This window comes from Gymnoscopelus braueri (assembly GCF_963280865.1).
Source record: "Gymnoscopelus braueri genome assembly, chromosome: 12".
NCBI lineage: Eukaryota > Metazoa > Chordata > Actinopteri > Myctophiformes > Myctophidae > Gymnoscopelus > Gymnoscopelus braueri.
This window is the reverse complement of record NC_137614.1, coordinates 36,500,222-36,572,310: the sequence shown is the minus strand read 5'-3', so window position 1 is coordinate 36,572,310 and position 72,089 is coordinate 36,500,222. Positions and strand designations below refer to the sequence as shown.

General features: G+C 42.7%; 1 protein-coding gene across 1 annotated transcript; it reads left to right on the top strand.

The window, feature by feature from the left end:
• Positions 1–26,839: 26,839 nt before the first annotated feature.
• krt18a.1 (keratin 18a, tandem duplicate 1) lies at positions 26,840–47,195 on the top strand (the record flags this gene model as incomplete). Its single annotated transcript, XM_080443954.1, has 16 exons — positions 26,840–27,410; positions 30,150–30,232; positions 30,969–31,125; positions 31,881–32,045; positions 32,166–32,291; positions 32,636–32,856; positions 33,222–33,338; positions 37,567–38,029; positions 40,199–40,281; positions 40,443–40,599; positions 41,333–41,494; positions 42,020–42,145; positions 42,287–42,510; positions 43,178–43,292; positions 46,462–46,532; positions 47,129–47,195. The coding sequence occupies exons 1-16, from the start codon at positions 26,946–26,948 to the stop codon at positions 47,193–47,195; spliced, it is 2,802 nt and encodes a 933-aa protein (XP_080300080.1). The 5' UTR covers positions 26,840–26,945.
• Between the last annotated feature and the right edge of the window lie 24,894 nt (positions 47,196–72,089).

The window sequence follows — 72,089 nt, the reverse complement described above, 5'->3', positions numbered from 1 at the left end:
CTGCTCACACATTTGGAGTGAATTATGACTGACCAGCCCTACTGTAAGAGACAGGCGTGTGTGTGTGTGTGTGTGTGTGTGTGTGTGTGTGTGTGTGTGTGTGTGTGTGTGTGTGTGTGTGTGTGTGTGTGTGTGTGTGTCTGTGTGGGGGGAGATGGGGCTCCAGCAGGGTAACTGTGGTGTTACCTAACCTGTTTGTTATCAGAAGGAACATCTTTGAAGTACGAACATAGACCATATGCATGCATGTATGGACACACACGCACACACACACACACACACACACACACACACACACACACACACAGGCAAGATTCTCAACATTCATTTCATTTTTGTACTTTAGACCCCACCTCATCCATATGTGTGTGTGCATGTGTGCATGTGCCTCTGTATAACAATATGGGTGTGTGTCATACTGTATCTGTTTAAAATTCCAGGACGCCAAAGTGTTACCAAAGGGAGCAATTAAGAGATCTAGAGTCACACACACACAGTGATACAGACACACACACACACACACACACACACACACACACACACACACACACACACACACACACACACACACACACACACACACACACACACACACACACACACACACACACACACACACACACACACAGGAATGGAGTGTTGACCTTTAGTTAATAACCAACAGATTAGAGAGTACTCTGCAGAGTCAGTCACTTTGAATCAGTGTGTGTGTGTGTGTGTGTGTGTGTGGGTGTGTGCGCGCGCACGTGTATGTGTGTATGTGTGCGTGCGTGCGTGCGTGCGTGCGTGCGTGCGTGCGTGCGTGCATATTTAAAGGGTTAAGAGGGTTTCAAAGATGTAATCGTCCAGGTCAAAGAGTTCAGTCCTCTATTAGAAACAGGTTAGTAGAACATTCCCACCCACCCACACCCATTTCCACTAAAACAAACACGCACGCACGCACTCACTCACTCACGCACTCACTCACTCACTCACTCAGGTCTAAAGAATAAGGCTAGTAGACCAGTGTTTGTGTGAGTATGTACAGTATGATTTTCTGTTTCACTGCTTTTGTTACTTTGCATGCCCCTCTCTCTCTCTCTCTCTCTCTCTCTCTCTCTCTCTCTCTCTCTCTCTCTCTCTCTCTCTCTCTCTCTCTCTCTCTCTCTCTCTCTCTCTCTCTCTCTCTCTCTCTCTCTCTCTCTCTCTCTCTCTCGATTCAATTCATTTCAAAAGGGCTTTATTGGCATGAGAAACATATCGTCGCTGTCGGGCAGAAACCAGCTAACTCAATTTTTCAGCTTTAAAAATAAATAAATTATAAATCAACGCTATTGAACACCCTTTACTTTGTGTTTGGGTTAAAACATATTGAACGAATGAAAAGTATTAAAAAAGTGCTTCTATCAAAACCAGCCAACTCCATTGGTTCGTCAAACTGTCGGCGAAGCCAGCTAACTCCACCCCCTCTCCCCTGCGTGGCACACAGAGCTGCTGCAGACTCAGTGCGGAAGATAAGCACACTTTAACGAGGCAGGTTTTTTCCCCCTGTAGTCTGTTAAAGGTAACAATGCAGTGAGTGTACCTGTTTATCAAACTTAGCACTGACACTGATGACAAATTACAACATCAACAACAATGCACTTTGTATTGCAAACATTTAGTTAGCACTTTAGCTTGGGTTAAAGCATGGGTTAGCGGGGTTAACATTACAACTCTAAAATCAAAGTAAAACTCTTTTGCACAAAACAACACAAAACATCAACAAACTATACCTTATTGGCTGCATTACACAACAAGAGGAAATTAGGGGGACTTTTGGGATCTTCTTGATAACACTGTGGCATTATGACAACAAAACCGCGGAAAATTTGGCACGCGTGTTACACGCTAAAACGTCCCCGATTTTCACTATATAATGTCCCCGGAAACAGTGATAATATGGACAATTAGTTCCGCCCCATTCATTTAACAGCAGGTAGGTAGGAACCAACCTCTGATAGGTACCAACATTTTTTATGAAAACAATTAATTGTATTTTTCAAAAATCTATGTAGTGTTTTCTGAGGAGAGCAAATGTGACAAGAAATGAGTTCATATAGCATTTCTCTTGCTAGTTCTATGAAACTGCAACTCCATGAACCCCTCTTAGAAGTTATTGTAATATTTAAAGTCCTGCTTATTATTGTAGGTCTATATAAGCAGTGTCATGAAGCATCAGGGCATTAATTCACGCGTTGTGATGCACTGTGAGCTTGGAGATCCATTGTCAGCTGTTCTTATCAATGATGGACTAAACCTCCTAACTCCGCTTGAGCTGGATTTGGGTAAAGTGGTGATAATATAATGACACATGCAAGTATCTGACAATATATAAAGTCACAATTCCAATTTTTATGTTTGGTTTTTCAAGTCCTGAAAAATTTACATTTTGGAGAATGTATGTACAATTAAATTCTCTCTCTCTCTCTCTCTCTCTCTCTCTCTCTCTCTCTCTCTCTCTCTCTCTCTCTCTCTCTCTCTCTCTCTCTCTCTCTCTGTGTGCTTGTTAATGGTGACTTCAGTGTTCTGGGTCTTGAAGGTGTGAGTGTGGTCACAAGCAGTCTCTGTCTGAATTTAAAGTGATTGGTGCCACAGTTTGGTCCTTGTGTAACCAAATTACATAATCCGGCATGGAATGAATTGCTGTTTTGTGTTCATATTTGTGGAGGAGTGTAAACACTTATGTCATGGATTCTGTACTCGCACCGTGTCGTAAAGAGCTTGATAAATGACACCCTATGAATGTGTGTGTGTGTGTGTGTGTGTGTGTGTGTGTGTGTGTGTGTGTGTGTGTGTGTGTGTGTCTGCATACCCATTAGGATCTATGCAACAGTTCACCTGAACAACGCTTCCACCTTCCCTCCCCTGACAGTTTGAATTATTGATGCGTCCTCTCCACCTGGTTGCTGTGTTTACCCACCACACCCTGCTCTGCCTCTGAGCGCTGAAAACTGCCTTCACCAGCCTGTGTCTCAAACGTCATTAATCTCCATGACGTGGCCTTCAAACGACAAACATATATACGTAGTAAAATTCCTGGGGGTTAAATAATCAGAATCACAATCAGCTTTATTGTCACATCACAGGTAAAAAAAAAGTGGGTGAATCCATAACATTTTTGTTGTTGTTGCCAGACCCAAGGGGTCGGCCTACATGAGGCTTTGTACCTGTTTCGTCCATACATGGGCATGCCCCCTTTTCCCTGTCCCCCTTTCGTCCATACATGGGCATAGACACAGGCTGACACGTCATGTGAAGTCCGGCTTAGCCGTGACGTAGTGCTCTGATCTTATAAAGTACTTATTCTGGGTCTGGCAGAACCAGGTCTCCTGGTCTTGTTTGTGAACTACCGGTGACCGTTGGGCACCAGCCTAGGATGCAAGTCTGTAACAATGCAAGTTGCGAATGCATGCCTCACCCGGTTATGCAATACCCGTTGTACCCGTTGTACCATTGTCAGAATACCAGTTGTACCCGTCTGTCGTTTTTATGCCCATGGAGGTCTCTTTATCTGTCTGTCCTTAAAGGGATATTTCACTTTCAAAAAAACTTTCGGTCATTTTATCGTCTACTCAGGCTTTTGTGAGCCCCCCAGACAGTTTTTAAGTTGCTTGATTCATTATTTAGATATTTGATATTCATTTTATCAGACACCCCCCTTCCTATACAAACCCATCCTTCAAACTCCATTTTAAACATGTTAGATTCATCAAAAACACCCGTCCTTGGTTCTGGTGACTCACCCTTCCTAATACGCGAGGGGGCCGTGTTTTTTCGATTACTTTTTTCTTTTCTTTTTTTTTCTTTTTTTTTATTGTATTTAATTTTTTTTATTTTCAAAAATATATATTAAAAATAAATGAAAAAAATTAAATCGAAAAAACACGGCCCCTTCGCGTATAGGAGGGCAGGGTGAGTCACCAGAACCAAGGACGGGTGTTTTTGATTAATCTAACATGCTAAAAATGGAGTTTGAAGTTATAATGGGTTTGTATAGGAAGGGGGCGTGTCTGATAAAATGAATATCACATTTCTAAATAATGAATCAAGCAACTTAAAAACGTTCTGGGGGGCTCACAAAAGCCTGAGTAGACGATAAAATGACCCAAAGTTTTTTTTAAAGTGAAATATCCCTTTAACCCTTTTATGGGACCGATGGGTATCGGTCGGAACGGCGGCTCTGGACAACCGGATTTCCATAAGTGCCTATATATGGGCAAATCAGAACGGTGGTTCTGGACAACCGGATATCCAACAGTCTCTGCACCGGGCACCGCACTCACATGGGTCCTCTGCGACATGCACGCCGAGTTTAAAGTTAGTCATTTGGACGGTTCTTGAGATACGTGAACTACAGTCACACAGACAGGCACACAGAGATTTTACGTATTTATAGTAAGATAACAGATCATTTGGACCAATCTGCATTTTAGGGAATGTTATATAATGTTTTAATAAATAAAATAAATTACGGATTGCAGCTTTAACTCTCAGAGTGCCAAATGTAGCCAAATTTACGAGTCACATTTTGAGTTAAAAATGGATAAATGAACACTGAGGATTTTACTGTGTATGTTCACATCCCAGGAGTACTGTATACAGGAACCTGAATGTGCCAGAGTGGCTCAGGGTTCACTGAGGTTGCATCTTAGTGATGAGGTCAGAAGTGTAGCGGTATTTTGTCCATTGTTTGAACGCTTGCCTCCGGGCCCAGATGTACCCGGGCTGGCCATATCGCTGTCATCGTCCTGGCTCTCTTAGCGTCCACCCCAATAAAGGAAATAGTACAAAGACCAGTGTTTAGCACAATCTCACATTGCCCCCTTTTTGTGGTATCGAGAAAACCTGGCCTCCCAGCCAACCCCCATGTATTTTATTTTTTAACTTGTAGCTCATAAAACAACAACAGCAATTCTTAGTTGACTAATAGTCATAAGAATTTGTTGACAAATCTTTAAAATTGTGTATGCTGCATCCAATCATGAGAGCAGTTTTTTCAAGTTGATGAGGTTGAGAAATGAACATTCCAATGTTGATTTCACAATAGTTACTGGCTCTTTGCCTATAGACTGGAATAATTAACAGATTGCATCTAGAGTTTACTGTACAAGAAGTGTTCATCATTTATCAAGAAATAAGCATGAAAAAAGCAAAACCGACTAATTAGTCAATTATCCCACTATGAGGGGATAACCCTGTTGCAAACAGTGTGTGTGTGTGTGTGTGTGTGTGTGTGTGTGTGTGTGTGTGTGTGTGTGTGTGTGTGTGCGTGCGTGCGTGCGTGCGTGCGTGCGTGCGTGCGTGCGTGCGTGCGTGCGTGCGTGTGTAAATTGCAGTTTGAAAATAACAACACTGTGTAACACTTTAATCACACTGTATGTAGTTTTTTTTAAGTTGATGAGATTGAGAAATGAACATTCCAATGTTGATTTCACAATGGCTACTGGCTCTTTGCCTATAGACTGGTACAATTAACAGTACATCTAGAGTTTACTGTACAAGAAGTGTTCATCATTTATCAAGAAATAAGCATGACAAAAAGTTTTAAAAAATGACTATTAGACAAAACCGACTGATTAATCAATTATTCCACTGTGCGGGGACAGACGCGGGGACAGCCCTGTGCGTGTGTGCGCGCACGTGTGTGTGTGTGTGTGTGTAAATTGCAGAAAATAACAGCACTGTAACACCGTAGTAACACTTTAATCACACTGTAATTAGGCAAACAATGGGACAAGACACTGACAGCATGCCAAACGTGTACATCACTCAAATCATGTTGAGAGGAGAAGTCCTGCTTTGTTGTGTAAGATGAGGGGGTGTGACCAAAGAGAGGACCGCCCAGGGAGGGAGGAGACACAGGGTGCAGGTGGGGAGACAGAACCTCTGGCTCGCTCCCAGCCCCAGGGAGAACATACCAGAATACCAGACATGCAGGCGATTATGGGAAAGAAAGAAGAACAAAAAGAAAGATGCCTCCCGGTACTGTAGGTGAACTGAGGGGAAAGCACAGGAACAGAATGTAATGAAAGGAGGATGAAGGGGCCTACCGGAGCCTCAAAATGTGACAAGGAGAGAAAGTAGTGGTGGGAGAAGATCTATTTGAAGTAAAAGTAGAAATACTACAGTGTATTTAAAAAATTGCCTAACACAATCGACGCCTATGAATAAATCATAATTCATGTGTTGATTACATTTTATGTTGTTAATCTCAATATGCAAAGTATCTAAAGGTATTAAATGAATAAAGTACATTTGCCTCCAAAATATAGTGGAGTGACCGAAGATGGAAATACTCGAGTAAAGTAGGCCTACTTCAAAATTTCACTCAAGTACAGGGTTGAGTAATTGTACTTAATTAGCCTACTTTCCACCAGTGAGAGAAAGACATAGAAAGTGCAGAATGAAGTGAGAGGTAAGAAGGGAGGGGAGAAGTGATGGAGGGCAGAGGGGCAGACAGCAGGGAGGTCTGTTATTTCCTGTCCAGTCAACGTGCATTGTTCTGATAAACAGGCTGGAACCGTTTTTTTTTAGCGGTGCGGTGGAATGCTAGCGTTTATTCTCCCTCCAACTCCCAGTGTGTTTTGGAAAGCAAAACACAATACCTTTCGTAATGTTGTTGGCCCCCGGCACAGCTGATAAGAACGCTGATTGCGGGAATACACACCCATGCGGTGCACCCCTCACACATTCAAGCATACACGCGCACGCACACGCACACCCACACCCACCCCCACCCCCCACCCCCACCCCCCCACACACACACACACACAGAATCATATTAACCAACCGAGATAAGGCTGCATACCGTTCACTATAAAATCTGTAGTGTTAATTTATCCATTTGTAACTCCGAGAGTGTACAGAGTGTACATTTGTCCGGTCTCAGAGTTAAATGAATACTCAGAGAGGCTGGATTGGACGTCATGTAATCATCAAGGACAGGAAACAGAGACAGCCAAGCAAAACAAACTCAAAGGTCCTTTGGGTTTAGAGACAAGGCGGAGACTCCTCAGGCTTCAGGACTCACCTGACACCTTTACCTGTGTGCCCGAACACCAACGTTCTGCTGCCCCCTTCTGTTTGGGCCTACAGGTGTCACGCTCAGGAAGGCAAGACTGACTCCAGAGTCCAGACTGAAGGATTTACAGTATAATTACATAAGCAAGGAAGGGGTTTATGAACTGGAGAACAGTCCAAAGTAGTGTTTGGAGTGATTATCTGTTGTTGTAGGTGTGGTGAGAGAGGATGAGGGCAGACGTAACGGAGGGTGGTGTTTCCTGGTACTGCCAATGTACTGTACAGCTCTGACCAGAGAGAGAGGAAGGGGGAGAGAGAGAGAGAGAGAGAGAGAGAGAGAGAGAGAGAGAGAGAGAGAGAGAGAGAGAGAGACAGAGCAGCCAGTCTCATGCATGTATTTCTGTTTGCATGCAAATAGACACGTATAATACAGTATGTAATACTAACATTATTCTACAGGAAATACTGTGTAGTGCGTTGAAAGGAAATCCACAAAGGGAAATCCATGTGTGATTCACCATTTCACACAGTGTGAAATGGTGTTAAATGTCGCGTTTGACTTTTTTTTTTTAATCCCCTTTCTTTAAAAATATTTCAATTTGCTTCTTTTACAGCGTGGCTCTGTATGGAGGTGAGCCGTCTATAAGAGGGTATGTGTGTGTGTGTGTTTGTTAGTTTGCCTGTGCGGGGCTAATCTCGCAAACCGCTGGACCGATCAGAGTCAAATTTCTTGTGCAGGCTGCCAGTATAGGCCAAGGAAGTATCTCCATGCATTTAAAATATATATTATTTAACTTTAATAATTTTTATAATGGAAGTGAATGGCAGTGGGATTGGGCTGGAACCTTGCCCAGATATGGAGTCATACAGTATGACATATGTCATACATCTATTTGACATAAATATTTTTATATTTAAATATTATCTTTGACAGTGACCCTCCATTTTGTTTTTTACACTCTCAGAGTTAAAACACATGATTCGACTGCACGTATCTACAAAACAACTGAATGTTTTGAGCGATCGACATCAGCCAAACAAGCGATCCAGGAAGTCGGGGGTTTGTTCAACTCTATTCTGGTCAGTGAGTCAAGCGGCATGTCCTGTTTCCATGGAGACCGGGGCGTCCGTGCCCGCCGTCTCATGGGAGTTTGGCGCAGGCATCCATGACTAAGTAGGTACATCCATTCATTCATTCACACACACAGCTGCTTCTCTCTCTCCTCTCAGTAGTTGCTACACAGTTATAGAAACAGAAAGTGGTTAATTCCCATCTCAAACAATGGATAGATTTCCAGTAACATGGACCTCCTGAGGCTCCTGCTTCTGCAGGATGGGTAAAGTTTGAAAGCATCAAAGGGAAGTAGTAATGGGATTAGTGGATACAGAGATACAAGTTTCCAACCAGTCATGAAAACAAAATTTTCTCACTCCAATAGACATTCAACCAATTACCGAACTGATGTATTTTTCACAACCAGCAGACTGTGAGACCTGTTGCCAGGGCAATGGTCTGTGTAATGTTTTTGTTTTGTTTTTCTCCAGCACCGACAAAGCAAATACAGTTCAGAGCATGGCCATGAACATGACATCATCTATAAATCCGCATGTCTGTCCGCATGTCTGTCTGTCTGTCTGTCTTTTGATATGCCCAAATATGGAGATAACAGACGTCAGAGATGACAGACGTCATAGAATGACTTCCAGGTACTCTGATGTCATAGCATGGGATGTCACAGTACTGATGTCATAGCATCGATGTCATAGTCTGGCCTCCAGGTACTCTGACAACAGGTACAGACGTCACTGAAGACGTTATGGGGCATGGCGGCCATTTTGTGGTGCCACAGATCGAAAGCCCATACATTTTTCCCATAGAGATTTCCGAAAATATTTATATTAATTATTTTAAGCCTGGAACCAAGCTATCCAGGCTCCTGGTGAAACATTTGATTCTGTGTAAAAAAAATGAATATTTAATTACAATATATACTATATCGAATAAATACCCTTTTTTGTGGTTTTCAAATATTTTTGGACACAGAATCAAATGTTTTATGGTCATGATTTACCAGGAGCCTGGATGGCTTGGTTCCAGGTTTAAAGCAATTAATATAAATATTTTCGGAAATCTCTATGGGAAACATTTATGGGCTTTCGATCTGTGGCACCACAAAATGGCCGCCACTGCTATGTCTTTATAGTAGAGACGTATAGACTGGCCTCCAGCCAGGTACTCAGACAAGTACTGCGGTACTTGAAAATCCACCAGTCTGTTCATTACTGAGAGAACAACTCCTCAAGGCCTGCAAGTGGACCGTTGACCCTCTGGTGGTGAATTCCATGTCTGGTGGTGAACTGTACTTTAGGATGGGGGGGGGGGGGGGGGGTCGCTCTCTATCTAACTGAACAGGCCAGCTCTTACCAATAGACATTCAACCAATTACCGAACTGATGTATTTTTCACAACCAGCAGACTGTGAGACCTGTTGCCAGGGCAATGGTCTGTGTAATGTTTTTGTTTTGTCTTTCTCCAGCACCGACAAAGCAAATACAGTTCAGAGCATGGCCATGAACATGACATCATCTATAAATCCGCATGTCTGTCCGCATGTCTGTCTGTCTGTCTGTCTTTTGATATGCCCAAATATGGAGATAACAGACGTCAGAGATGACAGACGTCATAGAATGACTTCCAGGTACTCTGATGTCATAGCATGGGATGTCACAGTACTGATGTCATAGCATCGATGTCATAGTCTGGCCTCCAGGTACTCTGACAACAGGTACAGACGTCACTGAAGACGTTATGGGGCATGGCGGCCATTTTGTGGTGCCACAGATCGAAAGCCCATACATTTTTCCCATAGAGATTTCCGAAAATATTTATATTAATTATTTTAAGCCTGGAACCAAGCTATCCAGGCTCCTGGTGAAACATTTGATTCTGTGTAAAAAAAATGAATATTTAATTACAATATATACTATATCGAATAAATACCCTTTTTTGTGGTTTTCAATATTTTTGGACACAGAATCAAATGTTTTATGGTCATGATTTACCAGGAGCCTGGATGGCTTGGTTCCAGGTTTAAAGCAATTAATATAAATATTTTCGGAAATCTCTATGGGAAACATTTATGGGCTTTCGATCTGTGGCACCACAAAATGGCCGCCACTGCTATGTCTTTATAGTAGAGACGTATAGACTGGCCTCCAGCCAGGTACTCAGACAAGTACTGCGGTACTTGAAAATCCACCAGTCTGTTCATTACTGAGAGAACAACTCCTCAAGGCCTGCAAGTGGACCGTTGACCCTCTGGTGGTGAATTCCATGTCTGGTGGTGAACTGTACTTTAGGATGGGGGGGGGGGGGGGGTCGCTCTCTATCTAACTGAACAGGCCAGCTCTTACCAATAGACATTCAACCAATTACCGAACTGATGTATTTTTCACAACCAGCAGACTGGTGAGACCTGTTGCCAGGGCAATGGTCTGTGTAATGTTTTTGTTTTGTTTTCTCCAGCACCGACAAAGCAAATACAGTTCAGAGCATGGCCATGAACATGACATCATCTATAAATCTGCATGTCTGTCCGCATGTCTGTCTGTCTGTCTGTCATTTGATATGCCCAAATATGGAGATAACAGACGTCAGAGATGACAGACGTCATAGAATGACTTACAGGTACTCTGATGTCATAGCATGGGATGTCACAGTACTGATGTCATAGCATCGATGTCATAGTCTGGCCTCCAGGTACTCTGACAACAGGTACAGACGTCACTGAAGACGTTATGGGGCATGGCGGCCATTTTGTGGTGCCACAGATCGAAAGCCCATACATTTTCCCATAGAGATTTCCGAAAATATTTATATTAATTATTTTAAGCCTGGAACCAAGCCATCCAGGCCCCTGGTGAATCATGACCATAAAACCTCTATGGGAAACATTTATGGGCTTTCGATCTGTGGCACCACAAAAATGGCCGCCACTGCTATGTTTTTATAGTAGAGACGTATAGACTGGCCTCCAGCCAGGTACTCAGACAAGTACTGCCGGTACTTGAAAATCCACCAGTCTGTTCATTACTGAGAGAACAACTCCTCAAGGCCTACAAGTGGACCGTTGACCCTCTGGTGGTGAATTCCATGTCTGGGTGAACTGTACTTTAGGACGGGGGGGGGGGGGGTCGCTCTCTATCTAACTGAACAGGCCAGCTCTTATCAACACTCTGGTTGTGTTTTATGTACATACAGCACATTCCTTTCAGAGAACAGGATCTGAATCCTGCTGGAGATGCAAAGAAGAGGGAGGGAGGGAGGGAGGGACGGAGGGAGAGAGAGAGAGAGAGAGGAGAGAGAGAGAGAGAGAGAGAGGAGAGGAGAGAGAGAGAGAGAGAGAGAGAGAGAGAGAGAGGGGGGGGGGGGGGGAGGGAGGGAGGGAGGGAGGGAGGGAGGGAGAGGGAGAAGGAGACAGAAAAGAGAGCACATGGCTCAAAAAGCGTGGTCACACTCGCTGCAACTCAGCCAAGGAGGTCTGGGCGAGACGAAGGGAAGTCAGAGGGTGGGAATGAGGGAGAGAGAGGAGAAAGAAAGAACACATAAAACTACAGCTGTGAGAGAAAGAGACTAAGACAGAGAATGGAATGAAGGGGTGGAAAGACACAGACAGTCTGTGGTGGTGGTAAGTTGATCTATTTAGAGGAGTTAAGAGAAGAATGGAGAGAGAGAGAGAGAGAGAGAGAGAGAGAGAGAGAGAGAGAGAGAGAGAGAGAGAGAGAGAGGATGGGAGGAACAGAGGGAGAGACGGTGAAACAATGTTAAGATAGAAAGATCTAGGAGATATAAGAAAGGGAGAAGTGAGAGAGTTGAGAGAGGGGAAGGAAGGAGAGAGAGGCCTGAGTCTGGTCAGTTCTGCATTCTTTCACTGTCCTCATCCTCTACTGGCTGCCACACCCCGGGGTCAAAGGTCAGGGGACGCTAGCCACACCCTCAGGGACAACACACCACGTCACATGAACGCTTATGCAAATATCCATGCACGCCCAGATGTAAGCTTCTATTGTGCATGCATGCACACATGCAGAGCCAGATATGTATGCACGAGCATGAATCCCCTCCCCCCTCCCCCCCACACACACACACACACGTATCCAGACGTGTATTCACAAACAAAAAGGCCCACGTGCAGACGCATGCGTGCGGCAGCATGGATTCATTCACAAGCACAGCTGCAGATGCGTGCACAATGAAACGGACACTGCCCTTATCTTGAGAAAGAAATCAGAAAAATGTCCAAGCAAAGGTCAGTTATCTTCCTACATGGTTAAAACAATGGACAAGAGGACATTTTCGATTTCGACGTAAACGACCAAGAATCCGGTGACACAACCAAACGTCACAGATCTGTGACTTTGTGCAACGTTGTGCAATCGGCCTACGAGCATTGTGTATGGGGGCAGGGTCTGGCTCAGAAAAAGGTCAGGAACGGGCCTAGTACTGCGCTGTAAAATCCTGAGGGTTAATTTAACTGTGAGAGTGTACAAATGGAAGCAAATGGAACCGCATGGGTCCATTCTGTACACTCTCACGGTTAAATGAGCGCTGCTGATTTCGCTGTGTGGCTGACTTCTCCGGGCGCCAACATGTGGCTGGCAGACTGATGAATTCTTCTAGAGCCTACACTAGAGAAGCCGGGCACCAGCGGCACTGAACGGTCGGCCGTCGAACCCCGGGGGCACTGGGGTGGGGGGACCTTTCACCCATGTAACGTCCCGCTCGTATTCGTACTCATCCGCTGCTTCCAGTGAACACATGAGGCATTTATCGACTCCGTCTCACTTTCTCTCTCGCTTGTTCCCGACATTGGGTGTGCGTGCATGTGCATGTGCGTGTGTGTGTGTGTGTGTGTGCATTCCTGCGTGCGCCGTGCGTGTATGTGTGCATGAAGGCACATACACACTAGTGAGTAAGTAAACTACTGTACGTTTAAATGGCTCAGATTAAAATCCTGAGTGTGTACAAACTGACCCTTTAGTCTGTACACACAAGTAGAAAAGATGGCCGTTAGCGGTGGGGAAAATGTTTACCGCGCATTGGGGAATTAATTCAAACCAACTGCCATCGGTGACACCCAATGGAAAGAAAACGGTGGAAAAGAAAAAGAAAAGGAACTATGAAAGCAAAAGAGTGGAAAGATGTGGACGGCAGTGGAACGTTTAATGCTTTCCAGCAGGGACCGATGATGGGCAGCGAGGGGGAGTAAGGCGGGGTCTTAGGATCAGGGATACCCCTTTCTTCTAAAAAGGGGTTTCCCACAAACGGCCTCCCATACTAAACGTTTCCACCCACTAACTGGTAGGAGGTAATTACATGGGAGCTGTGAGTCACTCCCGACCTGAAATAGAACTAACCACAAACACAACCCCCCCCCACCCCCCGACATAGCCAGGGAGAACCGATGGAAAGTGGTGAAATTATGGGAACAATAGTTTATAATCATATTTAGGTCTCTGTCTTACAGTATGTGGTTGTTATATTTTAATCATTGTGAATACAGAAACACTGCAGATAGCTTAGAAGGCAACGAAACACAGACAATCTCAGCCCTCTAACCTCGGCAGGTAGCATTTTGGATAAATTGCAGATCTACAAACTGACAACACGTATCGGTGCGACACATTTTCTGCTTGTCGATCGGCTATTTTGAGTATACACCGTCATACGACAAAGAATAATACAGGCTTTGGCATAGTATAGCAACAGGCTGAGCCTTTTCTATTTGTACAGCTTCACCACAGTAACACGTCCAAGACAGATAAAGCTCTTGGAACGGACAGAGGCCAAATAATTCAGGTGTGAACAAGGACAACACTCGCGTCTTTGTTTCAAGCCCTGTCTTCCAAGACATCTAACATCAATGGGCTGACTCGTTTAAGCCGGTTCTGGCATTCTTCGGAATTAGGCCGCTAGTTCATTCTCTTTCACCCATTATTTTTAAAACTCTTGATTATGCCTAAGAGTGTTTGGGAGTTTGGGAGTTTGGGTTTCTTTTTTTTCCACACTGCCTGTCCGCTCAAACGAGCCCTTTGTGTGTGAAACGTCCATGCTGAGCCGGACAGCCTCTGGCTGCGGCAGTGTGTTCTTGCGTGCGTCTGTGAAATGTGGTGTGTCAGCTCCACTGGCCTTCGCCAAGAAGCGGCTTCTACTCTGTGCGTGTGTGTGCCTACAGTATGTGTGTGTGTGTGTGTGTGTGTGTGTGTGTGTGTGTGTGTGTGTGTGTGTGTGTGTGTGTGTGTGTGTGTGTGTGCGTGCGTGCGCGTGCGTGTAATTTAACTTTGAGTGGACACAAATGTAACCAAACCATACTGTACTTCGTTCCCCAGGGGTTTGTACTTGGCCCTCCCCTTTTTTATCATGGTTATATTTGTTCACTATCTGAGTTGCAATGGATCTTTTAACACAACATTTTACAGTGTAATGCATATTTTGGTGATTCACCAGGTGATTCAGCGTGCGTGCGTGCGTGCGTGCGTGCGTGCGTGCGTGCACACCACCATCAGGGTCGTAAAACATCGGCCCAAAATGTGGCGGCTTTCCCGAAACGAACATTGGAACTTTGTTTCCCTGTCGTCATGGCAACCTTAGGGTACCGTTTTGGAACTTTCCTTGCTTAAGGGACGGCGTGCGTCACAGGGAGGAGCCTGGGGAGTAATTACTTAGTGGGAATGTGGCTGGAAATGGGAAGAGGAGGAAGAGGGGGAGGAGAGAGACGCCGAGACCAAGAATGTATGAGACTGAGAACTGAAAGAGAGAGAGGAGATGCTGTGGGAGAGACAAGAGAGACGATAACAGTAGTTTTCTTTTTAACTTTATATATATTAGTTTTTTAGTTTTTTAAAGTCAAACACAGATGCACATATTGTACATATACACACATAAATAACTAACTAACTAAATAAATACCCCGCAATTCTTATGAAACTGTTTCGATAAATAGTCATAATTGCAACATACATCATTTCAAGAACTCAGCAGGTCTACGTTGGGGGAATTACACATGCGCATGCGTGCAGCATTGATCATGAGTGTTGATCATAAAAACACCAGACAGACACCGTCACGATCTTGACCTCTGTCCCTGCCATTTGTACCCTGCCCTGTCAGTTATGCCATGGTTTGCAGAAGGAGCGAGTGCATTCTCCGGCAGTGGCAACAGCCGTGGAACTTCCGCGGAACTGCCGGTGGAGGAGCGGCAGCTCCCGGCAGTGACTGCCGGCGGTGGAGCGTCAGCTGCCGGCGGAGCAGCGGAACTGCCGCGGAAACTGCCGGTGGAGGAGCGGCAGTCGCGGAACTGCCGGTGGAGGAGCGGCAGTCAACTTCTTTTTTCCGCCGATAAAGTATAGTTTTGGACCATGACGGAGGCGCGCCGAATCAGCAGACCTTGAGGCCAAGGAGTCGCGCCCGAGCGCCTCCAGGCGCGAGTGCCCGCGACGACCGGCCGATGGTCTGCTATTCGACTAAGCGCCGTCCGAGTTATGTACCGATAGGCACAGAATCGTAAATAATATTGGTGGGGACTGCGTTACACAAACGCAGCACACTCCCAAAGCTGTCGCCGCCGGCAGCTGCCTCGGCAGCAGCCGCTGCCGGAAAATGCACTCGCTGTCCCTCATGGTTTGTCCCTGCTGTGACTTTTTGCCACACTGAGTGTGTCTCTGCCCCTCCCATGCCCTGCTACTGATTTCCCTCAGACAATCCCCTCTCCTTCCTCCCTGAAGCCTTGATGAGAGTCTTTGCCCAGAGTGTCATCACCTGTGTGGCCCAGCTAAGGCTGGTTGGTGTAATGAGCTCTAGACAGACTTATGTTCTGTTTAGTGTTGGATCATAATATAGTTTGGTGTGTTAGGTTCTCCTCCGTAATATATGAAGTTTAGAGTTATAGATTAGTGTTGTGCTTGTGTGTAGGGTTGTGTGCTTGTTTATGCTGTATTGCTGCATTCATTGTTTAATCGCGTTGAAGTAAAGTCATGTTAATCGTTTTCCACGTCTCTTGCGTTTGAGTTCCTGCGTTTGGGTCCAAAAACACCTTGAGTCCCGATAGACACAACACACAATTTAAAAATAAAAATAAAAGATGCAGTAATTTCCATGCAATGAGAGGCACTCTATGTCAAACCCAGAGCCCAGACCGGTTTTGTAACTACTGTTCCAAGCCTATGAACTCCACCTCCACACTTATGGAGTTGGACTTCTTAGAACCAACACGCCCTCTGAGTCCCAGAGTCCCTTTCCTGTAACCTCCGCCCCTCCCAAATTCCCCCCCCCTTAACCCTATAGGCTGCAAATATCTCACACACTGTTCCAAGCACAACACTCACCACAATAATGCTATCATTCATGATGAATGTGTCCTCTTAGAACCTTTGCGCTAATTAACCTTGCACCTCTCCATCCAACACGTTGCATTTCTTGCAGCCTTGCGGAAGGAAGGAAGGAATCCTTGGCTTCCTCTTGTCCACCAACAGACTCCCTACGCAGACGACTCATCCCTCCCTTCGGTCATCACTCTGTCATGTCACCCATCATCTGCACCGAACTGATGATGTGATGTGAACTCATTGTCATGGTCTTGTAACTGTAACTGTGCCGGTCCTGTAAATGTCCCCTTGCCCTGCCACACCCTGACTTAGGTGTACATGGGTAGGCTTTTTTGGTGAAGGTTAGGGTTCGTTTTTGATTGATTGATTGATTGATTGATACATTTTATTTGGTGACATAAAAAATAGCACTTTCCGACATACAGTCAATGCATCACCGAGGATGAAAACACAATAAAGCCAGAGGGCTTATTTCCATTGCGGTCCTCTTCAACAAAAAACACTAAACATGACAAATGACATCACAACAGCATTACATAACAGAATATCAATACACTACTGTACATGCATACATGGTTAACCACTTAAACCCTATTATAAATAGTGTGTCTGTGTGCGTGTGCGTGTGCATGTGCGTGTGCCTGTTGAGAAGCCTCCCATCCCAGCAACCTCTTGTGTGTCACTGTGACATACATACGCTCCACAGATCATGGCCTGTGGACAGAAATGTTATTCTCCTGAATCGGGTGGTTTAATTTGATGCAGTCAGTCATTCAGTGTTTTGCACCTTGTGCTGTATATTATATTATTTTTTTAATTTTCATGTCAAGGACCCCCACATGTATTTGCCAACCATCTAAAAATATTTTGTGCCATACAAGACCTCCATACAAGACCCCCGGGGGGGTCCCCAGACCCCACTTTGAGAACCACTGACGTACAACACAGAGCTATTTTTTCTGACCTTACCCCACCCAGGCAAAGGGCCTTCTCACCTCACCCTTTCACCTACGCAACTTTACACACATCTTTCCAGGACCCCTTTTCCTATAAAGATCTAACCTTTTGACAATAAAACTAACCTCATCAACAGACACTGTCCACCTCCAAAGACATCAAAAGACAAGTGCACCGAGAGTTCACAACAGCAATCTGTACTTTTGAGATCCAACTTGAATCGAATGAATTATTCAAAGGTACACAAAAAATGAAAATGAAATGAAAGCAAACTAGAAAAAGTGCTCCTCGGAGCACAGGTCTCCGCCAGGTCAGGTAGGTTATTGTGGCCTCCTGGTGGCGCTATAATAGGCCATTGTGAAAAGGGTGCCCGTTTCGTCTTAGGCCTTTCACGACAATCGGACACTGTATTCATGATTTGAGGCATTTTGTTCCAAAAATGTGTTTTTCTAGATTAGACCTGCTGGTGGCGCTATAACAGGCCAATGTTAAAAGGGTGGCATTTCTTCCTCAGCCTAGTGGGAATGTGCGTGTGAAATTTCACGGAAATCGCAAGCTGAGTGCATCATTTGAGGCATTTCGTTCAAAACGGACCAATCTTGCAAACTTTGGAAGCCAGCCTTAGCCAATGAGGATGGAATATGGGAAATTGGACAGATCCGTGTTCATCACATGGCTATAGAGATACTGTATACCGATTTGCATGACGTTTGGATAAAATCTGTAGGAGTAATATAAAGAAATTGGTTTTGCACAAATCGGCCTCCTGGTGGCGCTATAACAGGCCCATGTGAAAAATTTGGGGCAGAGGTTCTGAATTGGCATCCAGGGAGTGTGTGTGCACAGTTTCGCAGCGACCGGGCCGACGGTGCCAGAGATTAGCTGCGGACAGACGGACAGAAGGACACACGGACGGACGGACGGACGGACAGGGGGTAAAAACATACTCTCTCGCCATGCCTTTCGGCCTGGCGTAGACAATAAATGGGTGATGACACCCATGTTGATACCTGTCTTTCCAGCCTTCAATCCTGGAATACAAGACGCACCTAACACACCTAAACTATTAAGACCGATACTTGTACGTCATATGACGGAGTGCTATTAATCGTATTTAGTTAATCTTGTCACTGGTTCAGATTATCAATAATACACAAGAGAATGTGGTTTAACATAATTATCTAACAGCTAAGGGTGTTTCTGCCTAGCCTGCCTTTCATGGCTTCATGTGTGCTTTTATACCATTGTTGCCAGTGATGGGCGACAAGCAAAAACCTTATTGTTATAGAAAATCTAGCATGGCAGAGGGTTATTGTCCTTATACAACAGACAAATTCAACGCGCTCCAACAGGGAATTTCAATTAAACGGTTGTTTAATTGTAAGGCCTTATCACCCCCACCCACCCAATCCCCAAAATACCTCACTGCACCTCTGAACCCTCCCTAACCCGCCCTGATTGTGACCCCACCACAGCAAACACTCCGACAGTACACCCCCTCCACCCCCATACACACACCTGAGCAGACGGTAGCTGTCTGACTGGAATCATCATCGAGTCATCGCTAAACAGATGATGGCATTGGTGATAATGCCGATGATATACAGGAAAAGAACTCCCTCTCCACTCAGACACACTTCCCGGTATAGGAGATTGTCTCACTCCAGGCGGGTGCCAGTACACCTGCAAGGAATGTTCCACACACCTGCAAACTGTCTTCAAGTAAGTGCTTCCATCTGCGCCCTCTTCACCCACCCCCCTGCCTGCCTGAATGAATCACCGTGAGCTTCTTCATGCCATTCCAACATGACAATGGTGTCTACCAGCTGCGTCTGCCCCTGCCCGCTGCTGTGGAAATCACTGAAGCGTTCAATCAGTGTAGTCCAAAATGTGTCCCTGTCAATGAGTGAGTGCACTGTAAAATTCTGAGTCTTAATTTAACTCTGAGAGGGTGTAAATCCATTTGTACACTCTCAGAGTTACAGACCCCTAAGGTTCCCATGGTTCCTATGTCTCAATCATTTTAGCTTGGGATCCCCTGCAACCCTCTCAAGGACCCCTGGAGGTCTCGTCCTGAATGACACTTGTGGGTCCTCGGACCCCACGGTGAGACTGAGCCAGTGCTTTACGGGAACTGAGAGTGAGCGTGACAGACTGAAGGTCTTTTGTGCGTGTAAGAGGAGTTCTAATGGCTCTTCCACATTAAAAAAATCATGTATGGCGGTTTGTTCACTCTCTGAATGAGGTGTTATAAGAGACAAACAGCTCGGGGCTCTGTCCGAGTCTGACCCGGGGTCGGGCAGAACATCCGTGCCTTGGCTGGACCTCTAGAAATTCACGCTTTCAATGGAGTTCCTCTGGTCGCAGTTGGAACAGTGAGGACTCCCGCTATCTGGGTTTGATTTAGGATCTTCTGTGGGTGTTCTATGATCTGTAGGTCAGAACAGAAAAAGGATGGGCTGGAACAGAACTTCCACAGTTCTTGTTAACAGTACAGGCACAGTACAGGCTAATTTTTTCTATTCTAGTGAAAGGGATTTTGACGGACAACAAGAAGATTGAGGATCAACATTCAGCTTTGTTTTGATTATCCCATTTGATTGTCCCATCACACAGAAGTAGATCTACAGCAGTAATTTCTTGGGATTAATGTTTGCAAAGGATTTCTTGGACCAGTGCAAATTACACAGTAAAACCCTAGAGTTACAAATCTATAAATTGACGTTAACACTGTGTACACTCTACAGAAACCTTGCAGCCAAACAGCCTGAGGTTGATTCAGAGGCTAACTGAGCTATCCTCTGAGCTGAATTGACACTGGTTTCACAGTGAGTGTGCAAACCAAAAACTGACTGAACTAAACTGAACTGAGGCTTTCACTTAAGGTTATTAAGAGTTAACTAAAAACTATAATTATGGATAAGAATTGTAGTAGACTTGATGAAATTAAAACTGTTGTGTTGTTACAAAACTAAATAAAATAACAAAATATTAGTTGTTGATGATTTGGTAAAATGTATCAATACATGCATAAATAGACGCTGGTGCATATGTTTATTAAGACTGGGACATCTACATGACTCTCAACTGTTGTGTTTGTATTGCAATTGCAATTCTGAATTCTTAATCTTGCCACTGAAAAATAACCCACATTATAATAAAAAACAAAACCTAAACCTAATACTGAAACTAATACAAATAAACAAAAACTGACAAAAACTGAAACTGAAACTAAGCTGAATTGAAAACCAAAAATGAAAAACCAAATACAAAGAAAAACTAAGTAACAAAATATACTATAACACCCTTGTTCCAGACTACTATATAAGGACATGCCATGAAGCCTCACAGCTTACACAGCTAGTGTGACACGGAACAGGAGTGACCGTGTTGTCACTTGACAGGCCCAGGGACATGCCAGCTGGTTCGCTGGCCAGTTATCACGTTCAACTGATAAGGCGGGGTAAAGCAAACAGAATTTTTACCTCAACCACCACTCCCATGCAAAACCGCGTGTGCCATTAGGCCACGAACTGGCACTGACTCACAACTCCCAGTTAAAGTGCCAGTACGCTGTCATCAGACTGAAAAAAAGTCATCTGACTATCTCAGTGTTTTCTGAGACCAAATGGTTCTTATTTTCTGACTCACATGCATGTGTTTTTAAGAGTACACAATAAGTTATAAAGGATGTGCGTGTGAAACGTCAGTTCAAACCAAAAACTGGAACTTTTACGAGGTTTTCCTGACCTAGGCCATAATTCATATCTGAGGCATGTGTACATGTCCTGCTCTTTATCACATGCTCTACCTGCACAAAAGACAAAGACGGATCACTGATCCATTGAACGGACAATTCAGTAATGTCACGCAACAGGACAAAAACTATACAAGCTCTTTATCTGGAGGGAGGGGGGGTGCAGTCATGGTTGATAGTATTTCTCGTGTTGATGAAAGACAAAAGTGATTTGATGTTGTGCCAACATCCTTGAGGTATTATGGAGGTACTGTCACATGGCCTGCCAAGGCTTGTGACAAACATGTGAGTCACTTAATTTCTCAGGGGGACATTAATGCGGAGAACTGGCAGCCCTCAATTCAGCATTCCGATGGAGATTTTTATAGCATTACAGTGGAAATGGAAAACGTGAGTTGAAACAAACAGACTCACAGTAACATCGTTCGCATGAGATGACAACAATAGGTTTATTCATAATAAGCAATATGCAGCTAAATGTTTGTTTGTGCACCATTGGTGCAGATGCGATTTTTCGTATTGCTCAATTCTTAGTTTAACACATATTTGAAAAAATCAACAATTTTAGTTCCAATAAAAAAAAGGAAATCCAAAATAATGAAAATAACAGATCTGCCAATTTTCACTATTCCTCGAATGAAGAAGTATAAAGTTGTTAAAGAAGGTCTATGTGTCATTGAACCTATTGCAGTCTGTGCCAAAGTAAGCAGACCTTTATTTTCACCTGAAACTGACACTGTTGATGCAATGCTATAGGAGCCATGACAAGTTGCACCAGAGACATGTGAAGACTGATCCCCTTTAGAAATTGACGCAGATTAAAGGCGGCCGCACATCGGCACGTTAACGCCACGCCAAGACCGTTCCTTTATGACTTTCCTTTTGTCTCTTTTATAGCCCTCAAAAAAGTCTGCAGCTAGCGTGGCGCCCCGGGAATCAGGATGCATTACACTTGTGTCTATTTAAGTGCCAAAGATGACATATTCAGTTGTTTTAATTGGACTCATTCATTCATTCATTTGATTGATGTGGGTAGGTTACAGTATATTCTCTTATTTCAACCCTGACAATGCCATGGCTAGTAGCTTAACTTGATTCCTCTTCAAGGCAAGTCCATCCGCACCCTTTCTAATAAACACCCATGGCCTTGTTAGCAATAATGGCACATGTTAACTACATTATTTTAATGACGGTACTCAACATCATTGCTCTCCAGGAAACTTTTTTTTTTAAATAGACAGTTTACAGAAAGATTCTGTATTGTTTTAAGCAGAATGGACATTGTTTCTCCTACAACTACTAATAGGCTACTGTAGACCTTTGGTTGCTAGTGCTACTATCTATCCATAGAATAAGCTTTGGAGAAAAACGTATATCTTCAGATATATCCCAATCCCAGTGTGTTGAAAGAATTCAACAATAAATAACGGAAGACGTAACCAAACTGGTCCTTTCACTTAACCCCTTCTACAGCACAATTAGCCAACACCAAGCACTTGTTCAAGTCTGAATTGATTGTTTGATTATACTGCATGTAGCAATTAATGTTTCTCACTTTCTCTCTATCTCGCACATGCGCGCGCCCCACACACACACACACACACACACACACACACACACACACACACATACACACACACGTCTCAAACTCCACACCCCTCTCACCACCATCATTATCTTCACCTGTGTTTTCTCGCGTGGAACGCTGACGCCCACCATGAAATAAGTCCTGTGGGGGGCCTGGATCGCTTATAGTAATAGTTTTAGACTGTTTGATCTGAATCCGTTTATCCCCTGTTCATGTTTGTGTTTTCTCTCTCTCACACACAAACACAAAGATGAGTTTGAATCCAGGATCTAGAGAGGCTTACAATATCTTCCCCATGGGCTGACGCCTTAACATCCACGCCTATCTCATGGCACCATCATTATCTTCACCTGTGTTTTCTCTGCAGGGTGTGGCTCCCATCAGGACCAGGCAAGACCCAGCAAGGAAAGCTGACATTGGCCCACCATAAAAGAAATCCCATGTGTGAGAATCGCTTGTATTTTTAGAATGTCTGGTCTAAATCCGTTTATCCACTGTACATCTTTCTCACCATCATTATCTGTCTTCTCGCTGTCCCTCTTTGCGAGGGAGCATAGGGTTTTCTTTAATTGAAAAGGGTTTGTGACTAAATGGGAACTTAAATGTAGGCTTCAGTGGGATTCTAAAGCATTTGTAAAGTCAATACATGTGCAAACAGACTGCCCACAGAAGGCACATTTCTGGTTACTATGATGTGCTATAATAGCAAAGCTGCACACCAACTTGTTGCATAATTTAATTATAGATACAAATACAGCAGGTTATATGTATCTGCCTCATCTAAAACATTTACACCTGATGAAATAACCTCTTATAAATCCACTTGATTCACTTAAATGGAATCCTTTATTTTGTCTGCTCACTGACTGTGGGCGGGTCTATGGGATGTTGTTTTGATTTAATCAGGAGTTCTTACAAACATTCATATCCTGCCACGTGTTTCTTCCTGGAAAATTCAATTAATACAAATTAAAAATAGTTTCTGGGATGAGACTGAACATGACTCCAGACAAAAGAGAAACAGTCAAAGACATTGCATCTTAAACCTATTTTGTATGCTCATGGGTGTGTAGGCGAATGCGTGACGGCTATACAAACAGCATTAAAATGATTATTGTCTCTGTGTTGGTGTAATGGGTCTCTAGGTGTCTGGCTGTCTAAATAGCTGCTAAGGCTTATAGAGGTTTAATGGTACAGACGAGGAGAGGAAAAGACATAGTCAAACAGTGTTGTTGACACACTGTACAGTATGTACTGTAAATGCACACACGCAGAGACCACACATGCCCCACATCTGAGAACATGAAATACATTAAGAACAGAACAGAAGATAAAAGAAAAAGTGGAACTTCTCTTCTGTAGAACCCAAAAGACAAGAAACACATGGAAACAATGTTGATGTGTTAAAAAACAAACACCCACAGGGGGTCTTCTCTGAAATATTTACTAGTTTAGACAGGCTTTTTGTCTAGCAGGGACACAGTCATGCTGATTGTTCCTTTGTTTGGCCAGCCTGGAGCCGTATCCTCTAATGGGAGGGGTACAAACTGACATGTCCGGCTACTTAACAGGACATAACCCATAAACCATATGCTTCCACTATGATGCTCTCCTGTAAAACAGGTTGCATTTGCCGTTTAGTTGTTGTTGATGTTAACAAGATTAGTCAGCCCATTTTGGTGTCAGTATTTTTTCTTTATTGCTTAGTTGGAACGTAGGGGAGACAAAAGAGAGAACACCTCTAAATCCTGTGCGTCAGCTTTAAGGCCTCTTGCACAAAGACGGAAAAAACAGACCTCTTCTCTATTAACTCTTGCACACTAGAAATTGCTGTCCGACGAGTGGCTGCGATGGTGTATCATTTTTCAGTTAAACCCAGTTTGATTCCTGCGTGTCTTCGCATGTGTCACAGCGATCTACAAGTTTACAACGCGTCACAATGTCTTTTACGTACGTTTGTAGATCTGCTTTTATTCCCTATTTTTGACACACCCTAAATAGGGACGCCAAGCTAACGCACAGTGTTTCATTGTGAAGGCTCCGGTGCGATTTGATCCCAACCCAGCTGAGAGTACATACAGGCCCAGAGGCGACGGTCTTAAACCCAACATGGAACAATTTGAGATTTTCACCACACAGAGGTAAAACTGGGATTGTTTTATGTGAATGTAGGCATTTCCTTTCATCCTGCTTTGCATGTCCTAAATCCAGTATTGAAGCACCTCTGCTTGGTTGTAAGAACGTGATGTTCCCACCGGGTGATATGTGACAGGTTTTTGCCTACCGGTATATATTCTTTATCTCGCTCTCTTTTCTTTCTCTTTGTCACCTGCCGGTGCTGTGTCAGATTTCACTCTTTCTGTTTCCGTACCTTATTGTATCATTTGTATTGTAGAGACAGTAATCCTTGCACTCTGTGCCAGGTTTCTGTCCAACTCCCGCCTCAGCCATTGTGTGACCGTGAATAATGGCCAAGATTTGTTGAGTAAACAAATTTGTGGCACCCTGTAGGAGTCCGACTTGACCTCTTGTCGGCCTGACCGCCTATGCGGTCACTGGACAGCTTCCGTGTGTTTCTCTGCCTCCCTTTATACACCTTCCTCTCCCTCTCCCTTTTGTCGTCATGGTGGGGCTCAGCAGGAGTCTAGCCGTCTATAACAGGGTCTGTGTGTATGGGCTTATATGTGTCTTTGTGTGAACTTACACTAGACCACAGAAGTACCTTCATATCCCTTTTTATCTGTCTGTCCGTGGTCACAGCTCTCTCTCTCTTTTTGTATTGGTTTTTACAGTTGTGGTTTCATGTGCTGCAACAGACATGATTCGTTCTGACTTCACCTGAGGTGTGACTGTATACTCGCCTCCAGATGTGACGAGTCTAGACCTCAAGGACGAAGCCATCCGTAAAAGACGGTGACTGAATCACTGGAGAGAACATTCGAACCGTCCCACACAACTCTTTCACACCAGGCAAGCTGAACGTGATGCAACAACATCACAATGGAGTCGTAAAAGAAATGCATCGTAAAAAAGTATGGGCGAGAGTCTGATTGTGAAAGATTTGAAAGTCCCTCGAACTTCCCCCCTGTTCCCCAAAAAAAAAACTTTTCACCCACAGAAACAATGAAAAAAGAGAAAAAAATAATAAAGAAAAAGAAAGAGTGAAAACAAGATAAAACAGTTTATGTATCTGGCATTCTAATCCAGTGAGATGGCTTAGTTTTTCAAAGTGACAGATGAGAGGCTGCCAATGTAATAGTTCTCAACAGGTCCACGGACAGCAAATTTAATATTTAATAAACCAGGACGTGTTTGAAGGGGGTAAACGTTTTTTTCCATAGGAGGAGAATTCGACGACGAGCAATTAAAGAGGCGAACAAAACTATATTTGTTTGGGTGCTGTTCATTCTGGGACCCTCTCCAGGTCTCTTGACTTCTGACAGGATTTTCCATGTAAAAATGGAGGATGTCATCCATTCCCGAACCTTTTCATTTCTTCTTTTATTTTTAACATATTAAAATAAATGAGAAAAGACTAAAGAAATCTATTTAATATGTCCATTTTAAACATTTGTTTAAACATATTCCAAGTCGCACTTTGTTTCAATTCTTCTCTGCATTTGTTCCACGAGCAAACCCTTTAACAGAAATGCAGTGATATTTTCACTGTAGGCTATGACAGAGCTAGAGCATGCCAAAGTTTAGAGAAGAATAAATACCAACCAACAAATCAATAATAAAGAGTGTTCTGTGACAATAACATAACTGGGCTCTTCCAATGGATTGAGCACTACATTAACATGAATTGCCACAGAACAGGCCTGTACCCACAATACACAGAATTATAGAGGGGCTCCATCTGTGCAATGAATCAACATCAGAAGGCAGAGTCTCGTTGACTCTAAATAAAAAGTTCCCTAATTCAAACTAACTGTATTTCAGTGAGTATTTAATTTGGAATTTGCCAGCTCAGACGCGCGGGAAGGAGGGCAGAGGCATGCTCTGAAAAGTCCTGTAGTTCGAGGAAACAGTGGAAAAGGGGGCGGGGCCTCTGGGGTGTGGGGGAGTGGTCTGGGGCGGACCCGAGGGCCTCTCTGGGTTTAAATGCTTCCACCTCCTTCCCCTCTGCTCCTGCTTTGTGCCTGTGAGCTCCTGTTTCTGTGCCTCTCGTGCGCACTCTCTCTGTCTCTCCCAGAGTCTCACGTCTCTCCAGCAACTATGAGTTTCCAAAAATCCACCTCGTACTCTGTGCGCTCCTCCTCCAGTGGCAGAGGGCCTTCCGGGCACACGTCCATCACCCGTAGCTCGGCCGCGCCGGCCTACAGGGCCGCCAGCACCTACGGTGGCGCCGGCGGCAAAGGGACCCGCATCTCGTCGGCCTCCTACTCCGGCGTCCACAGCAGCGGCATGGGGATGGGGATGGGTTCCGGGCTGGGGGGCGGCTTCTCTGCCAGCACGCAGATGAGCGGCAACAGCGGCAACACGTCCAACATCATGGGCAACGAGAAGCACTGCATGCAGAACCTGAACGACCGTCTGGCCAACTACCTGGAGACGGTGAGGACCCTGGAGGCGGCCAACAACAAGCTGGAGATTAAGATCCGTGAGGCGCTGGAGAAGAGCGGGCCCGACTTCAGGGACTACAGCAAGTACCAGGCCATCCTGGATGACCTGAGGACGAAGGTGAGGAAGAGGAGGAGGAGAATGGCTTTGGGGGGGCGGGGGGTTGAGGAGGGAAGAGGGAGGAGGAATGTACTCAGATGATTTGTTAGATGTGGGATGAAAGTGTGTGGGAGGGGAGGGGGGGGGGGTCTCGAGGGGGGAGAGGGTAAGGATGGAGGGTTGTGTTGTTCATGGTTGAGTTGAGGGGTTGGTAGATGAAAGCCAGATACAGAGGGGTTCAGGGCTGGGAAGGAATGTGGACAAATGATTTAGTTTGAAGTGTTATCAAGACGGGCCTGGCAAAGCTGTATGGGAGTTGAGGTTAGTGAACTCTGAGAAATGCTTACGGGTCCATTTGGTTCCACTTCTACACTCTCAGAGTTACATATGGATAAATGAACACCAGATTTTCGTTTTTATTTTAATTGTGTATTTTTGTGACCAAATTTTATGTCAGCAATATGTCACAATAATTTGTCTGATGAAACAGAGAGAAAAGAATGTTATGTCACCATAACTCAAGGTTACTCAGCAAACCACAGACGCCTGCTTTAGGGACATGGGAGTGAAAGCTGAGTTGTGATTGGCTCTCAGTAACTGTAGCCACTGTGCAGTCAGGGGGGGGGGCCTGGTCGAGACTGGAAACAGCTGGGGGTCGGGGGGTCCGCTCACCAGAGAGAGAATGAGAGAGAGAGAGAGAGAGAGAGACACACACACAGAGACAGACAGACAGAGACAGATGAAGGAAGGAAGGAATGAAGGTAGAAAGAAAGAAAGAATGTGTTAAGTTTGTTACTTAACATCTCTTATTCACAGTTCACACCGACACAAAAGCTTTGTTTGTATTTGGACCAGTTGGATAATATAAGAAGATTGAGATTAAGAGTTTTGACACTTTGGTGGCTATGTGAAATGTTTGACTATACAGTCTATACAAACACTGAGCACATAGGATCAGAACTGCTGTCTACTGTATCTACAAACACTGTTTATACTGTAGGGAAAGTAAAAAAAAATAACAAAGACTGACACCTGACAGTCAAGGTTCATAGAACAAAACCAAAATGGCAGCACGTCCGCTCAGCTGATCTCTGTCATTAAATCTCTTAGGTCACGGTTCCTGCAAGTCATCAAAATGTTCTATTGGCTGAGCAACATTAAAAGACTAATTGGACACACTTAACTTACTTCAAAGGTTGATTCTGAAGTCAAAACAGCACCACAGATTTAGAATAATGGTTCTCTCTTAACTTGTATGGTGAAGCTTGCTTATAGTCAATTCACAGTGCCTGGTTTGAAAACCCATTATTCCAAATGAGCAATTAGCTTCTCATTTATCTGATAAGCCCCATTCAAATCCAACCACGACAGTGAGTAAGTACAAAAAGATTTTAGGCTGGAGACATTATGCAACTAGGTACATTTGTGAGTCATTCATTCAAGATTTTGGTTAAAGGGGATGTAATTTGATACGAGAAAGGAAAACACTTTGACTTGAGCACTGAAAGACTGTTACTAACTGCAACCTGCCAGCCTGCCCCTTATAACCACATTTGTAATTTGACAACATTTCCAAATAAAACATTTCAGTCAGAATCACTCCTGCAGTGCCAAATAACTGATGGGAAAATGCACTGCCATTTAGAATGTGGGACAGTATGCATAAAGTGTTTGTCTAAGCTTTCCCCAGTGAAAGACATTCAAGGTCAGTTTACTTTACCTTGGAAATGACACAAATATGAGGCTACAGGTTAGACAAGTCCTGTCAACGGTTGCATTTCTATTTAGCAAGATCTTATCATGTGCCTAATCATCCGCACCGCCTCTAAACAAAACAACTAAAAAATATTTAGTAATGATGTAGATTTATACAAGTGAGTTTCTATTTACTCTACAAATATTTCTCTGTCTGCCCCAACCGCCCAGTGGAGTCCAAACAGCTTCATTTTTTGTTTCTGTAGTGACAGGTGCCCTCCCCCTCCTTTAACAAAACAAAGATTCTCACGGCAGGGTCAACAGGAAGTCCCAACCCAGAAATACAACGGCTTGCCCACATCGTCACAGGCAAACACACACGTCTGCATCATAACCGTCAAGCCTCATGCAAATCACGCAGATCCATTGCAGTCCAATCCTGTTCCCTCATGCAGAGTTGCTGCCTGGCAGTTAATGATTGGCTGACGTACTTTGTCACCTGTGCACTTCCCATGAATGCTGGATCATCCCTGCCAGCCCTTATCTTATTGTACCGTGACTGCCGAGCAAATACTGTACTGGCACTGCCTCCAGGCTTTGCAGCTGCCTCTGGCACTGTCCTACCTCACACATACTGTATTATGTCCAGTGGCACCTTGTGAACAAAATCGCCCCTTAGGAAAACTCCTAACTCACTATAAACGGCCATTGAAAAGATGTATCTATGTATGCCAGCTACACTAAGCTTTTAATTGTGCATGACACGCACTGGCCTCAAGGCAGTAATATTGAGTGATTCAAGCTATACTCTGTGTAGAAAAATGATCCCAAGAGATCTCCCCCTCTCTTGTGTCTTTGTCAGTGGCAGTCATTTGTTTAATCCAAACAGGATATCAAAGCCAAACTTGGCAGATTCCGACTTGTTGATTCCGAATGAATGAATGGATTCCTATCAGGTCTTACTAATGTAAACATTGTGATACTTCAGGTTCTGTTTGTGTATGTTATCCATTGTGTTCCCTTCCTAAACTAAACTTTTCCCACTGTGGCTTAATCCTTCCGTAGGTCTTTGATGCCACCGTGGACAACGCCAGTCTGGTCCTGCAGATCGACAACGCGCGCCTGGCGGCCGATGACTTCAGAGTGAAGTAAGTAAAACTACACCCAGACAGCAGCTGGCACACCCAGTTTTATGGGGGGGAGGCTTGTACGAGTAGTGGTTTGAGGAGAGGGAGAGGTGTTGTCTGGTTAACGTAATCATGATTCATCTAAACCTTCACACCCTCAGGCTATAAAAGAAGATTATAAAGAAGGAAACACTTAAAAGTTTAAGTTGCTTGTGTTTTGCTACCATTGTTCCTGCTAGCTGCTATTTTAGCCTGGCTAAAGTCGGACGGGGGAAGTTCCGACTTGAAGCTAACACTAACATTTTGTGGTCAACCCATGTGATTACATACGTCTATGCAAGCATAACAGGTTTTATGATCATGCCATATAGGAAATGTAACCAAAGAATGTAACCTTAGAATTGTCTTAAGACGATTGTTTTCATTCACGGTATGTAGCACCATGTTTGTGTGACATTCACTAGTTGGAACATCAAGTGTTGGAACATCAGTGCCCATTTGGCTCCTACATCAAGGATGGCATTGATTGGTCTGTTTAAACCACCAAACAGCTTTGACTCTATGGGGAGCTAGAGGGGCTTTCAGACTATAGTCTTGTTTTGTTTTGCTTTGGCTCATTAGACTTCATTTATCACTGCAAACACAAACACAAACGAGTAGGCTACAAAAAGCAGCAGCAATTAAAGATATTGATGAGAATACTACAATGAGTATTTTGGCATCAACCTGACCACTCTGCTCTGCTTTGTGCGTCTAGGTTCGAATCAGAGCTGTCCATCCGCCAGTCCGTGGATGCCGACATCGTGGGTCTGAGGAAGGTCATCGATGACACCAACATGGGCCGCATGAACCTGGAGAGTGAGATCGAATCCCTGAAGGAGGAACTCATCCACCTCAAGAAGAACCACGACCAAGTGAGTGGGACTGGTCTGCTGGAGAATTACTGGAAAATTTGTTTTCATACAGTAGCTATAAAAAAAAAGTTCCATAGATAAAAGATTATTACTGAGTGGTTAATGGTTGCTTTCATCCCTCGAGCCTCATCAGTCATCTGCCTCCATCTCATTAGTTCTTCAAACAACTACCCAAATCCTTGAACTAATGTTTGTCGATTCGCAGATGTCAGTCATCACATACAGCTCTAAATGTTTGCTTTACAGTAAATGTCACCTTACAGACCTGTGACTGTCATAGACTATGGCATGACACACAGCTGTCACTGACCCGTACCCAAAGGCGTTCTTGAACAGGAAGATGAACAAAGTGTCTTTCTGTGGGGACGGGTTTACTTGGACATGTGAATTCTGCGGCGAACCTCATCATAAAACAACCTCCCCATATTTGGCAGTGGAGATGAACCACAGAATTCTAATTGCAGGCATCCGAACGGCGCAAGTTAACACCCAGACAATTTTGTTTACGTACTGAAGTATTTTGCACCTCATTTTAAAAGAACCCAAAGGTCAGCCTTGGGTCAGTAATCCAGCTCCCTTAGTGTTTGCCTAACCACAAAATGACACTGTTCAATATTGCAGCTGGATGGGTCCTCAGAATAGAATGCACCATTACGTGACCTGCAAACATGACCTTAAAAGTGACATATCCATTTGAAATAACTGTTTTCACACCACATCTAACCTCTGCATTCTGTGTTTGTTTGTTTTTTTAGGACGTAATGGAGATCCGTAACCAGATCGCCCAGTCAGGAGTCCAGGTGGACGTTGATGCTCCTAAAGGTCAGGACCTGGCCCAGATCATGGCAGAGATGAGGGCCAAGTATGAGAAGATGGCACAGAAGAACCAAGAGGAGCTCAAAGCATGGCACGAATCTCAGGTAAACCTTTAAGAGGTGCAGAGCATCTCAAATGTTGTTGAGTTCCCTGAACTCGGATTTCATACACAGCCTATCATGGATGCAGCATACAGATCCTTATCTCATATGTCTTTATTTCAGATAACAGAGGTACAGAGTCAGGTCGTCCAGAACACAGAAGCCCTCAAGGGCGCACACACGGAGGTCAACGACCTGCGCAGACAGCTACAGACGTTGGAAATCGAACTGGAGTCACAGAGGAGCCTGGTGAGGTTCCTTCTCTCGGCACACAGACTTCATTTAGTGTCTCTCTTCAACACACTCTCATTTCATTCACTGTTGTTGACACAGCTAGCCTTCATGGGCCGGTGGCCTGTCAATGTAGCATGATGGAGCAAGTATCTTTTCACCCATTTATTTCTTTTTTGTCTGCCTGCCTGACTTTAATGTCATAGGCAAAACATTTCCAAAATGTTCAAACGAAATTGAAGATATAATGTGTATTTTTTATTAAACTAATTTTTTTTTTTAATTACAATTTCCAAGCTCACAACACGTTATGAACATGTACTTCTTTCCTTCATTGTTTCTTCCACCTTCCCCCCCAACAGAAAGGGTCTCTGGAGGGGACACTGAGGGACACAGAGATGCGATACAACATGGAAATCGAGTCTCTCAACACAATCATCGTGGGCCTGGAGGCGGAGCTCACAAAGCTGCGTAACAGCATCATGCACCAGACGCAAGAGTACGAGGCCCTGCTCAACATGAAGATGAAGCTGGAGGCTGAGATCGCCACCTACAGGAGACTCCTGGATGGCGGAGACTTCAAGTGAGTAGGCCAAAATGTCAAAGTTACCTTCTCTTTAACTACGCTCTTACATTAGAACACAGCAAAATCCTCCAAATGTATCCCTTTGTAAATCCTGACAAAAAAGTTGTCTAAACTAAGATTTTTTTTCATAAATACTTTTCTTTTACTTTTTTTCACAATAAATGTATCTACTAAATATGCAATACACCATAAAATGGCTGTGGAATAAGGTAATAAAGTACAAAATGATGGTAAAAATGCTCATTACATTTTGACATGATACAAACCGATTATATAATGACTTTAAAATCTCATTTGATACCTTTTCTGCCGGCTATTCGATTAACTGTTACACCTCATGTGTCTTTCTGGAACATTCTCAGGCTCCAGGATGCTCTGGAGGAACAGAGGACCACGGTGACCAAGAAAGTGATGACCGTCACGCAGACCCTGGTGGACGGCAAGGTGGTCTCTTCCAGCACAGACACCCAGCAGCTCTGAGCAGCCAGACCTTCAGTTTCTCACAACACTAAAGCTTTCTTTATACCCCATCGCAGGACGGTGTCCCTTGCCGTCAAGAACAGATTTTCAAGCTAACAACACGTCATGATTCCCCTTGTCGGCAAGGGACACCGGTCGTATGGAGTATAGGTTAGGCTTAACACAACACTGGCCAAATGAAGCATTGATCCATGGTGTTGTTGGTTCTTCTCACCCATCTATTAGTGCAACAACACTAACCCCACACTGGCTAGGAAAATATCGTCAAAATCCCTATTATTACTGTCATCATTTGGAACCATTTTCCAGTAGACTAACACAGGACTAAAATTCTATATCAGGCTCATCTCAACTGGGTCAGAGGGAAACTAGCTCATCTTTTATTTATTCCATTGTCATTTTCTTTTACATGTGTGTTACATGTGTCTGTCTGTTCACCTCACCCATTAACCACTTAAACCATACTTTTGCACCGCGGAAATAGCTCATCTGCAAGCTCACTACACATTGTATTGTGTGTGTGTTGTGAGCTTGGAAATATTTGAAATGTTTTGACATTTTCTGAAGATTTTTGCATATAATGCCCAAGATAGGGGCACCAGGTTGAAAGTGGTTAATGGGCTCAGATGTTTACCAAAGGCGTTAAAGAATAAAGTTGTGTTGAAGTGAACACAGCGGCCATTTTGACCTACTAAAACCATCAAAGGAAATTGTCTGTTTTGTTACGTTTTTATATGTCATTCTCATGTTTGGTTTTCTCTCTGTTTGGTTGGATCTGCCTGATGTGCTGTAATGGTCAATCAAAACAAAAATAAAGTCTACTCCCATAACATCTCAGTTTGGCTGTTGTATCTTGTTTTCAGGAACATCAATAATATCATGTTAAACACTGGTTTTATTAAAGCTCGACTATGCAAGATTTCTGGTCTGTATGTGTACAAACAGGGAAGGTGTGGCGTTAAACACACTCCCTCCCCTCTAAGAGACATCAGACAGCTGGTTGTCTTTGATGCATTAATTGATTAGAGAGAGCACTAACGAGCACATACCGAGTTTCACTTTTATTGCCCAATCAATCAACTCAAAGCTCACTAACGCCCCCCCCCCCCCCCACACCAGCCTTGAGGCGTCCCTCTGCCCTGATGAACATCAACATAAACAGTGGAACGAAAACAAAATACAGCCTGAGGGGCGTGTCTTTATGTAGGCAAACACACCAGCACAATAATATAGTGGAGGGAAATGATGGCTGAAATAGTCATATACTGTACGTAACAAAATGTGGCTAAAAGTTACACAGTTGACCTTTAAAATGGCTTCAAATACATCACATCAATGTAGGCCTACTTCGTCATCACGAAGTCATCACAAAGTCATCACAAAGACCAGAAGGCTAAAGATGAACTATTAGTGTAAATAGCCTGTGTCGTCCACAGTGCAGCTAGTTCAGGTATTATGGATAGCATAGTAACGCGTAGCCAGACAACTATTCCACAATCTCCGAATGCTACTGTATATCGAGTATGTAACTATACCTCCCTAAAGCCGAGAAAGGAAGCTGTCATCTGTTCGTCATTTACATTGATGAAAATATGTTTAAAAATATCTTAAAAACATTTTTTAATTCCCAGTTCTGACAAGTAAGAAGCTATATATGCTTCAACTAATTCGATTTACATTAGGACAGACATTTTTACCCGACTGCTAAGACCAAACGGAAGCGGGGAGGAGGCAGACAGGAGGACATCCGCGTTACTCTCGGATTGTTTTCACCGCTTCCTTTGCACAGACTGTGACGGAAGCATTGGGAAATTGTGTGAGTCAACAGTCTGGCTCGAGAGACTTGGGATAGCATACTATACTATAGTCCAGGGATTCCCAAACTGTAGTGCGTGCGGTGCACCCCCTGGGGTGTGCAGGCTGCCTCTAGGGGCTGCGTGACATTAATAGTGTAATGGTGGTCCTAGTGTTATACCTTCATTAATTACTAATAAATAAATAATTATTTCAAAATAGATTTTTCACTATATAAAAAAACAAAATGAAAGAAAATCCTTCGTGAACTTTTAATTAAAAACATACAGTAATGTACCCAAAATGCACTGTCCGGCATTGGGATATCTAAAGTTATCAGTCAAAAATTTTGAGTTGCAATTTCATAAAGATTAATGGTGTATAATTTGGTGTGTGATATTTTCTTTAATAACTGCTGTTATTATTGATAGCCTATGTATGGTTAATTGTGGGCTCGCTAATGTGAGCACAGTAATGTTTACAGTAATTATTCTCCCCACTTTTTTGAATGTGAGAGCTCATAGGCTTATTGCATATTTTCTTATGTGTTCTTATTTTTTATTAAAGTTGATGCCTTTAATGGGGCTATAAATAGACTGTGTTGACTTTTTTAAGGTGTCGGGCATTGGGGGTGTGTATCAATTAGGCCAAGAGAAGGGGGTGCATTGCCTAAAAGATTTGGGAACCGCTGCTATAGTCTACAGTATGTATAGCCTATCTGGGATGCACATTTTAATTTCCAAGGTACAGGGACAGGGACAAATAGAAAAACCTAAAATGAACAAGTGATGACAGGAAAAAAGAGAGTAGCTGCCTGGTGAAGCCGGGTTACATAATTTTTCTTCCTGTTATTTATTTTTATTTTTCAGTTTTAATTTGTAATCCAAGAACAGAAACACCATCTCATGGCATGAATACACAGTGTTGTAATCAGTGTTCTAATAGCATCATAGATTGACCATTATTGATCCTGTGAGGCAAGTTCAGTTGCCATACCAACTACCTGCAGGCGGTTTGTAAAAACACAGGACAGATACAGATAAGAGAGAGTTCATCTAAGCTTAAAAATATTAAATAACATCCATCATATTCTATCCTACAACAGAGTACCTTCAGCTTCCATAAGTATATTTTATCCCATGGATTCAGAACAACACTTTGTCAATGTCTTAGAATCATCCTCACCAAAACATTAAATACAGGTTTCCAAACATTAAAGAACTCACCTACAGTATGTCCACTTGCATAAGTGAGCCTTTCAAGTGGGATAACTTTCAATTTGTGTCAAACCAGCAAGAAACTGATGGTTTAAAATACCCAACACTGTAGATTGATAGATGTGTGCCAAAGGATAGTTGATTTAAATAAAATAAAATAAGACATTAAAACATTATTTCTGATAATTATTAGTTAATAGCTTGATTGATTCATAATATTTCTAACAATATTTTTAACAATTAACACTTGGGAAGTATTGTACCACATGTTTCAAAATTCAATGTACTGTATTTGTTACATCTCACATGTACACAAGAGTAGCTCCTCAACAGAACAACAGAACAAAAGAATAAGTAAAGTAAGAAATAGTACAGTATGTACAGTACATATCATACTTTGAGGTGCTTTTAAGGTGCAGTGTGCATGAGTCATACATCTAAATTTTATATCCATAATATAATATGTACTCAGCCCAGACTCTCTCAACTTTCAACAGCAGTTGATACAATTAGCAACGAATGCAGGTCTCAGACTCAATTTCACCTCATGTATAACTAGCTTAACAGCTCAACAGTATGTTGGGCTGTTAAGTGTAAATCATTAAGCTTCAAATTACATCGCTGTTTTGCACACCGACACCGATGGGTACATTTGGCCATCAACCTGCAGAGTGAAATCCTCTGTGCTAATGAACAGTATCCATTTATAAGTCAATGAAATTTTAGATGAAATGTGAGCGTTGATTGTTGTTGATTGTTATTTTAACTCATGGGACTGTATTATAAGCAGCATATCTGCAGTGGTTGGAAGTGGTCTCCCTTCTTTTCCATAAAAAAATGTAGACCCTGGTGTTGTGTTGGACACCTACTGGTTGACAAAGTATAGTACTGCCGGAAGCTCATAAGCTCATAACATGTCCCCTGGCTAAGCAGGGATTCCTTCTTTACAGAGCAGTGGAACTTTGGTCTCCCAGGCAGGTTTGAATCATGACAGCTAGGATTTTACAGTGTGGTAAAGTTGGCATAACTACAGTTTATCACTCTCTCCTTTCAGGTGATATAGGGTCAAAGAAAACAAATACTACAGCATCATCTTGGGTGTGGTGGCCAAAGTCTAAACACAAGAGCCAAAGGTGAAAACCTATAGCCCACGTATATGGTGTGTCAGGACTATAAAACACCTTGACCGTCCTACAGCCAGCACTCTGTGATCCAGCAGCCTCTCATCAGACCTCTCTGTCCACCGATCTCCACTCTACTCACCAATGGAGCCTCTTATTAGACGTCAGAGCTCACAGCTCCTTGGCCCCTCTCTTCTGGAGAGGTCCTACGCCAACAGCGTCAGCGGAGGAGCTGGGGGCTATGGCACCAGGATCTCCACTAGTTCCATTGGCGGTCGGGTCGGCAGTGGCTTCGGCAGTGGCTTCGGCAGTGGCTTCGATTACCAGGCCTCCAGGACCCTGGAGTCCGGTTCCGGGTCTTTCAAAATCGGCAACGAGAAGGCCACGATGAATGGCCTCAACGAGCGCCTAGCCAGCTACCTGGAGACTGTGAGGAACCTGGAGCTGGTCAACCAGAGCCTGGAGATTAAGATCAGGGAGGCCATTGCCAACAGAGGCCCCAGCGAGGAGCGAGACTATGGCAAATACAACGCCATCATTATGGATCTGAGGGCCAAGGTGAGTGACAGCCATCATTCAAAAATAATAATAACTAGAAAAAGTGCTCCTCGGAGCACAGGTCTCCGCCAGGTCAGGTAGGTTATTGTGGCCTCCTGGTGGAGCTATAATAGGCCAATGTGAAAAGGGTGCCATTTCTTTTTAGGCCTTGCATGAAAATAGGACACTGCATTCATGATTTGAGGCATTTTGTTCAAAATTTTTTTTTTGCTAAATTAGACCTGCTGGTGGTGCTATAACAGGCCAATGTTAAAAGGGTGGCATTTGTTCCTTAACATGTTCATGCTTTGCGGCATTTTGTTCAAAACAAGCCACTACTGCAAACTTTAGATGTGAATCTTAGCCAATCAGGATGGAATATGAAAAATGAAACAGATCCGGCTTGATCACATGACTATAGAGATCATGTGTACCGATTTGCGTGAAAATAAAATTTGGATAAAATCGGAAAGAGTAATATAAAGAAATATGTTTTACATAAGTCGGCCTCCTGGTGGCGCTATAAAAGGTAGAAGTGAAAAATGCAGGGCAAAGGTTTTTCCTTGACCTCTAGGGAGTGCGCATACAGAGTTTTACACAGATCGGTGCAGTTATAGGTAAAAACACAAATGGGCCTGTTATAGCGCCACCATGAGGCTGATTTGAAAATGTTCAAGTGGCATTTCTTCCTCTGCCTAAATGTGCTTGCAAAATATCATGGAAATTGCATGCTGTGTTCATGATTTGAGGCATTTTGTTCAAAACGGAGCACTCCTACAAACTTTGGAAGCCATTTTTAGCCAATCAAGATGGAATATGAAAAATCTGAAAGACTGGTTTTGTTTAATGACTATAGAGATACTGTGTATCGATTTGCAAGATTTTTGGGCAAAATCTGTAGGAGTACATTCAAAAAGTATGTTTTGCACAAAGCGGCCTCCTGGTGGCGCTATAACAGGCCTATGTGAAAAATGTGGGGCAGAGGTTCTGCTCTGGCATCCAGGGAGTGTGTGTGCACAGTTTGGCTGCGATCAAGCCAACGGTGCCGGAGATTAGCTGTACACAAAATGACAGAATGACACACGGAGGAACGGACGGACGGACGGACGGACGGACACACACGGACGGACGGACAGGGGGTAAAACATACTCTCTCGCCATGCCTTTCGGCCTGGCGGAGACAATAATCTGTGAGGATATCACAAAACACAAGATTGTATTGATAATTCAACATTAATTAAAAAGTGATAACAATAAATAAGATAATAAGACAATACATTTAACACACCGGCCAAGTGGCTGCGGTGTTAAGTGATAAGATGGGTGGGGCACGAATGCTTTCGAGTGCGCCCTGATCCATAAAAGGTCGAGAACCACCGATATACTGTAAGTGATGTGATGTAATTCATATGTTGAATCGCTTTATCTGAACACTGGAAATATGAAGAAACAAATGGTTGATTGGTTGTTCATGAAAAACAATATTAATGGATGGAGGATTTGAACATTGGCAATTATAATTCATATCGAACTATCATACTTTAACTCATTGACCAGCATCACATTTACCCTCTTCAGCTCTGCCTGTCCACTTTAATCTAAGTTCATCATGGCCAGGAACACAAGAATTTTGTTGATGACTGTAGACATGGGCGGTGATATTTTGATAGTTTTATTTACTGTCTCTAAAACAAAAAGTTAAAGAGTTCATCACTCTAAAGTAACCTCACTCTTTCACAACCTTTATTACTTGGACTTTGAATCATACCATGGGTGAATCTCTGCTGTCCAGTGATAAACTGCTTTCACTGACTGATACACTAGATTTACAGCATGCTATTAACCCACAATTACCCCTTATATGATCTATATGATGTACTAGCCATCAGAATGGCCGATGAGAAAAGCAAACATGAAATGTCATGATACTATCACAGTATGTGTACACAGCAACATCACTCACTCACTGTCCATTTGTACACTCTTTTACACTCAGATCTACAAGTTCTCAACATGTCACAACGAAACACGTTGTGAGCAAGTGAATCTGCTATTCTCGCCACACGATCCCATATGACGAAGTATAAAATAGGGCTTAAGTTAAATTAACACTCTGCATTTCTCTGTGGCTATATTTCTGATTTCTGAGCAGGAAAAACTACAATCTTTTTCATGTCTCCTTTCACTCAGATCTTGAACATGACAAAGGGCAACGCCCAGCTCGCCATTGCGCTGGACAACGCACGTCTCGCCTCAGACGACTTCAAACTCAAGTGAGTGGGTAGCTATGTCTAGCCTCCATGTTTGTGTTCAAGTCATTAACGAACGGCCAAATAATTGTTCTACATAAAATGGACAAACCCAAACAAGAGTCGAACCCATTTCCAGAACATAACAATGATATTATCATAACCTGAAGTTAACCTTTTCTCAGGCTGGAGTATGAGATGTCGATGCGACAGGCGGTGGACGCAGATGTGAACCGTCTGAGAAGGCTTCTGGATGACACCAACGTGATCCGTCTCCACCTGGAGAGCGACATCGAGGGTCTGAAGGAAGAGCTGATCAATCTGAGAAAGAACCACAAGGCGGTGAGGAAGATGACTCGTCATGATGAAATTGCATTTATTGCAATGATATTGCATTTAATTTAGTATAATGATATTGCATTATATTTCGTGGTGTAGTTCTGTTCCAGTGAGACTCCAGAAAAAGCTGCGCAAGATAACACTCTGAGTTCACAACCCTGCCAAAGCAGAGCCTAAATATGCACTGCTTGTCTGCTTGAATTGACCACATAGATTGAACCCTATGTACATTAGGATTGTGGCCCTATGTGAGGATGTATGTGTATGTGGGACTGGCCTGACTTAAATGCCTGCCTGAACTATCGCAATGCTTCATTTCATAATGACACCATAATGTGACCTATTTCAGCCAGACATGTATGAAAGAGGGAGACAACCACTTTAAACCCCAATATGATACACAGACTCAACCTCTTCAATTTATATCTGGGACAGATTTCCTTTTATGTTCCAATATTAAGACATTGGACATTTTCGTTTTAGATTTTGGATATGCTAAACTGTTATGCAACTGCTCATCTGCTGTATCTAATGAATCTACTCACTAGTTGTATTAATGCATGATCTGGAAGACAATTCAGAGTAAGGACAGTAATTTTGTCACATTCAACATTTGAGATGCTTAAGGTGCTGAGTTGTGATGAGCAGAGAAGAGAAGAGGAGAGGAGAACTTATTCTGTCAAATACAGACCCTTGTTCGAGGAAATAACTCCCCCTCCTGTTTCCTGTTCAACAGGACGTGGGAGATCTCCGTGCCCAGATCTCCCACACTGTGCAGGTGGACGTTGACGCACCTAAAGGTCAAGACCTGGCCAGAATAATGGAGGAGATGAGAGCCAAGTATGAGAAGATTGCCCAGCAGAACCAGAGAGAGCTGCAGGCATGGCACGAATCACAGGTACTGTACAGTCAGTTCTAGCCAGACTCAAACTTCTACACTCAACAGATCTATATAGACCAGTAGCATTTGTTACAGTTAAATTATGTAAGTTACGTTCGCATTAGAGCTAGACCAAAATGGCCTGTAATTATTTGGCTTTTTTGACAACATCGCTATCGGCAATTATGCAGCCGATGTGCCAAAATTTGAACTACTTTACACCGGATGTGCCTAATTTAAGCATGTCGTTATACAGTAGGTGAAGTTTTTTCAAAAATGTACAAAAATAGCAGATAGATGTACAAGTTGGTACCCCACTGCAACGGGACACATTGTGAGCTTGTAGATTGGCTAATGTTTGATCATGTTTGATTAGGGCTTAAGTGGAAAATCAGTTCATTCATGTGTTTATTATTTTGTACCTAAATGTTACTTGTGTTAATGTGTGTGTGTGTGTGTGTGTGTGTGTGTGTGTGTGTGTGTGTGTGTGTGTGTGTGTGTGTGTGTGTGTGTGTGTGTGTGTGTGTGTGTTCTGGTGTCCAGGTGACAGAGGTGCAGGTCCAGGTGACAGAGAACACACTGGCTCTGAAGGAGGCAACCACGATGGTGACGGAGACTAGAAGGAGATGGCAGGCCCTGGAGATTGAACTGCAGTCTCAGCTCAGTCTGGTATAGTAATCCATGGAGACACTGTCATACTGTGTGAAATCTGCTTAATGTCAAACAGTGTCACAACAGTAACTGTGTATTAATGTCTTCCAAATCATTGTGTTAATCAATCAGTCTAATGCCCCCATCTGTCCCCAATAGAAAGGAGCCCTGGAGGCCTCGCTGAGGGACATCGACATGCGGTACAACATGGAGATGGAGAGGTACAACGAGTTCATCCTGAAACTCCAGGCTGAGCTCACCCAGATCCGCACAGACATCCAGCAGCACACGCGAGAATACGAGATCCTGCTCAACATCAAAATGAAACTGGAGGCCGAGATCGCAGAGTACAGGAGGCTGCTGGACGGGGGAACAGACTTCAAGTGAGTATACATACTGTATGGAGAGGAACCAGAGAGAACAAATATGGCAGTGTTTTGGAAACTGCTATTTAAAGCCTTTGGTCGCTAGCTTCGGGGGAAGCTACTGTAAGCTATATATTATATTAAAGGTATATTAAAATGAGCCACGTGAGAGCTTTGTCCTTCTCCGGGAACCTCGTTGTAACTTTCAAATTAGATTCAAATGAACTTCATGCAAACACGGAACAAAGCGAGCCACGCTCAACGTTCTACAAGACACACATTCTTGTCAACGCGACAACATATTTCACTTTTAACCACAGGAACCCTAGCACCCATATTCTGGGCATGCCATATTGGGCAAACATTTGGCAAAAATAGGTTAACTTACCGAAAATATCAGATCTACAAATCGCAATGCAAAACGTTGTAAGCTTGTAGATCGTCTATTGTCGGTGAAAACATTTGGTGTATAGGAAAAAAAGAAGGGTGTACAGAACCCCTGGGGACCCCGGTCAACGAAGTACATGGGGTTTATGTTGTTAAAGGAGCATCTACAAAAAGACAGACAAAACATGAACACTATTTTTTGGTCTCATGCTGGACATAAATGTTCCTCTACTAGATAAACCTGTAATTGAAACAAGAAGCCTTGCATCTGACATCTTTTACATTTAATTTCTTTCAGACTTGAAGATGCACTTCATTCGAAGACGATTCAGACCAAAGTGGTGACGATCGTTCAAACTCTGGAGGATGGCAAGGTCGTGTCGGAGAGCAAGGACGTCACAGCCAGTGAAAAAGTAGTGGAGGCATAAAAGTCATTCAAAGTCATACAGAGAAAAAAAATGATTTCAGTAACAAAATAATAAATGCCCAACTAAAAGGAAACTGTGCTCTGTGTGGTCTTGGCTCAATAATGTAGGTCACTGGTAGACATACGGTATGTGTGCTTACACCTTCTATATTTATCACATATCCAGTCTTTATTTGCCATTGGGTGAGGGGAGTGATAAAATTCCTGTTGCGCAGCGAAAACAGCAGATCTACAAGATCACAATACATTGCGATGAGATGCGTAGTGAGCTTGTAGCTTGCTGCTATTTTCGCCCACGCCAGGTTGAAAGTGGTTAATAACTGATAAGCGTAAGCGACCTTGCTGCAGAAGGAACTTGGCATCAAACTCAGCATCAAACATGGCCACCACGTTTATATAACCATGTGGTGTCTCCCCATATATACGTATATATATATACACAGTATACCTACAAACCTATACTTATAGTATATACATACTCTATATGAACAGACGTTCCAGCTTCCATTCAAGGAAATCTCCAAGCAAGCTGACCTGCAGTAAATTATTGATTACATAACGCCCCCGTGCTTGGGCGTTGGGGGAGCCCCTATATAAAATAACTCCTCCATCACGTACCGTCTCTTTGAGGCTGGGCTGCCTTGGCCGCCTGCCAACGCTCCATACCACCCCCCTCTGCTCTGTGTCCACAAGACATTGTGTTGCTCTATCCGTTACTCAGGAATTCACAGTCCTGACCTGCAGTTACCAAGCTTTGCCCCCTGTCGTTTAGAGAAGGCCCCTATTCCCAGGACTCTTGGTCCAATCCAGTTCTGTCCAGTCTCTCCTGTTTGTTTTCATTCCCGTTAATCACGCTGATCTCCTCACAATGTTTGTTTGAGACAGAAGGACCTCTTCCGGTCTAGGTTGACTCATACTGCATAACTTAATTTTAATTGGCGGCTGACATGATGGAATTGCTGGAAATATTTGATAATTGGTCTGAAGATTTCAGTACACTTAGACGATAACTAAGTTATCTGTACTGAAACTCGCTGTCCCGAAACAACTATAAATCCACGCACTGTTCACCATTACAATGACACTTATAAGACTGAATCACAGCGTTTCAAAAGACATGAATCATTTTGCTCATTTCTTGCCAGACTGCAATCGAAAACTGTTCTCCAATTACAGTTGGCCACTAACAATAGTTGTTTAATTTGTGCCGGTTTTCCAGTGCCATGTTCCATGCCCCACGGGCAGTTGTTATGGTGCATAATGTGCGTGACAGTCCAGCATCCCAGTCTCAATATCTACTGGTCTGGGGGAGAGTTGTAAAGCTGTCTTCCCTCTGAGACACATAGCTTTTGTTCCAGGGCTCTGTAGCCAGACACCACATATTAGAGGACTGAATGAATTTGGACACATGGATCAGGGACGGAGGGCATTCCAGAGGAATAAAAAAACAGAAGGGAAGAAAGACAAGGAACATAAGAAAGAGTCAGAGAGAGAGAGTAAAACATCGGCAGATCTTTCCTGTGCATGCTTGTCATTCCGCAGTGGCAGGGCCTAAGCCTTGGAGAGCTACACAGTAAAATCCTCAGTGTTAAATTTATCCATTTGCAACTCCCAAGAGTGTACTGGGGTGGTGAGGCACTGGGGTGGTGAGGCACATACGTATCTATACTTCTAAAGTTTTGTTTGTGATGCCTATTTTGCACTTATTTTCTCTTCTTCGTGTTCTTTTTTGTCAAACAAACAATATCAGGATTTAATCCTCATACAGTATGAGTAAACAATAAAAGGTCAATAATTAAATCTGATCATTGAAGAACTCACATGTATATGGCCCTTTATTATATTACATTTATTCTTAACCTATTCAAAAAACTAACAGGAATGTTACTGAATAAACCCATTTGCAGGGAGTCAGTTATCAACAGTCAAACCGCGCAATCCAATTGATTGATAGGTGTAGAATAACCATATACCATGGCTATGAAGTCTAATGTCTTTGTGGTTCTGTATCAAACTGTAGGTCAATGTGAGGTGTGAAATCCAAAACAAAATGTCTCTATGGAGGTTAAACTGTGGATGAGTGAGTAGAGCAATGTCTCCGGGGAGGAAGTCCACCTTAAAAGGATGATATATAGAGCAGAAAGATTAAATAGTTAACTTGAAAAGCAAAAACAAAATGATCACTGCTAAATGAAACGCGCTGTCAAATGCTTTGGTGACAGGTGTCAGAAAAAAATGTGTAGATTAAATCTTCAAATAGCATCAAAGGTGTGTTTATCATAGTTAATTAATTAAGCAATAACTCACTCCAGGCCATTTAAGTTTCACATATCACAACTAAGGGGCTTGTTGGTTCTCCACATCGTGCCAGGCCGATGTGGAGACAAAAACACACATTATCTACGACAATCATGGCCTGTAGTGAGTTATTGCTTTTAATTTAACCATGTAAACTCTAGCGTCCCTATTCTGGACGAACATTCAGTGAACATAGACAATCTACAAGCTTGTAGATTGGCTATTTTCGGCAAAGAGATTTGGTGTAGAGGGAAAGAAATAACAGACCTAGCATAGAACCCTGGGGAAACAAAATATATATAGGGTTTAAGTGGTTTGGATTTCTGTTTTATTTTTGATAGTGACAGTGTGAGAGAGGGGATGACATGCAGCAAAAAGCCTCGAGTTGGATTCGAATCCAGGCCAGCTGCAAAAACAAAAACTGCTCATCACAGCCAGGGCATGGCAAGATGGAAGGCACTGACTGGCACAAGGTTTTCCTCAGCTTTTTGCAAATTGTATTGATTGGCACAAACCTCTCTTTGCCTGTACAGTATGGCCTTTGTGCATTAGGCTAATCCTTACATAATACAAGAACAACACAAGGACGTCATTGTCATGACACTTGATGATAACTCTTGTGTGTCTCTTGGCGAGGTGCATGGCATACTGCACTATCCAGGTGTCCGCCTTTTCTTGGTCACTGATCAAACCAGCTAGGCTCCCCACATGTCCTTTTGAATGGTTTTGGTTTGGAGTTCGATGGAGTGATGGAGTTTGGTTAGTCATATCAGTAAAAAAAAACATGGAGAAAAAAAAAGATTTTCTTTCCTCTACAATTAGCAATAAAACATTCGTTTGAGAACACCTTCTGCCAGGTGGACATCAGGATAGTGCTACAACAACATGCCATCCACCTTGACAAGAGACACACCAGAGTCATCATCAAGTGTGTTGATACTGACGTCATTGTGTTGCTCTTGTATTATGTAAGTTGCAACAAGACTCAGCTTCCGCCCTAAAGCCCAAATGCCATTCTGTACAGGCAATAAGAGATCAGTGCCAATCAATACAGTCTGTGAAAAGCTGGGGAAAGCCTTGTGCCGGTGGCTTCCAGCTTCCCATGCCCTGACGGGCTGTGATACAATGAGCAGTGTTATTTCAAACAAAAACAACTGCTTTTACAAACTTTCAGAAGTACTTGGAGGAAATGAAAAGTCTACGTCACTTTGATTTGACAACAAATATTGAGGAGTGATTTCCTGTAGCTAGACATTACGCACTCATTTCGTATGGAAACAAGTAAAAGGGGTTGAGTGTACCACTCTGGATGAGTTGAGGTGTAACTACCTCAGACGCCTGCCTCTCAACTGCCATCAACTGAAGATCAATTTAGGCAGCATGTATGACCTATGTACCAAGCTGTTGTTTGGTGCACACCGACGTTGCCATGGGGCTTCACCCCGCCCTGTCTCAGCTTGATGGGGGAAAATAAATGTGTACACATGTGTGTGTACACAGCATACGTATGTATTGTGTACACAGCATGCTGTTCGTGTACAACAGCTCAGCTCTAAGGCTCAGAGACTTAGACCTGCATCTGAACATGTGAAACTGGATACTGGATCTCCTGATGAACCACTGCCAAGTGGTGAAAATGGGCAACATCACATCACACTCTCTGACCCTCAACACAGAAGCCCCTGAGTCAGGGCTGCATGGTGAGTCCTCTACTCTACTGTACACACACAACTGCGTGGCCACCACACACAGCTCCGATGTCATCATGAAGTTTGCTGACGACACGACAGTGATGGGGCGGATTGTCGTCAACGACGAGACTGCCTGGTGTCAGGAAAACAACCTCGCTCTTAACATACAGATTTTTTAACCATTGCCACCTTGCTACCAATAAGACTGTTGAACATTTTTATGAAAGCACTGTACCTTCTTGGATAAATGTATTATTTTTTATGATGTTCATTCAGAACTGATGTGTAATTCTCTATATGTCCATTAGAAATCTGCATTGCATGATTTTAAGTATTTTAAGTATCATTATCAAGTATCAGTATCAAGTATCATTAAGTCATCATTCACTCATTCACTCATGCACTTCCGTTATGCACATCCCTTCCATTAACACAACCACAACATATCACTGTCACTAACCACACAAGCCACAATGTGCGCGATTAATTTACAGGTGCCGTAGGCTACTTTTCATTGCTCACCACACATTGCGACCAGCACAAACTCACAATATTACGGGTACACCATTTTGTTCCCTTTAGCGTGAGCACCGCAGAGCGAAACCGAAACCAACACGACGCAGCCGCTATTGAAATCTCCCCACAACAACTACACACGCGACCACTTCGCTTCAACCTTAGCCATGGTTCACATGACGCTTGTATACAAGCGTCATGGTGCCGTGTCCCCCTGGTCTAAAGTTGTGTTCGATTTTTTCACATTGCCATCTCTCACATAAACATAAACGTTCAGATTTCAAATATAAAGTGCTTACCACCGAGCCACGGATGTTACAAGGCGATGCGGACCGCGATGAGTACCCGTATCTCCCGTATTGTTCAATAAAAAGCATTTTAATCCCATCGCCGGCCATTTTCTCCAAATTGTCTCCGATACTTTCAACCATGCGACACTAATGGTTGGGAGGTGTATTGCACTCTGATACATTACAAAACAAAAAAAAACAAAAAAAGAAAATGGCCGGCGATGGGATTAAAATGCTTTTTATTGAACAATACGGGAGATACGGGTACTCATCGCGGTCCGCATCGCCTTGTAACATCCGTGGCTCGGTGGTAAGCACTTTATATTTGAAATCTGAACGTTTATGTTTATGTGAGAGATGGCAATGTGAAAAAATCGAACACAACTTTAGACCAGGGGGACTCGGCACCATGACTGTCATGGTATGACAGTCATGTTTCAGGGCTACTTCAACCTGTGCCGTTGCTTTCACTTTAGTCATGTCTCTATCACACCACACTCACGGTAATATGTCCGTCATTCACGTGCCATGAACATCCCAAAGACAACCAACACCACGCAGCCGCTTTCGTAATCTCCCCACAACAACACACGTGTCGGCATCTGGGTTGCCACGTCGGGGTTGACAAGCAGACAGATCTGTGTTGCCAGATGTGCGCCAGAAACAAGCAACCACCTTCATGAAAGAAAAAAAAAACGCCGAAGGGGTCCGCAATGTTTCACGGGGGTCCGCGATGTTTCACGGGGATCCGCGATGTTTTGCGGGGGTCCCAAGACTCCCAGGGGGTCCCCCATGTATTTTATATATATATATATATATTTAATTTTTTTTAACTTTTTGGGGGGACATTTTTATCTCACGATTTTGGAACCCCAAAATAAGCGAGCCCTCGCTAGAGCCCCGTGCGCGGCTAGAGGTCCGGGCGCCCGTACAATACAATACAAGAAAAAACATAAGTACAGAAAAGAAAAAACAGCTACATTATATTTTAAAACAGAGATGTATGACTACCTATGATTGCAGGCGACAGTCATAATATGACAAAGTATAAAATAGGGCTTAAGTGTAATCTCTCTGTGTCATCTCTCTTACATCGCTGACCAAATTCAGTATCATTCTCTCATTTACAAGGACATGATTCATTAGGACTATGTTTTACTATGACAGATACAGTATTAGCTGGATTTATAATCTTATAATCTATCAGGGTGGTGACATGTGTTTTTTTTTTCTGCAGTCCGAATGGTGCAATGTTTTTGGCTTTAGTTCAGGGCGGCTGCAGCCAAGTCATGAATAAAATGTTGCAATCGCACAGGAATGGGAGTCAGACGCAGCCCACATGGTAAAGGAAGGGTGAGGCTAAACTGCAGCAGGAAAACTCACTGGAAATGTCATCTGTTGCAAACGCATTGCATCAGCCAGAGCTTACGGCATTGTGACCGGCTCCAGGTCATTTTGACCAACAGACATACTGTACATGTGCTGCTGACAGGAATTGGCCTTTTGGCGGCTATCAGCGACCTTAAAAACAAACCAGTCTGTCAGTGTAATTAGTGAGTCCATTCAGAACTTTCTCTCAAGTTATGAGTCACTTGCGATAGGTCGGAGGCCTGCAGTATAACGACCTCTCTAATCTATCTGTCTCTCCTCGTTAAAGCTCACCAGCTCTCTCTCTCACACACATGCGCGCGCACACACCATACACCCACGCACGTGCATGCAGGCATGCAATCTCCCCCACCCTCTCAGACGGTTTCCCCTCACACATCTGCAGGGCGTGCCGGGCGTGAGTCAGTCGGTCATGGTGAGCTGGGCCTCATCCCAATGGGAGAAAGGAGAGAGAGGGAACAGGAGGATTGGGAGTGGGGTGGAAATTAAGTGGGGGAGTGGGAAGAAGGGACAAGGTTAATGGGTGGGTTGACAGAAGTATTGCAGAGGTCTGGGTCATCAGTGCTGTGACAGTTAAGTCACGGCCCTCCAGAGGACCCTGGGTGGCCCTGGCCTGCAGGTTCAAGTCCTGAGCCTTCGTCCAGTAATGCAGTGTCACTGTCAGCTTTCTTTATGTCAGCTTTACGCACACACACACACGCACACGCACAAACTCTATTCTCTCTGTTTATGATGCCAAGTGCAATATGGGCTATTGTGCAAGTGCAATATTATATGGTTCCCCATATTTTAATATTCTAATATAAAATATTTTTTTCCTTAGGATTTATTGTATGTATTATGGATGTTTTTATTAACAATCCGTGGTCCAGCCGTCGGCCGTTACAATCGCTACAATCAACACCGAAGTCCGACATACACAAACAAAAATAATCACAAAGCTGCAGCGACTTAAGTTGAATTCTACTCCACCAACATGAAATATTTCCACAAAAAATATTTACTTACTTCGGGGAAGAGTAATCATTATATATCCAGTGATATATAAACTAAAGTCCAAACCTTGTTTTTCCGTCAATAAACCAACAGAAACCCCCATAGGGAATAGCAGTGGCGGCCATTTTGTGGTTCCACTCTAAAAAAAGGCCATTCATTTTTCCCATAGAGATTTCCAAGAATGTATATCAATAATTTTAAGCCTAGAATCAAGCCATCCAGGCTCCTGGTGAATCATGACCATAAAACATTTGATTCTGTGAAAAACGAATTTTGAAAACTGCAGAACGAAGTGTATTTATTAAATATAGTATATCATATAATTAAATATTACATTTTCTTTTTCTTTTCTTTTCACAGAATCAAATGTGTTATGGTCATGGGCCAGGTAAGGATTCATACTGGGGCCACATTGTGTTTTCCAACTCATATATGGTAATAACAGTGTTATGCAGGCATCTATTTATAGAAAATATTTAGGCGAGAATTAAAAACCTTCTATTCCAGTAAGTTCAAACTTGTAATACTCAATGTCAGTTGCACATAGAGTTGGGGAAAGACTTCACAGTGTTACCTTCAAAATGAGACCATGTCCATGTATTTATTCCAAATGGTTCAAGAACAACAATCAACTTACTTTGGGTATGCTGTGTATAGAAGTTTTTTGCAAATTATACAGGATTATTAACAGGTTGGATGCACACAAAAAAAATCGTATGTTCCATACAGTGACAATAAACATCTTATCTTATCTGTCTGTCTCTCCTACACTGTTACCATTTCCAGTTTCCTACTCTCTGTTTCTCCAACACTGTCTCCCTCTAAGATTTCCTACAATGTTCGGAATGCATCAGCCTCCTGGTGGCTCTAAAACAGGCATATGTAAACTTTCACGGCAATCGGACGCTGCGTTCAGGATTTTAGACGAACCACTCCTGCAAACATATGCATATCTTAGCCAATCAGGTTGGAATATGAAAAATCGGACAGATCCGTCTTGATCACATGCCCATAGAGATAATGTGTACCGATTTGCGTGATGTTTGGACAAAATCTGTCAGAGTAATATTAAAAAATGTGTTTAGCAAAAAACGGCCTTCTGGTGGCATTATAATAGGCTAATGTGAAAAGGGTGGCATTTCCTCCTCGGCCTTCACGGACAGTCAGACCTGGTGCAAAACATAGTCTCGACCATGCCTTTAGCCTGGCGTAGACAAAAATGGAGTTGACTACTGGCTCTCCTGTTCAGAAAGAAGGAGTGGTTCAAGGGCACGTGGAGTGAGAGGAGGCATGGGAGCAGAGGGCAGGGAGGAATGAGGTGAAGGGAGGAGGAAAGTGGGAGGTGAATGAAGACACAGGATGAAGGGTGGGAATGGACTGGGTAAAAACCAGCACAGGGCAGAGGTGGGAGAAACGAAGAAAGGGATTGTGGGAGGCAGAGGGGAGTAACAAGGCCAAATCCAAAAGTTGAAAGATTGAGGAGTTTTTTTACGGGAGTAAAAAAACAAGAGTTCCAGCATGTGCGGAACTCTTGCATGTATGTGCGTGCGTGTGAGAGAGAGGAGAGAAAGAGAGAGAGAGAGAGAGAGAGAGCATGAAGCATAAAGTTAGAACAGAACTAGGCAGCGAGCCATCGTCCGCCCGCCACACTTTTTCTCCTAGTTTTTCATTTTCTCTTCTCGCTGGAGAGCTGGAATGCCCAAGACACGGCTTCCCGGTCTAAAAAAGAAAAAGACAACTCAACATGTGTGAGTCGGCCGTCTGGTCTCCATGGAGACTGGGCCCAAAAGAACCCAGTGACCAGGAAGGGGAGTCGGTATAAGTGCAGACCCAGAGGACTGTGATGATTACCCCCTTCTATATGGCTAAAAATACCACACGTCTCTCTGGCCAGTATGAATCCAACCTAAAATGACTCCTTCAGAAAGACTGTTCTCTGTGAGTTTGCTGAGTTCAGGCTTTTTGGAGTCCGACTCTGGAATATTTATTTTGTTTTAACCACTTAAGCACTATTTTGTACTTCGGCTATTCGAAAATAGCTGATCTACAAGCTATTCTACAAGCTGATCTGCTATTATTGAAAAATTGTGGGGGGAAAAATAAACATTTCACCTATAATGACATGCCCAAAATAGGGACTCCAGGGTAAAGTTGGTTAACCGAGAAGGTAATAAAAATAGCATTAACTGTAGGCTCCTTTTCCAGAGAAAGGAGCTTGTTTCGATCCAGATACTCTGGGAATGTGTTATCCAAGATAGTTTCGCTAACCTTGGCATTCTTTAAATGAGTAACGGACCTGACTAACACAGATTGCAGAGACGGTTGAATGGTTAAAAAAAGAAGTAAAACAGTAAACGGCTCAGTGCTGCCTTGTACTGAGGTATTTCTGATGATTTCATGGGATTTCATTCAAGTGTCATGGATCAAGGGCTACTGGCCACAAGGGCTTTTCAAACAGCAGCTAAACATCATTTAGTTTCCCCCCCAGTTTTACAGATAAGGTGTACCACAGCCTTTTTTCAAATTTGGAGTCTTTCCAACCTGTCTTCTTTGTGTTACAGAGCAGTGTATCACAATATACATTCATTTAATCTGTCCATTTGTAACTCTGAGAGTGTACAAAAGCAAAATTTCCCAGTGATTCAAGATTCAAGATTGAAGAGGGTTTATTTGGCTTTGTCTGTATAAACAGCGAAATGCTGGTATGACATGCTCTGCTGACTGTGCTAATAATGACAATTACAATATATAACAACAGATTCAAGAAAACACAAGTAAAGGTACAATCTTTTAGCAACAATATGGAGGGAGAATAATTTAGCACAATAGTACGTGAAGTGCAACATGTGCAAAGTACAGTACAATACTGTACATGTGCATTGGGTTAAGTTCTAAATAAAACTAAAACTAAAAATGAAAGGAGAACAATAATGACAGTGCTCTGTTGTGAGCAAAGAGGGGGGTTTACAGATTGAAGTCAGTTTTGTTTTGCTTTTCTAATCATTCAAGGCTCTGATAGCCTCAGAGACTTTGGCCGAATCTGCACAGAGTCCATTGCTGGGGTGATGTTTGTCCTTCAGAACCGTGTTTGCTCTTCTCTGTGATTTACAGAAGAGGCCATAAAAGACAACAGAAGATCAACCGCTACTGCCTATATACTTTATTGTACAATGAATAATGAAAATAGCTGATCTACAGCTCGCAAGCAACTTGTAGAATAGCTATTTTTGCTATTTGTGAAAATGTTTGAAAATATGTGATTTTTTTTGTTCCGTTTCCCCCCCCCTCCCACCTATAATGGAATGCCTAAAATTGGAGCACCAGGTTGAAAGTGGTTAAAGATTTCATAGGCTCTATTTCGTAGCTCTCTGAAACAAAATTTTCGCAAGTTGATCTGTTATGTAACTGGTTTCCCAGCGTACACTGTATACATGCATTTTGGAAAGTATGCATTATTATTGAAAGGAAATGTGTCATGGAAACATACACAGTAAAGGAAATGCCTGGGCAAAACCTCAATAGACCAGAACAGAATAGAACAGAGACCTCGCCATTTTGTTCATTCATTTCAACCTCTTGATTTGACTTCAGATCAGTGCAGGATGTACCGAGCTGAGGGGTCCTGATTGCACAGACTGTGTTGAGGAAACGATTGAATGAAGGAATTCCATCACAGGATGGGAGAGTCCGGCATTTAAAGAGGACAAGGGTTGGAATAACCCCTTCTACTGAAACGGCATGCCCAGACGGACACAAACACACGCACGCACGCACGCACGCGCGCGCGCACACACACACGCACGCACTCTCTCACACACACTCTCTGGTGGAAAATAACTAAGTACATTTACTCAAGTACTGCAAAGTATAATTTTTACTTCTACTCCACTACATCTCAGAAGCAAATGTTATACTTTTACTCCAATACAATTATTTGAAAACTTTAGTTACTAGTTACTTTGTAGATTTGATTATTATTACAAAACATACATTAACCACTTCAGCCCTACTGTATACATTTCGGCAATTTAAAAATAGCCAATCTACAAGCTCACAATGCGATGAATTGTGAGCTTGTATATCTGCTATTTTCAAAAGATTTTTATACATTTTATACATTAGAAAGCTTGTGAAATGGGACTGCATAATGAGTACTTTATACTTTTGGTACTTTAAGTACATTTTGAATTTTGACTTTTACTTGTAACAGAGTATTTCTACATTGCAGTATTGATACTTTTATTAAGTAAAACAATGGAGTACTTTTTCCACCACTGCATGCACACGCACGCACCCACACACCTGCAGAGTACATTTGCTTGCACTTTGCTCATACACAAAAGGCTGTGGAACATAATCTTGACAAAGCTCTAATGCCATTTGTTCCTGGTGGAAGCTGAACCCGGAGCCTCGGGCTAAATGAGGCATGAGTTGAAATGAGCCGAGGACTGACCATTGGACTCTAAGAACCAGTACTCACATTTTTTACTTAAGTGAAAATATCAATACCCTATTGTAGAAATAGTCTGTTACAAGTACAAGTTCAGTGTTCAAAATTGACTTGAGTAAAAAGTACAAAAGTATTGGCATCAGAATATACTTAAAGTAAAAGTTCTCATTTCACAAGTTTTCAAACGTATAAAAATCTTTTGAAAACTGCAGATCTACAAGCTCACAATGCGTCGCAAAGTGACGTGTTGTGAGTTTGTAGATCGGCTATTTTCAAATAGCCAAAGTATATATATATTATATAGGTCTGAAGTGGTTTTGTAATAAAAATAAAAATCTACAAAGTAACTAAAGTTTTCAAATAATTATAGTGGAGTAAAAGTACAATATTTGCCTTTGAGATGTAGTGGAGTAGAAGTAAAATTATTGAAAATTGGAAGTACTCCATTCAAGTAAAATACCTCAAATGTTTTGTTAAGTACAGTATTTGAGTAAATACACTTGGTTACTACCACGACTGCTAAGAACTAAAGCTCTTCTCCAACCATTTGAAGAACCCTACAGGTTCCCTCTTCTGGGGTGTGCATTCGGCAAAAATAGCAGATCTCACAACTCAGCTACTGTATTTCTATCAAAGAGATTATTGCCCTTGGGATTACGATCAAATTAGCCTTAACTAGCCCTTGGATTCCGGTCAACTAAGTACAGAGCTCAAGTGGATAATGGTCGGTAGCGATTCCCCAATTAACTGCTTGTACTTGTATGAGTCAGGGACAAATAAACCCTCATGGGTCTCTTAAATCCATGTAACCTGAAAGCACCAGTGTTTCTCATCCTATGACTCAGGGATCTTTGTCGTAGTTCCCCACATAACTATTAGTTTTAATGTTAATGTTATAGTTAATCAGCTTTTATAGTTTCTCTTCACAAGAATGTGCATGTCTCTACCCAAATTGAAATCTGTTCTCATGTGAAAGTATCGGTTTAACTCATTAACTCACTAGTGATGCTAATACACAGGCTTATAAACTCAGCTGTATACAAACTCTGGTCTGAAGGGAGAGAGAAAATTACCGTAAAACTTTGTGTATATCCTGTTTCTAACAGCTCATCAAGATCACATAACAAACTCACACCAGCAGGTCATAGGTTTGTACATATCCATAAATTCTCATCCAAGGCTAAGCATTGAAATGCCATTTAGAGTTCATGGAGGTAGATAACATAAGAACCATGCAAATAAAAATGCAGTCAACATTTCCATAATTACAACTACACTATATACTATACTAAACGCTATAATAATATATCTGACCCAACCAGCTCTTAGAAAGAATCAGGTTTTATTTTTAGTGAATTCAAGCAGGCCTGGTTGATGAGTTTTTGTAACCCTATTGTTGTCTTGTATTCCACCCCCAGCCTTTGCCCGCCATATCCTATTTGCATAATTAACTATGCATTCTTCAATTTGAGTTCCTCTGTCTATCTAATGTGCTATTCAAATAAGTCTTTGGTATTCAGGGTATTGTGAAAAACCTCACCACAGACACAGTTAAGATTTGCTGAGCTTTTTATCTGCCTGTATTTTCTCCAATGGAACGCCATCTGTCTGCCATGCGGTGTTTACCAGAGATGTGGTTTTTTTTTTTTTTCAGAACAAAAGAACAAAAAGATGGCTATAATTCATCTGCATAATATGCACAGTAAGGTTTGTATGCTCTTCTGAGTTACATTAACACAGAAGACTTTACTGTGTGACTGACTGCTGGTGGTACAGTTGTGGGTCAAAGGTCAGACCGTCGGGTTCCTGTTACATTGTTTTGTTTACACGGTTTCCATGGTGACCTACACAGGAAGAGTGTCAGACAGCACAGTAAACATGACGAGAAAAAATGACTTGCTGGGGTTGTTTAGGTAAGGTTAACGTGAGAGAGATCATATGACCCACAGCTGGACAGCATGTGTAGAAGGGCAGTGATGCTGATGCTATTCAACTACCAATCTGGATCGGCAAAAAAATAAATGAATCTGTCTTGAGAGATTATTGAACTACAGACAGAAGAATTATGTGTGTGTGTGTGTGTGTGTGTGTGTGTGTGTGTGTGTGTGTGTGTGTGTGTGTGTGTGTGTGTGTGTGTGTGTGTGTGTGTGTGTGTGTGTGTGTAGGTTTGTTAGCACTGGTTTTCTCCACCATCCAAGCCCATTCAATGAGTTTAGATATCCCCAGATGCATCAGCGGAGATCTCTTGACGTCTGGCTACGTAAGACTAATTTGTAACTTTGTTTTGCCATGTGCACCCTCTTCCTGTATCTATGTTTGTATTCGGTTGTGAGTTCCAGAGTGCGTGTGCGCTTTGTGACGATGCTAAACCTATGTTGACCGCCTTATACTGTAACGTTCTTGTCTTATTATCTTTCACCATTGCAGTTCTTCCCCGTGGTGTTTTTTGCAACTATAAGCACCCAAACGCATGCTTCCAGTTTATACCGGCACGCGCATGCCCAGTGTACAGTAGTATGTGAAATGTAATGACCATGTGATATGTCCGGCATGCGACTTATGCAGTGTACATGAATTTCATGTGAGTATGGAAGGAGATTATTCATTATTCTTATTAACTCTCATGTGGAGCGAGATTTACAATGAAAACATCTTGGTGTGGATGTAGCCACAGGCTGTCTGGTCTGGAGTGTTAACGGCAGTCTTTCATTATTTGTCATAACATCAACACCTCTCCGTTTTACCGTCCCACAGTCTGAGGCGTGGCTGGCCCGTCACGCCACTCTGTGCTGCAGTCATGCAGAACGGCTTCTTAAGTCTCATTGCAGGGTCAACACACATGACTCAATACGTTTACATCCCAAATAATGGAGCTAGGCTTCGGTTCAAAAATCCAGTTAAAACCCTATACAAATAAATATTATTGCTATTAATAGAAATATGTGTGGGATAGGAGTAGGATTGTTAAAGCTGCAATCTGTAACTTATTTGCATGAAGAAAAGGTTGATTTAACCAATCTGTATGGTAGAATATATTAATACAATATATCTAGAACATCTGCAGTGGTTGGATGTGTCTCCCTACTCTTCCACAGACATTTAGACCCTGTGTAGGCGGGTAGGACACATTCTGGTTGACAGGTAAGTACTGCGTCAAGGTCAGAGGTGCAATATCTCCCCTGGGTAAGCGAGGTTTCCCTCTGGCAAGAGCGGTGGAAGTTTCCAAGGTAGGATATGAAACGTATGGATTGCAGCTTGAAATCTGACCAGATCCTTGTGGTATCGTGTCCCCCCTCTTTTCCTGTGACATTCTCTCCAGGGGAAGTCTGGTTTGTTCCCAGAACAGCTAAGTTTATCAATGAGTAATGGTCAGGAAGTGCCAAAGGAAACGCTGCAAGGCAGCTCACACTCAACCCCATGCAGCCATTTGTTTACTGAGACTGATAATGAAGAGTTAGTCACATAAGTGCAGCAGTTTCAGTTCAGTTCAGGTCACGGTTTCTTACGAATGATTAACAAAATATCTTACTTCCACAGGATTTTAGCACCGACAGGTGTAAGTCCTTCTCTCTGCCTTGTGTCAAATTTGGGCCACATGTCCTACATGGGATTTAATGGAATACCAAATTCCTACTGCACCCTCCAGGACAGCCCTGCATGTCCAAGGGAGTTAGGACATGCGGTTCGATCTTTCAACTTCATTGTCACATCACAGGTGTAAAACAAAGTGAATGAAATTCTTATTCATACAAGTTGCCATCATTTGCAAAGAATGAGATCATAGTCGAGAAAACAAGGAAAACAGGTCAAGATATGTCACATTAATCCTTAATACACACTGTAAAGTGCATGGTTAGAAGAAATGGCAATGGAACGAGGCAGTTGAAATAGCAGCAGATATAACAGATACAATTATACGTAAGGTTCAGAAATATATAGAATAGTAAGAGATATAATATAGAACACCTCCAATCACTGCAGACATTATAGTTATATTGTGTTAACATACTGTACCATACATTTTTGCTAAAATAACGGACGTACATTCATTCGAATAAGTTCTGGATTCCAGCTTTAAATGGAAATACTCACACTGTTGATGTGTATTCTAGTTAATTGTTGATTATCATAGGTTATAGAAATAATAATATTTACAATACTAGAAAAAGTGCTCCTCGGAGCACAGGTCTCCGCCAGGTCAGGTAGGTTATTGTGGGCCAGCAATGTTCAGAATTTGCCAATCAGGATGGAACATAAAAAATCGGACGGAACCATCTTGATCACTTGACTATAGAGATAATATGTACTGATTTGCATGATGTTTGGACAAAATTTGTAGGAGTAATATAAAAAAGAAAAATCGGCCTCCTGGTGGCGCTATAATAGGGCAATGTTAAAAGGGTGGCGTTTGTTCTTCAACGTAGTGCGAATGTACGTGCAAAGTTCCACCGCAATCGGACGTTGCGTTCATGATTTGCGGCATTTTGTTCAAAACGGGCCACTCCTGCAAACTTTAGATGTCAATGTTAGCCAATCATGATGGAATATGAAAAATCAAACAGATCCATCTGGATCACATGAGTATAGAGATCATGTGTACCGATTTGCGTGAAATTTGGATAAAATCTGAAGGCTTAATCTCAAAATATGTGTTTTACATAAGTCGGCCTCCTGGTGGCGCTATAAAAGGCTAATGTGAAAAATGCAGGGCAGATGTTTTTCCTTGGCCTCTAGGGAGTATGCGTGCAAAGTTTCACGCAGATCGGTACAGTTACAGTTAAAAACGCAATTTGGCCTTTTATAGCGCCACCATGAGGCTGATTTGAAAATTTTCAAGTGGCATTTCTTCCTCGGCCTAGTGGGAATGTGCGTGTGAAATTTCACGGAAATCGCAAGCTGCGTTCATGATTTGAGGCATTTAGTTCAAAATGGACCAATCCTGCAAACTTTGGAAGCCAACCTTAGCCAATCAGGGTGAAATATGGAAAATCAGACAGATCTGTGTTGATCACATGACTATAGAGATACTGTGTACTGATTTGCGTGATGTTTGTATAAAATCTGTAGGGTTAAAATCAAAAAATGCATTTTGCACAAATCGGCCTCCTGGTGGCGCTATAACAGGGCCATGTAAAAAAAATTGGGGCAGAGGTTCTGAATTGGCATCCAGGGAGTGTGTGTCCGCCATGCCTTTCGGCCTGGCGGAGACAATAACCCATATTGACAGAGACGATTCCCCTTTCTCTCTATTTCTCAGTGTTACTAACAAATCCCATGATGCATTTTGCAAGCAGCAAGCACCAGCTTGGCAAGGGCATAAACAGTCTATGACTGGTGTTATAATCAACCTGATGATCACTATTTTGCTGTAAACACAGTGAATAAGGTTGATGTCAGGGTCACTGAGGGTAGCATCGCAACGTTGTGTGAGCTTGTAGATCAGCCATTTTCGCTATTAGTGACTACCGTATATCCTAAATTAAAATTGGCTACTGGGAGGGCCGGCGAGCCGCCCCGCCGGTGGGCCACGGCCGGCCACGTCACTTTGACTCAGACATAACCATAAACACACCCGATACGCCCAATCGCCCATATATATAGGCATGTCACTATGACTCAGAAATAACCAGAAACAAACCCCATATGCCCATATATATAGGTATGTCACTATGACTCAGACATAACGATAATCAAATCCGATATACCCATAGGCATGGAGATCCGGTTGTCCAGAGCCACAGATCCGCTATGCCCATAATATACATATATGGGACCGACCGACTTCAAACTTGCCCATCGGCAAGGACTCGAGGGAGTGCGGTGCCTGCCGTCGAGTAGTTCGGATATGCAGTTGTCCAGAACCACCGATCCAACCAATATGCCCATATATAGGCATGCCAATATACAGGGTATGGGTATATAGGCCTACTATTGACATCAGGAATCTCCATATATGGGTACAAAACACTACTCAGTAAAATTGGTCGGATCGACGGTGTGGCGTAGGTGTGAGGGCCCAAACTCTAGATGTGAGGGCCGCATTCAAATGTTTCAAAATCACCACTGTGAATAACATTCTTTTCACATCACTGTCCATAGGACAGAATATTTTGATCATCATTGATCATTCACCTATAATGACATGTCCAAAATAGGGACGGCAGGTTGAAAGAAGTTAAAACTAGCACTCCCTGTGTTAAGCTGGAGCAGCAGATCGTTGCGTGTACGCAATCCTTCCCAGCAGCTGGCTTATTTGGCCTGCCATTCCTGTGATATGACCAAAAAAGGCTGTTCACTGCGCACTGCTACTGGGAAATGTGCCTCTATCTCTCACCCACATCGGGGCCTGGGGTAGGGAAGAGGGAGGGCTGTTGCTAAATACTATTGGAGGTCAGCAGCACAGAAGCCTTGTGAAGTCATAATCGGTGTGGGAGTGGTGAAGAATAGAGGCATGGGGGTGTGTGTGTGTGTGTGTGTGTGTGTGTGTGTGTGTGTGTGTGTGTGTGTGTGTGTGTGTGTTTAATATCTTCTCCAATCACTCTGTAAACATGTCCTGGTGGACAGCGATGAGTCAGAAACAGAGAGAAAGAAAGTGTACAAGGACATAAAATGTTTCATTTTCTTTTAGTATGACTTGCTAACTACAGTACATTGGCAGTGGATGCAAATGCTGTCGATAAACAAAATCACAGTGGGAGAGTTCACCAATATAAATGTATTCCCCCTAACTTTTGGACAGCGTTTGAAACTATCCCACTCTTGGCTGGGTTTCCTCGCTTCTCTTACATAAGTGGACCAGAGAGCGTTCACGTCTTCTCATGCGGTCGTTGACTGAGGGCCAGGGGACATGGGTCTAAGCAGGACACTGGAAGAATCGTGGCAAAGACCAGGGACAGTCCTGCACTGATCTCATTGGAAAGGCATTCGTAGTTTTTTTCTTTTAAGGCAACCCACATAGTTGACCCCCCCGCCTCTTTAAACCCGTTCACTACGACTTCACCTAATCTGGTGCGTCTCTAAGGAGTTTGGCTCACCTCTGCATGGCCGCATCCCCCCCACGCTGGGTTCATTTATCAGAGCTCCCATATAAGACCAAGGGAAGAGCGGGGCTCTCTCTGTGGGATTTGAACCGGGGGGCCCTTGCTCATATTTCGTTCCCTGTTGACACAAAATATGAGCGGAACAAACCGACGTGTCGCTTTGACTTCCCAGTCCGAGGCGGAACAACCAAGTTACCTGATCAATTTCAGCCATTTTCTTAATTTTGACATTATACCCTTGACACATCGAGGGCAGTGTATTTTCACAGGTAAAAATTGAATCATAAAGCTTTATTATGTAGAAGCTGAGACAAACAGTAAATCAATTATTACCAAACAAGGTGTTACTCCTGAATGGTTTATTCACTCTTGATGAAGACGAGGCAAGATTTAAACGGAAAACGGAATAAGTGAAATAAATTAGTGGCACATAAATCAGGGCCTTCTATACATCACTTTCACAATCACCTGACTGTGGACGTATATGTTTGAAAAACTCCAAGTACTCACTCACCTACACAAAACATGCCTCTTTAATCCCAACCACTCCTATGGGCCGTTCCCTTAAATCCCCTGAATTTGTTCACACAGATAATTATCATCGTGTGAACAATGATGACGAATGAACATTTTGTCTAAACCTTACTAGTCCTCAAAGTGGCTCAGCTCAACAATTCATTCTTATCTCACGTTAATCTGCAGGTTGAGAGAAGGATAAATGGAGTCACAAGCATAAAATGATCATCGTCTCGTCCTGTCTGCAACACTGCAGAGATAGGAGTCTTCGACCAGGCTCAGGCAAGTTGAAACAGCCCAGAGGGACCGAGTCACACGACATCCCTGTCAACGGGGGTTTTCCAGGGCCTGGCAAGAGGAAATGAAGCCTCAAACAAACTATTTAACCACATTAACCCTGGCATCCCTATTTTGGGCATGTCATTATCGGCAGATATAAATCACACACACAAATAAAAAAAATGTACTCTAAATGTGCTTATAGATTGGCAATTTTTTTAAGGTATACTGTAGGGCTTAAGTCAAACAACCATTCAACTATGTTTGCAGTTAGATACTGTAGTGAACCAATATCAACAATTGCTCCATGGGATGTATTCCATACTTAGGTGTTGTTATACTGTAAAAAAAAAAAAACGTTTTCACTTTAATGACAGTGATAAAACTCTTATAACATTTTTTTCCAAAATGATGTCAGTATTAATGAAATGAAAACCTCCCCGTTACATCATTAAATGAGATTCATCCCACACCTCATCCTTGAGCCACAGTTGACGTAATTATAAACCGTAAACTTAAAAGGCATAAAAGGCTGAAACTCGCTAAAACTATTTGTTTACTTGATCATCTTGCTAGCATCACAATTTGGGGATAAACTAATGCAAGGCTACAAATGGGGTGTCACATTCTTTCTGTGTAAGAGTCTTTCTTTGCTTATTCGTCAGAGGAAGAGATGAACTGACATTTCTCTGAGCCCGGCATCTGCTAAACCTCATGAGACCTGATGGCTTGCCAAGAAAATGAACAAAACAATGAGCAGGAGTGAGGGGGGAGAGAAAGAGAAAGGGGTGAGGAAGAGTAAGGGAGGGAGGGGGGAGAAAGCTTGAACGAGAGAGGATGCAATTAAGATAGGTCCTCATTACGATGAGTTACTGCCACCCTAAGCCTTTCACATGAACTGTTTCAAATGGTGTGTAATGGAAAGCAAACATGCCTTGCTCTCTACAGGGAATCTAAAGATACCATCAGCATATTGCTATGGGACGCATTGATATGATGATACAACTAGAAAAAGTGCTCCTCGGAGCACAGGTCTCCGCCAGGTCAGGTAGGTTATACAGCAATGGTGATGGAATATGAAGAATCGGACAGATCCATCTTGATCACATACCGATATGCGTGATGTTTGGATAAAATCTGTAGGCGTAATATAAAAAAAATTGTTCTGCAAAAATCTTCCTCCTGGTGGCGCTATAATAGGGCAATGTCGAAAGCACCCGCTTTAACCGTCTGTCTGTGTCCCTTTTGTGCCCATATATGGAGACCTCTGTATTTGTCTGTGTGCCTGTATCCCTTTTATGGGAATATATGGAGATCTCTATATATGTCTGTCCTTGTCCCTTTTATGCCCATATATGGAGATCCCTGATGTCATCAGTAGATGGGCATATATGGGCATGCCCATATGAGCATATGGGGGGGTTGGCAGTTGTGGAAAGTCCTTGTGCAGTGGTAAACGTCTGTGGAGAATGTGTGGAGAATGTCTGAAGAGTGCTGTCTAACTAATCAAATGGCAGGTGTGGGGAATTCGACAGGTGTGGGGAATTTGCCAAAAAGGCTCCAAATGAGCAATCAATTGGCTCATTTGGACCACGGCCAGAGCCCTTTCTGGTGGTTCTGGTTTCAACCGCCTATCCGACTGACTCGACGCCAGGCATCTGCACTCACTCTGGTCGTCTGCAACGCGTGTGTCGGCTTTGAAGTCGAACGGTCCTCGAGATACGTGGATTACAGATGTACATACAGAGATTCATGCATTTATTGTAAGATGAATAGTTACTCTATTATGAATAGATTACCAGAAATCAAAAGATGTAGGTAACTACAAGTCTTGCAGGGCTTGGCCTATCTGGGAATTAGAGTGGTGAAAGAGGTATTAGCAGGTATAGATATAAGTAGTCAAAGTGAACTAACAGTATATCAACAGTATATAACAGGTATAACAGTCCAACTGTACATAGACAATCTACTCCCAGCAGTGTGGGTAGAACAGTCAATCCAAATGTATGGATCAACTTTTTCATGGACAGCACACAGTCAACTCTGGATGGTTAATTTGAAAGTATGTTAATCTGAAAATTAAATGACACTTCCAGAGTTAAAGCTTGTGTGCAAGAACATGTAGCTGCTTATAATGCTTAATGTTTTTTTCTTACTATGACTTGCTGACTACTTTGGCAGAGCTAAAGGCGGCAGATGTAAGCATGAAGTCAAGTGTGAGATCATCTCATCTCCTCTTGTGAACAGTTCATTACCTTAATCTTCTTGTTTGTGTTTCTGTCAGGGATTTACAGGACCCCGTTCTAATTTTAAAGATGACATCCTCGTTTTAGAGATGCCTCCTCATTTCACGGTGGCTTTTACGAAGGCCCAGACTACTGAGTGCCCCTTTATCAGACCATTTTATACACCCATAACTCAGCAGGGTTTGTTTGCCAGGTGAGTGTGAGAGGACAGACCTTTACTCAGCCGTGCTGTGTGTCCGCCTGCCTTATATAGCACTGACAGGTCAACCTTTTGTCGAGGTTTCACACGCTCACGTTACGGCAAACAAAATAACTCTGTGTGTGTGTCTGGAACCCGGCCTGCAGCTACAGGTTCGAACTGACAAAACACATGCATGCAAAATGACGCACAGGCGCATATGCACATGACCCAACACTGCAAATACGTGAATACTATACACACACACACACACCCGCGTGTGCGTGCGTGCCCCCCCCCCCCTCACACACACACACACACAATTTTGAAGTACTTGTATACTTTGATCTGCTACTTTTCTATTCCCATACATTTGGGAGGCAAATGTACTTTTTGCTACAATACATTTAAGCTATTTGATATGAAACATTTAGTTACTCTGCAGATTGGCCCCTCATTGACCAGCTGCAACATTAACAACACATCGATGCATCAATAACTATAATACAATAAATACATTATTATTTAGAAATAAGCCATTCTAATAATGATTAAGTGCTTTTTCTTATGGCGCTTTAAGTACATTTTTATCCAAATACTTTTACTTAGTAAAGTAGTAGTATTTCTACACTTATTTTTCTTCTTTTATTAAGTAAAACACATACTTCTTCCACTACTGTTACAAACTACATTTGGAATCATCATGGAGGCTATAAGTTATTGTGTTCATTTCAGCTCGACTCCACTCATTCAAATGACACAATGACCATACTGTACACTTTCAGACCTCTAAACTGCACTTCATTCAATAAAACTCTGGGAACAATTTGGTCATTTCATTTGTTCCAAGTAAAACAATGTAACCATTTTGTACAATACAGTTCTTTGACTGTTGTGCATAGCGGTCCAGGTATTTTTTTAAAAAGGCCCTTCTCGTCGGATCTGAGAGCAATTCAGGTCAAGTTGAGCCAGCAGAGTTTCTGAGCCTCTTTCGTGCTGAAGAATCTAATAAACGGTACAGCCAGCAACCACACAGCTAACTCACATCCAGCCACGTCTCTCTCCAGAGGGATATAATTGCATTGGCATTTGCAGCGAATGTTGACTTGTTAAGCCTTGTTAAGGCTCTCCATTCGTTTTGGATTTTGCACATGATAATTACTGATTTAGCTTGATATACTGAATGTAATTCAATGGGCAAATCCTCGATACCATAATATTTTAGGCCTGCTTCCTAAAAATAACATTTTAGAGACAACAATCAATTATTGCATTGCAAGTATTATTCAAACAGATTCTTACAGCACCAATTTGGTAGCATCTATTTATAGTATGATGCAATATCCATCTTTATAATGTCAAAACTAAACATTGTTTATTGTCGTCAGAAGAGGGAATTGTCATGGGACCCATCTGCAGTTATTTCAGAAAAACATAATATTCACAATATTATGTACAGATGCTCATCTTAACCAACAGTTCTGTTGCAATGCACGTCAAAATGCACGGGTTGCAATATTGTTGATGAGGAATTGTTATTTAGCCTAAAAACCCCAAAAAGATTGATCACATCATCAGTGCCAGTTTCCATGCCAGTAAATGTTGAGTTTAGCTGGCAGAGGTTTAACACCATTTGCTTCTCACAGGAATGAGAAGAGGCTCATTAAATGTCAGCCTGCGTGCACTCACTGCACTGCATATAATACACGTTAGAATGACTGTCAGGGGAGCTGACTGACACAAATGCCCAAAACAAAAGCAGTGACATCCTGTAAATCACATCTCAAAATGTATTTTTTTTACATAGGCTTCATTTCACAGTGGAGTCAGTACTGCTGTATGGGGCGGAGACATGGACTCTCACAGCACAAGAGGAAAGGGCCCTGGATGGAGTCTACACAAGAATGCTACGAATGGCACTGACATGGACAGACCAAATCAGAAATGTGGACCTCTATGGGGACCTACCACGGGTTACAGACAAAGTCAGAGAGAGAAGGATGATGCTGGCAGGGCACTGCGTCAGGCACACGGAACTAGTGGCAAGCAAACTGACACTATGGGAGCCAACCCAGGGCAAAGCCAGGAAAGGCAAGAAGCGCACCTGCACCTACATAGATGCACTGCGGCGGGACAGTTTAGCAAACACTGTAGAGCTCAAGACCCTGATGCTAGATAGGAGAGTGTGGAGGGCAGCGATCCCAAGTTGGTGTTGGCTAGACCGCACTCTTGCATCGCATCGCATCACAGGATTCATTTGTGTCTGCCAATGTTATAAAATAACTGATTTCACAAATTTCTGTACCGACTTTTTTTTTTATTAAAATGTTTTATTAATAGTAGTAGCATTCATATTATTACTACTACAACAACCAATATAATAATAACTTCCATTGTTATGCAAAGAAAATAATGTTGTATAGCACATTACATACACATTTAAACAAATGCACCTGAGGGTGCATACCCTGCCCACATCAACACCTTATTTCTCATAGTTAACATGACCTTTGACCTTTTCAACCCAAAACATGATCATGTCTTCAAGGGCAGCCTGCTGATTAAGTTTCATGGATCTGCTCCTAATTTGTACCTTGAACTTGACTATGACCTTGACCTTTGACCTTTTCAACCCAAATGTTAATATTCTCTTCAGGACAGCCTGCTGAAAATGAACTCCAAGTTTCATTAAAAAAAAAGAAAAAAAGTTGTCTGAAGAAATAAGGACATAAACAGACGGCAGGGGAGTGAAACTTTTTACAGGAAATGTAAACATAAATATGTGTGCAAAAGAACAAGTTATCAACAGTGCATGTGGTTTTTAAGTGCATGCCTTCTGTAGAGGAGATTATATTTTAAGCAGCTTTCATTAATTGCTTAAAACTGTATATTTTGACATTTTATATTTCGTTGTTATCGTGTGTTGTTTTGTCTAGCTGTTTGTGTTGAATGTTTAATGGACCACAGTGGGAACAAGCCTCTGTCATTCTTTTTTTTTGTGTATCATCCATTTGGCGTCTTAAAAAAATTATTGTAGCCTACTGTTGTACTTAAAAAAATAGTCAATAAAATATTTAATCAATCAAACAAAGAGAATAGATGTCACCCTGACCCTGTCAGACCACTGTCACTATGCCACTTCATTATCAATGGCACTGTTTGTTTGGTTTTAGGTGTGCTGTAGATGTGGACTTTACAGTGTTGATAGGAGCATGATTATGAGTTCCTGTTGAGACATGTCAACACGCTAACTCAGGGCAGCGGTTCATTGGCGGGTGGTGAGTTTTCATCTACTCATCACAGCAATGGTTTCCTGGACACGGCTCCATGCTTTAATTACTGTTCCCCTGATTTGAGAGGAGAGCTTAGCACAGGGAACGGCTTAGTTATGAGAATATTTCAAGGATCTCACCCTGCTACATGACAGGCCTTTGCAATATTTCAGAAATAAAGACAGTGCGGCGTCGGTTAAACCAAATATGACAGAGTTGAGGCCACTCCAGGAACATTTTCACAGAGAAAACTGATGCACACACAAAAACATAAACTCTATTCATACATAATAATTTATGTCTGTGCTAGTTCCTGTCAACGAACGAGTTCCATCTGCCTTAGATGGCCTACTAGCTAGAAGATGACAGGGAACCACACGAGAGAGAGCCTCTGTCATCAATTATCCACTTAAGACCCACGTAATAAACACCATACACCACAAGCACAAACACACTCAGCATGCACACTGGCGGAAGCAGTGCACAAACCTAAGCCTAATTCATACTTTGTTGTACGACTGTGAACTGATTTAACATTTTATAATCAGTTATTCGCACAGAGCAACACGATCGTACGGAAAAGTATAAGCCAGGCTTGACACGTGTACACAGTTTACTGTGTATTCAAACACACATCCAGTAAAACACGCACAGTGAAACTTTAAACAGCAGCAGTCTCGCATAGGCTATAATCTTAAAGGGATACTTCACTTCCGGGCCGCCGACACATTTAAAAAAAATATTAAAAATAAATGAAAAAAGTTATGGAAAATTCATGGCCCCCTCACGCATTAGAGTGTCCTACTAATGTGTGAGGGGGCCATGAATTTTCCATAACTTTTTTCATTTATTTTTAATCTTTTTTTTAAATGTGTCCCCGGCCCGAAAGTGAAGTATCCCTTTAAGTGCCTCTTTATTCTGCATCGGTAGGGGAGCCATGCAGGCTAAAGCTAGCTGTCATTTCAACTAGCTAGTTAAAGTTAAATGCATCCATATGGTGTATTGCTGTAAATTAGTCTCCAATTAGCTGTATAGAAATGAAACCAGCAGTAGGCCTGCTCGGGGTGCCCCAGGGCTGCCTGGTGCCTGGAGTTGAAAGGCACTGTTCTGCACAAACCCAGTGTTGAACAAAAACCCAGGCCAAAGTGTGACAGCCTGTGGAACAGCCATTGAATTGGAAGAAGGCTTTTTTTTGTTCTTAATCAGACTATAATGATCTTCAGGCCAAACAACATGCAGTGCACGCCAAAAAATGCCCCAGAACTGGTCGTCTAAACAGGGGACAGGCTTGTATATTTAGACAGCAATCACACTCTGCCAAGCTGCCTTGTGCCTGTAATAAGTCCTGCGTTTGTTGGCTTAATTGACGGGTTTATCTTGAGCTATTGAGGCTCATCGCTCATTTGAAACACATGTACTGGAAAATCAACATTCCCCATTCATAAGTCTCTCTCTCTCTCTCTCTCTAAATACATATACCGGTACCATTGCACAAAATAACTCATTTCCTGTCTGGTGCTGACCAGGAACGATGACGTCCATTCTTTAATTTCCATGTTGCCCTGGTGATAACGACAAACTGCCCAAGGCCACATTTGACTGTCCAACCGACAGTGAGCCAGAGGCAAATTATTAGATTTCATTCGAATAATGACTATTCTGCAACTGTAACTCACTCACTTCCCATTTACAACTTGACACCTACTGAAAAAGAAAAAAGAAAAAAAACAGAAAGTGGGCTAACATCCAAGAATGAGGATATTAATATGACTCACACCAATGTCATATTACATTAAAAAATAGAATGGGTGAGGAATATAACTGATACAGTAAAGTCATGCCATATCATTATTCATTCACATTTTCGTTCCAAAGTCTACAGTAGTTGGACTCCAGTGGCTACTGTAGGAATGTGTGGAGGAGGTTACTGTTGTCACAACAATGACAGAGTTGTTTGGGAGTTAGGAGAAAAGGTTTTCTGGACAAGATAAATGTGTGAGGGAGCAAAAAGAAAAGTCCTTGATAGTTATTTTAATTTATCCAACATCTTGGCTCCCTTTTCACATAAGCGCGTGCGCGCGCACGTACACACACACACACACACACACACACACACACACACACACACACACACACACACACACACACACACACTACAGTATCAGGCAGCAGTAGCCGTTGCTAAGGAGACAGCAGTCAAGTTTGGTTCAACACAGACACAGACAGTATAAAGAGGAAGCCAGCAGGAGTTAAGTAACTGGATTTGGAGGACAAACACCCATATCATCACACTGTGTCATTACAGTGTGAGGATGAAGGGTTCATATTTATACTGTGGCACAAAATCGTTCATTTAACCACCCTGTATGCTCAGATGACCAGAGTCCCCCAGGGGCCTATACTAAGCCCCCTCCTCTTTTTCCCTCTACACCGAATATCATGTCAATGGCGCTCCCTCTTATCAGGCTGAAACCGTGGCCAAATTGGGAGTCATGAATCATAGATAAATCTTAGACGACTCATGTCACTGGCTGGCCACATAAAGTCTGAGAGCCACATGAAGCCACGCCATTCCTATGTGGATCTCGAGACCCACATGGGAAAACATTAGTAATTTGGAGGATCACCAATGATGTGATTCCCCCTTAATGTTACATTTACATTGTTGGAATTCAAATAGGCCACTCAGCTTTTACTGTCATATGGTACTTTTGGCCACGTATATTATGTAGATTTTGTTTAGGACATAGTATGACATTTGATGTTACGGCTCTATGGGGCTGCAGTCTGTGTGTTAACCCTCTCTGTGCCCCATAGTGAATGGAGGGTGGAGTGGAGAAGTGGCGTGGAGTCTGGAGACACACCTGGGCCTCATTCCTCAATCAACCAGCCAGCATAAAAACCTAAGAGGAACATCATTTCAACCCTGTTGCCATCCGTCACCTCCTTGCGCTGAACCCTACCTCGTTGTTAGCGCTCATTCATTTGCTGTGTCTGTAGGTGGGTGCCATATCTTTGTGATTAAGATTTTTGGTTTGTTGTTTTGGCCTTGGCCTCCCCGAAGATTTATGCTTTCCCTATTCTGTTTTCTATTCAGTTTCTGTAATCTTTTAAGTTGGTAATAAAGGTACTTAAACTTTTTCCGTTATGTGTTGTTTGTGGTACTCTAAGTGTTACTCCTTATAGCCTCTAGACCAGTGGTTCTTAAGCTTTTTCATGTCAAGGACCCCCAAATTGATATGTGTTTGGCCGCGGACCTCATCTGAAAATGTTTTGTGCCAGGGACCCCCGGAAGAGAAGATTTCTTATGTCCAAACATTTTCAATATTTTCAGATCTGCTATTTTTTATATCCAACAGGGATAAAGTGGTTAAAATGATTGTGATGCTATATAACTACTTTAGCTGGGGAAAAACTTGGTCTGGTGTGTATGAGCCAACATATATTTTTTTATATTGTCTGCACTGCCCCCTGGTGGTTTAGAGTCAATGATGCACTGCAAGGTATCAGGACGAAGACTTCTCCATTTCACAGTAGATGTTCCTCATCAGCCAATACTGTATATAAAGGCCATTTTCATGTTCTCTCGATGCAAGTTGTGCTTTTGTCTACTGTATGACCC